The sequence below is a fragment of the Saccostrea cucullata genome, unplaced genomic scaffold, assembly GCF_032062105.1.
Source record: "Saccostrea cucullata isolate Sc308-1 unplaced genomic scaffold, CSIRO_AGI_Scuc_v1 ctg4585, whole genome shotgun sequence".
NCBI classification, from domain to species: domain Eukaryota; kingdom Metazoa; phylum Mollusca; class Bivalvia; order Ostreida; family Ostreidae; genus Saccostrea; species Saccostrea cuccullata.
Genome location: NW_026921725.1, coordinates 18,526 through 90,614, shown reverse-complemented (window position 1 = coordinate 90,614; position 72,089 = coordinate 18,526). Strand labels below are relative to the sequence as shown.

The following is a 72,089-nucleotide window of genomic DNA, read 5'->3' as shown; positions in this document are numbered from 1 at the left end:
CTGGGGGGGGGGGATAGGTGGGTCAAGGGAGTGCAGATTAGGGGGTTCTAAGGATAGCCGGGTCAATTCAGTACATATGTTGCATCATCTTTTAGATCTATTGCATCATCTTTATATATCTATTGCATCATCTTTATATATCTATTGCATCATCTTTTTGATATCTATTGCATCATCTTTTTGATACCTGTTGCATCATCTGTAAGGTGTGCCGTGTGCAAAAAAAAATATGCTTACCTATGCATTGTGACGTCATCCACTGTATAAATACAGGTTTTCTCCTACTTTCAGCTCATTCTACAGTCAGAGCCAGCTCCTATTGGGGTCATGGATTCTACAAGAGAAAAACAGTTACATGCTCAGCGATTATTCGAATGGAAAAAAAGGGAAAGAGAATTAGAAGGAATTCTTGATGAAAATAAAGAGCGAGAATTAGAGCTTAGGAAAAGAAATGCGGTAAGATTACAGAGAAGAGCTCTACAAGAAAAACAACGACAACAACAACTACAACAACAACGACAACGACAACTACGGGAGAGAGAATCAAATCAAAATCTTGATGAAAATAAAGAGCGAGAATTAAAGCTTCGGAAAAGAAATGCCATACTATTACAGAGAAGAGCTCAACTAGAAAAACAACGACAGCAACAGCAAAGGACAAGGGCGCATGAGGGGTCAAAGTTACCTATTCATTCACCACCCAAACCCAAGGCCATATCCCAGTATTATCGAGTCAAACTGAATGAAAGGGTGCACTCTAGAAAATTTAAAGCTCAACAGGATTTTTACACTGTGATTTTTAAGGAGTTTCCAGAGGAAGAAAACAGAACATTTGTTCGGCGATTATTCAGACATGTTACAAACTTTCAAATCGAAAATGCAGTGTAATCCTAACGATTACCTCCGCCTGAACATACGCCACAAATCTTTGGAATCAGAGATTTGGTACGAGTTTACGCAATGTAAACATTTTAACGAGGACGTCATTTTAGACAAGATTGAAGCCGTGCAACAATCCAGAAAGGAGTTCAAACTGGGCGACGGGGGCATGGAATTCGATATGTTTCGGGTCAAGTATCCCGAGGGAAGTGGTGGCCAGAAAACCAAACATCTACAAGTGAATAAGGAGACTTTTAAGAACAATAAACGAGCCATCGTTCGGATCGTCAATCCCCATGATGAATTTTGTTTAGCTAGAGCCATCGTCGTGACTCGATTACACAGTCAGAAACCGGAACATCCAGACCCCGAATGGGAAAAACAATGGCTTGCTATGCGGAAGGGAGATAGGCAATCCTTGGACCAGAAACGAGAAGCCATAGCCCTCATGGAAAAGGCCGAGTGTGATATCACTCGAGCTTGTGGAGCCCTAGAGTGGCCGAAATTACAACAGGTGTTAGCTCCCCAGTATCGTCTGAAAATATTTCAGTTCAAGTCTACTTCGACTAAACTCACCTTAGAGCGCATCTTCAAAGGCTGGGGAGACGGAACTTGTTTAAACATATTGTTAGACGACCATCATTACGATGCCATCATATCCATGCCGGGAGTAACGGGGAACCAATATTACTGTGATCATTGCGACGTGGGGTACAGGACTGTCACAGAACATCGCTCCAAGTGTCCTCATCGCTGTACCTTTTGTTTAGGACATCACCCTAATTGTCCCGATGAAGGGATCAAGATTAAATGCCAGGAATGCCATGGAATGTTTAAGAACAGGACCTGCTACGAAAATCATTTAAGACCCCATAGTAAGAAGACCACCACTACTGTCTGCAATTTAATGGAACAATGCGAGAAGTGTCAGTCTTGGATACCTAAGAAATTATTCCCTCATCACAAGTGCGGAGGACAGAAACAGTGTAAGATCTGTAAGAAAATCGTCGATACCGATCATCAGTGCTACGTACAACAGAAACCCAAGAAGAAGAAGAAGGGGAAAGGGACCTTAGAGTTTTACATCTATTTCGATTTCGAATGCACTCAGGAAACCGGCATTCACATCCCTAATCTGTGTGTGGCACACCGCGTCTGTCAACATTGCAGTCACTTACCCATAGACCAACCCTGTCCTCATTGTCAACACATGGGACCCCGTCAGCACCTATTTCAAGGACCAGACACCTTAAAGAAGTTCATGGACTGGTTATTACAACCCACTACAGGTACTAAGAATTCCACTTTAGTACACGACGAGGCCATCGTCATCGCCCATAACTTCAAAGGCTACGACGGACAGTTCATTTTGAATCACCTGGTGCATTCCTCTTGCCTGAAACCTAACGTCATCATGACCGGCAGTAAGATCTTATACATGGAAATATGCGGACTGAAATTCATCGACTCGTATAGTTTCTTACCGTTTGCATTAGCCAAGATGCCCTCCGCTTTCGGATTCGACGAATTGAAGAAAGGCTATTTCCCCCACTTTTTCAATACGGAACAGAACCAGAATTACGTAGGACCTTATCCACCGGCAGCTTTCTACAAACCGGACGAAATGTCTACCAGTGGACGAAAAGCTTTTTTTGAATGGTACGACCAACAGAGGGGAAAAGTGTTTGATTTCCAGAAAGAGTTTGTAGGGTATTGTGTCTCGGACGTCGACATTTTACGCCGATGCTGTGCACAGTTTAGAGCCACCCTCAAGAGTTTGGTCAATGTGGACCCTTTCCAGGAATCCATCACTTTTGCCAGTGCTGCTAATTTAGCCTACCGTCGACAATTCATGCCTGAAGACACCATAGCCATCATTCCCAACCTCGGGTATCAACCGGCACGACAATATTCGGCTAAAGCCTGTCGGTGGCTCACCTGGATGAGTCAACAGACTGGATGTCACATACAACATGCCAGAAACGGGGGCGAAGTCCAGATCGGAAATTATACCGTCGACGGATACCAGGAAGCGACTCGCACCGTCTACGAATTTTACGGGTGCTATTGGCACGGATGCCCCACCTGCTATCCCAGTTTACAGACCGAAACTCATCCTCATCGGACCCAATTTACTTACCAGCAATTACACGAAGAAACCCTCAGAAGGACTGGCGATTTAGAAGACATGGGGTATACCGTCCGTAGTATCTGGGAGCACGATTTCGATCAGCAAGTGCAAAAAGATGAGAATTTACAGCAATTTGTAGGAAACCTGGACATTCCGGATCCTTTGAAACCTCGAGAAGCCCTGTACGGAGGTCGGACCAATGCCACCCGATTATATTGTGAGGAAGGGGACATGAGATACGTGGACGTTTGTTCCCTATACCCTTACGTGTTGAAACACAAGCCTTTTCCCGTAGGGCATCCCGAGATCATCACAGACGAGTTCCAGGACGTGAGAAATTATTTCGGTCTCATTCACTGTCGGGTCTTACCTCCCCGAGACCTCTATCACCCCGTATTACCTTATCGGACGGGAGGCAAGTTATTATTTCCCTTATGTCGCACGTGTGCCGAACGACAGGACTCTACGTCTCAAGATCGATGTCCACACACCGACCGGGAACGTAGTCTCACGGGTACTTGGGTGACGACCGAATTACATAAAGCCCTAGACATGGGATATACCTTAGATCGAATCTACGAAGTATGGCATTTTAAAGAAAGCAGACAAGATTTATTCAGATCTTACATCGATACCTTCCTCAAGATCAAACAGGAAGCGTCCGGATTTCCCCCCGACTGTAAGACCTCAGAACAAGAACAAGATTACATTCGACAAGTGTTATACAAAGAAGGATTCATGATGGACATTCTCAGTATCGAGAAGAATCCAGTGAGAAGAACCATTGCTAAACTCTTTTTAAATTGTCTGTGGGGAAAATTTGCTCAACGGTTGTTATTACCCAAAACCAGATACTTGGACGAAGAAGAGGAATTACAACAACTCTTACAAGATTCGACTCTCGACATCAAGGGCATGCAACTCTTAGTCAATAAAGAGAACCCCAATGAAGACAAGATGCTAGTGAATTATCAAGACAAACAGGAATTCGTCGAAGAATGTCCCTTTGGAAACGTGGTCCTGGCTTGTTTTACTACCGCGCATGCCCGCTTACACCTCTACGAGACTTTACAACCTTTAGGAGATCGGGTCCTTTATTTCGATACGGACAGTATCATTTACCAACATATAGAAGGAGCTTTTAATCCTACCTTGGGCAATAGTTTAGGAGAATGGACAGACGAATTAGACGGGGATCACATCACAAAATTCATGTCGGCAGGCCCTAAAAATTATGGTTACCGGACGGACAAAGGAACCGAGACCCTTAAAGTCAAAGGAATCACTCTCAACCATCGTACCTCCCAGATCGTGTCACTAGAGACTTTAGAAAAAATGCTCAAAGGAGAAATAGAGGAAGTCACAGTCCCTTATCCCGACAAAATCCAGAGGACCCGTGATCATGAGCTCGTGACCAAACCATTAGAGAAAAAGTATAGAATTGTATATGATAAGAGACAATTGTTACCTTCTTATAACACTTTACCTTATGGTTATTGATATGTTGATATTTTTTTTTTGTTATTAAAAAAAAAATTGAATTGTTGTTTTCTGTGTTGTTGTTTTTCTTCTTCACTATAAAAAGGGGGGCAATACAAATCAAAAGTTCAGTCATGACTGAGAAATTGTTAGATCAACCCATGCGTTATCCCCAGTATGCTCGGCTCTCAAAGAGAGAAGCTACTTTTGAGCAGGGATGGCCAGAACCTCTCTTAGGAAAAATACCAGACCTAGCTCGAGCCGGGCTTTACTACAGGGGAGTGAAAGATAAAGCTACCTGTTTTCATTGTGGAATGACTTTTAGTAATTGGGATCCCGAGGACGATCCTTGTGTAGAACATGCTTATTGGAACCCCAATTGTCCTTACATCAATCTGTATAAAGGACGAGGGTGGGTGATGAATGTGTTTATTACGTGTTTAGATCAGCAGGGATATAAACCTTTACCTGAGATCAAACCTCTACTGAACCCACAACCAGACGTCCAGGCTCGAGGAAAATGTCACATTTGTTTAGACGAGGAATTACAAATCGTTTTTCTACCTTGCGGACACGTGTGCTGCTGTGCCTTGTGTGCTCCTTCCTTTCAGTTTTGCCCCATCTGTCGAGGCGAGATTCAACAGTCCAAACGCCTATTTCTGTGTTAACTATAAATAAAGGACAGAACCCAAATTTGGGGTTTTCAATTGTTAAGCAAGCTCCTCACACCTAATTTTTTTTTTACCACACTCAGTGATAAAGAATGAGATTTTTGAATCATTCCTAATTAAAAATTCTCTATTGGTTTTCTTCTGCAAGCTAAAAATAATTACACCTGAGAGTCTATATAAAAAGGAGACACCCAAACCCTAAGAGGATCATTTCTGATCTGAGTGAGGGACAGAGCACATCATGGAGTATCGTTGGAAAATAGTAGAACCTGAAGGGACTAGTTTAAAGGGAAGATGGATGAGAAACAAAGAGAAATGTATTCAAGATTTCTTTGATCAGAATCCAGGACAAACAGGTCTCAATGAAATTTACCTGTATAAGAGAATGAAATTACCGGACCGCAAATGGCCAAAGATACACACCATGGCCATATGCTCACCTAAACCACCTAAATATGGAGAATTCAAATGGAAAATCAATTACGTCTTGCCTCACCAAAGACAGGGACCCGAAAGCACTTTGTTTCAAGGGAAATGGATGGAAAAAGCTGGAGATTGTATTAAAGACTATTTGAAAGAAGTGATCGTAAAAGGATTCAATGCCTGTGGTAACCGTTGTGAAACAGACTATTTGTACATGAGGAGACCTTTTCCCATACAAAAAGAACTGAACAAAAGTTTTGAATGTTTGTTATTATAATGATGTTCTTGTTGTTATGAATAAACCATAGACATCAAACATTCTGATGTTGTTAGTTATTTTTCCCTTAAAGTAGGTCTATACTCGCACTACGTCATTTACGAATAGTAAAACCGGAACCGCGCTTCCTTTTTCCAAGATGAGATTTTTCAACTATATTGGTTTGACTTTTACTGAGCGTTTTAAATATCCAGTAACGATTTTGCTCGAAGTCGGTCGCGTCAACAAACACAGATTCTACAGTTTAAGGATAAATTAATTAAAAAGAGAAGGCTGGGAACAACTTTTGATTGACAGAAATAATTAGGTAATAAAACGATATTTCTGTGAATGATGCATGTTTTATATGCCGCGCCGAAAACACGGACCATATACATGCTACATCAGAACATGTATCAAACTATCGAGGCGACTATTGTCGGCGGCCAAGTTGAAGCTAATAGTGATAATTCGGAAGAAAAGTAATGACTACGATTTAACTTTGACAATTTATGGATTTTACTAATCAATCATTACAAAATTTACTTTGAATAATAATTATTGCATAAAACGCATACCCCCCTCCCCTAACCTGCTTACCCACGAATCCCAATGCAAAATTATCTTTTGAATAAGTATTTGACAAAAGTTGATTCACTTGCAGCACACTTCGTTACTTTCTGTAGCAAAATCATCCAGTTTATGAGAATCAGTGAATTACTTTCATTTTCATCGTCTCCAATTTAAAGACAAGTGTGTTTTATTTTTTTTATTTTTTATTTTTTTTTTTTGAGTAAAATAAGATAAATTTTAGGGACAATAGGTTTTGGGTTTGTATAATTATTGTTTTAAATTATGTACAACTTTGTTAATACAAGTATACACTCAAACATTAACAGTATTACAGAAATATGTGGCAATATATTACTTCTGAAAGAAAGAAAATAGGGGGTCCCTTTAGTGTAGAGCTCATACCACGAAAAGTAATGTGTCAACATATATATATATATTTTTTTTAAAGCTTATTATTTTTCTTAAGTATAATTTAGCAAAAATAATGTAAATTTACGAAGTTTGAGTCCATATTTTTTTTTTTAAATGACCGAGATTTTCCTATGAAGCATATTTTCTCACATTAAATTTTGATACAATAGCCTAACAGAGTGCATCTATTTATAATAATCCATGCAAAACAATGATTATATATTGTTTACTAACATGTTTCTACTCTATTTTGGGTATAAAAGTTCAGTATTTAGAATTAATTTATATACAACAAAATCTAGGATAGGTAAAATTTCAGTATTTTACATTTCGGGGTATATACTCCGATAGGCTATAGCGGAAAAGTGAACATGTTGACATATAATTTTTCTTGTGTCTATCCATTGCTGGGATGTATGTCTATCTTATAAAAGCAGATTTTTAAAGATTGAGCCCATTTAGTGCCGAGTATAGAACTACCTTAAGATACACTTCACTGAGATAGAAAAAAAACAAGACTTGTTTTTATTTACACTTTTATTGTTCAAAAGGCCATTTATTTCCATCATATCGACATAAAGGACATCTCCTGTAGGAAGTTTGAAAAAGGCTCGTCACACACTTTTCACAGCAGGGGTATTTCATACATTGTCCGCATTTCCATCTCCCTTGAGTGTTAAATTCCCAGCAGGAAAGACATTTCTCAATTTTTCTATTTCTTTTCATGAGCTTGGCCCAAGGGGGTGTGATTTTCTCTACAGGATATTTCCACAGGAAATATTTCAGGCACCAATCACAGGCACAATCTTCTAAAGAAGGGGGGTCTTCTATCACCCAGTGTGGTATAGGTTCTCCACATTCACTGCATCCCCAAAACCAACTAACAATTTTTCCCGCATGATTGTAGGCGGCGTATTTCCATACCTCTTTCGTCTCCTTATGGCAGTGATGGCATATTTTCTTTTCCTCCTCGTACCAATACATAATTCTCCACGCAAAAGACATGATTGCTAAATAATAAGCGCAGTGAAGTCAAAGCGGCGCTCTATATACCCTAGGTTTGTAAGGATGACGTCACAATCAAGGATTTGAATCGCTGCCAAGTATTACCTGTGTAGTCAGCATAAAAGCGTAGGTAAAAGGTATTTTTTGCACACGGCCCCCTTACAGATGCACACGGCCCCCTTACAGATGATGCAACAATTATAACCAGAAGTCTCTGTCGAGACTGAAGCTCTACTGGTTTGAACTTATAGCAAAGGAAGAGAAAAGTACTTAAGCAGCTGGGATTTGAAACTTTACAACAGCAATAAATAGAATAATGATCATTGATAAAGTCTCTTTATGTTCTTAGTGTAGTCTACTTGTGTGCCAAGTTATATTGAAATCAGACCAAAACTGTAGGAGGAGTAGCATTTTGAAACAATTCTACAGATATTTCTATTTTTAGTAACCAGGCAACACCGTGATCGAAATCAAAAACCGATAAACAATTTATGTATTTTAGTGTAGTCTACTTGTGTGCCAAGTTATATTGAAATCAGACCAAAACTGTAGGAGGAGTAGCATTTTGAAACAATTTTACAGATATTTCTATTTTTAGTAACCACGGCAACACCGTTCATCGAAATCAAAAACCGATAAACAGATTTATGTATTTTAGTGTAGTCTACTTGTGTGCCAAGTTATATTGAAATCAGACCAAAACTGTAGGAGGAGTATTTTGAATGAATTTCACAGAAATTTCTATTTTTAGTAACCACGGCAACACCGTTCATCGAAATCAAAAACTGATATATAGAATTATGTATCTTAGTGTATTCTAATTGTGTGCCAAGTTACATACTGAAATCAGACCAAAACTGAAGGAGGAGTAGCGTTTAGACATAATTTCACAGATATTTCTATTTTTAGTAACCACGGCTACACCGTTCATCGAAATCAAAAACCGATACACAGAATTATGTATCTTAGTGTATTCTACTTGTGTGCCAAGATATACTGAAATCAGACCAAAACTGTAGGAGGAGTAGCATTTTGAAAGAATTTCACAGAAATTTCTATTTTTAGTAACCACTGCAACGCCGTTCAACGAATCAAAAACCGATACACAGAATTATGTATCTTAGTGTAGTCTACTTGTGTGCCAAGTTATATTGAAATTAGACCAAAACTGTAGGAGGAGTAGCATTTTGAAAAATTGTTTACGGACAGACGGACAGACAGACAGACAGACGGACAGACGGAAACGCCGGAGCATAAGCTCTTCTGGTCTCTGACCAGTAGAGCTGAAAAAGATGATGCAACAATTATATAATCTCTTCTCCATAAAAAAGATGATGCAACAGTAAAGGTATATAAAGCGGAGCTGGGAGTACCCTGCGCTCAATGTATCATTTTGAAAAAGGACACTGAACAAGTCAGACGTGTTTTGTTTCAAAGATGCAGTATCGTTGGTATTGTGAGAGTCCCATTAGTCAGTGTATGTACATGCAAGGAGGGTGGATGAAAAGTGAAATAGGAGCCATCATGGATTTCTATGAAAATCATCCAGGCTATTACCTGGACAATGTGTGGTTGGAAAAAAGAGTGAAAATTCCCTATCCTCTAACAGGATCTAGAGTGAGGGTGAAAATCAACCAACATTATCAGCAATACAAGTGGGTCACCTGTACTCAACATTCTATGAAAGATGGGACACCTGTGAACACGGTACTGAATGAAAGTCTTTGGTACTCGGACATCGGAGACTGTGTGAAACATTTTTTCAAGATGGAGAAAAAAGAACTGACTTTTCCAGATTATCACGGCGTTAGGCAGTACGTGTATTGTCGCATTCCCTTTGCCCAGATTAAAGACTCGGTTGAAAAGAAAGGACATTTGTTGACTCGAGTGATTGAGGACCGATCAGAAGACGAAGAAGAAATAGAAGTGTAAATCATTGAATAAATTTTTGAATTTAAAAAAAGTGTTGTTATAAATAGAAGGGTCACAGGTCCTTTATTTTTGTTGCTAAAGTATCTCACTGAACAATTTAAACAGGTATAATTTTTTACTTCTTCAATTTTAAGGTATAAGGTCAAAATGATTCAATTTCACATGAACATGAAGTAACAGGAAAAAGCCATAAGCTTTTCTAAAAGGTGCTGTTTTTATTGAGATTGTGCTAGTGGTTACAGAAACTTAAGGAGAGGATAGCCTATTATTTTTTTTTTATTATTTATTCAATTGGACAAAAAACCACATGTGACACAAGTCATACATATAGTAATCAAATATAAGATTAAGAATGCAAACCTGCATGGCTTTCTTATATAGTATATATATTATCCCATTATTAATGATTTGACATAAAAAATGCATTCAGTTGTATGCAGTTCACCTATTAGAGAGCCTGGTAATCAAAAGGAAAAAATTTAAATGTTAAATTTAAAAAGAAACTTTAGAAAAAAAAAATGTAAAAAAAAAAAAAAAAAAAAAAAAAAAAAAATAAAACATAAAAAGTAAATGTATTTTATTTTTTAAATGTAAACTGATATAATTCAATAAAAACCACACATATAGACTTTCCCAAATTCCAATAAAGTAAATATCCATACCTTTTTAAACTAAACACATTCTATTCATCTTAAATATTCAGGCAGAATAAAAGGTGAATTCCCAGAAATCTTATATAATCTCTTCTCCAATGTTGAGTGAATGTGTTCAAGTACGACTAAATTTTCTATGTAAATTGGGCAACCATGGCGAATCTCAGCAAGTTTTTACCCCAGTGAAAAAGGCTTGTAATCCACCGTGTAGGTCGTTTAAAGTTGTTTCACATTGTTTATGATCGTGATTATGTTATCACTCACCGATATGTTTAATGTCAGCTATGCTAAATAACCCAGTTCTGCATAATTTGAGAGAATGTTTTGACATGTGGTTAAAGTATGGCGTGCTATTCATGTCATCATTTAAAGTCTATCCTAAATAATTCTGTCTTAAACAATACATTTTGCGAATGACATTTAATTGATTAGAGTGTTTAGAATTTAGATGTATCTAGAAGAAGAGTATAGGTAACCATATATAAGAGATATTATTTTGCATTACATTTAAACATGTTTATGTAACATTTTATCATAAAAACAAAATGGTTTTATTTTCTATACAGTCCTCAACATGGAAGAATTGGTTTGTTCTTAACCATCTATAATCCATTCTCTATGAAGTGAAGCCTGGCTGCTGGTCTTCCTTTGGAAATGCACAGTTAGTCAACCAACAAAGAAACACACAAACTTGAATCTAAAAAGTTTCAATGAGATATAATTTTAATTCTTTTTTTTTTTTTCCTTCATGTTTATATTTTTAAAATGGCTAAAAAAAATAAATCTGATAATGTAAATCAAAAGCATAAAGATAGCAAGTTTTTTATCTTTAAGTGCTGATATATTTCTGAATTTTCCATTAAATACTGACATTATATCACAGGGGATAGAAAACTACTTGAGTGTTTCTACTGCCCCCCGAGATCTGCTTATGAGTGCATGGGGATTGCGGTGGACCTTCTCTCCGGTTTAAACAGACTTTGGAGGCTGGCGCATGAATCTTCATTCACAAAAGGTACTTTCAATATCAATAAGGCCACCCATGTATTTTAAAAAGATGTCTTTTACATAGGTGTATAGAGAAACCAAAGTGTCAGAACACAAACAGGTCAGGACAATCACTTATGCAGTGTACTTCCATAGGAAGGTTACACACTCATATCTTTGGAGGAATGCTATACCAAAAGACAGTTAAGATAATAGGGTAGTTATATTTCTCTAAAATTTTAGGTATCAACAGTATGACTGTGGAAGTTCCATTATTCTTGGGAGTTATGCCCAGCAACACAAACCAATCATATCCAGCACGTACATTGGATCTGCTAACTTTACTTTAGGATACCTAGGATTTCAAAAGTTCACCATGTTCAGGTTTTTTTTTGTTTCGATATTGTATGTGTGAAGATAATGTAGATTTTGATTGGTGTCAATAACAGTCTTTAAAAGATAAAAATGTTAAATTAGAATACAGCGAAATAAATAACCATTGGTAATTACTTAAATACTGATACAGATTTGAACATTGACAAAAATATTATTTAGTAAAAAATTATGACATTAAGAGAAGACAAAAGTTAACTTGATGACTTTTTGTCAATAAAATATTTTCAAGTCATTTCTTGTACTTTATTATCATATCAGGAAAGAAGACGTTTTACTTGGTAAATGAAGGAGAGAAAAATTGCAAGGGAGGAGGTGTATAGTTTACATGGTGCATTTTTTAAGTACTATGACTAGGGTGAAGAAGGGGATTTCACTTGGATAACTGCACTGAGGCTTGGTTAACTGAGGAACAGAAACAGCACATCTCTGTGGTATGGATTATTTATGAAGAGTTATCACAGGTAGCATTTAATTTTTTTTTTTGGAGAGAAAAAAAACTGATTCTAGATGTACTGAGATATCCAGGACTTTGAGATTAATGTTCAAGATACCAAAGTAAAATGAAGATGTATTAACTTGTTTTGCAAAGAATCTGTTTTTAGTAGAATTTGGTTTCTTTAATACATAGATTTTGCTACACTGACAGGGTATTCTGTATGACAAACTTTTCATATCAGTTCTTTACATTATCATATTTTAACAGTGATGATTATTTTTTCTGCAAGCAATGAAAAAAATAATTAACACTACAATTCAAATATATTATTGTTCAATTTTAGGTTTGCATAAACAGATGATTAACAGATGATTAATAGCTGACCATACCAAGTTTGAACCTGACCACCCCATTTTGGAGTATAGAAGCTAAATTGAAAAAAAATAAATATAGGAATTTTAGCAGAGGGAAATTTATTTTATCAGAGGTAAATTTATAGAAGCGGATAATAAATTGGTATTTTCATGTTGTGAGTCATCTTTTCAGCATTGGAAATTTTTATTTAAATATTGTTTGAAAGAAAACATTTTTTTTTCCAGATAGCACATTCTGTTCATAAGTCAAGGAAACATATACACAGCATTCTACATATTGTCCAGGACAAGAAGAAGCCAGTGGTGTTTTATAATTGAAAACCTCAGTGACATCTCTTCAGAATGTTTTCTAGACCTTTGAAATTTTAAACTAAAAAATCATAACATGTATATCACAGAGAGAAGACTATCCGTTTTTTATTTTTTTTTTTATTTTTTTTTTTTTTAACATCACTTTAAAGTATGTGAGTGTCCATATTATTTGTATTCTAATAAATTAAAAGTTCTGAAAAAATAAAAAGACATACCAGAAATATTCATGTATATTACCATTGAATAGATGAAAAAAAACCCTGATCTTTTAAATTTTTAAGCTGTACAAAGTTATCATTGCAGGAAATTTTAAAAAAAAATGTTGATGCATCTATACTCACATTAAAAACATTTTAATTTTTTGATATTGTTTTTGCTTGAGGGATGAGACATTAATTAGTGAAGGGAAATTATTTATTTTAACTCTACCAAATAATATAAATTTTTTAATGTTGCATGTTTTGATTTTCATGTTAAACTTTGTCTTTTTTTATGAGAAAAACAACAACAACAACAACAACAAAACATGAAGTGGAAAAAAAACCCTTGCAGGAAAACAATGGGATATGATGAGAGTTCATACTCATGCAGATTTTATTCTATAGTATTACCAAGAATTGAAAAAAAGGGAAAAAAGTAAGAAGCTAAATGACATTAAAAAGAAAAAAAGCAGAGAAAAAGTTCCATGAATTTTTTTTTAACCTGAATAAATCCATTTGATTTTTTTGTCTGTTAACAAAACAGCCTTTTTGAAAAGAGTTGGGTATTCAGTATAGAATGGGAGGAAATGTAAATGTAATCAAATGTAAAGATTTAAATTACATTTTTAAGGTATAGTGATCAATGGTATTGCTCATCTTTCTGTATTGTTAAAAATGAAAGATGATTTTTAAACTTTTAGACAAATCAAAGTTACATGTTATCTAAAATCACATTTAAACTTTGCCAGAAAAAGAAAACTACCAGGATTTAAAAAAAAATGAAAGGAGTTTGTACTTACAAGTAATAGTCATATACCTCATTGCTTTCAATGAGTTATGGAGTTTGAGAAATATGTTTCTGAAGAAAAAAAAATTACTTTGAGAAGTGAAAATTTTTCTTTTACAACAGAAAGAAAGACCTATTTAATATCAGAAACTGTGTCATGACCATGTTTTTGGGACTTAAATTAAAATACTAGGATGGGATTTTATGCACAATATACATACATATCACAAATATTTCAAAAATCACTCTTAAATTCCTCTTAATATTTGGTTTTTTTTCCCCATAAAGTATAAATTCAAGGTGTGAAATTAAAAACACTCAGTACTGTTGTTGTCTCAACCATGGGTAACACCTTTAGGAAGCAAAAGAGTAAAGGAATGAGTAAAATTCAGTTTGGAGAGAGAGTTCTTTTAGAGAAAGATGTAGACAGAGGTATACCAATTCAATTACATGATGATGGGACTATTGAGATCATTTCTCAACAAGAATATATCCAATTAAGTCCAAAAAAGAGTGATCCTAATGATGCGAGAGATTACATAGAAAGACCCTTGATTACAGAAGAAGTCAATGAGGAATATAACCCTTTATTACCCATAGAGGGTGAGGATAACCTGGATTACCCTGAAAGACCCTTGACTAGAGAAGAAGCCAAGTTTATAGATGATAAGAAAAAAGAGATGTCAGAAAAAAGATTGATAAAGACACTGGATTTTAAACCCACAGAGGAGAAGAGTCCACAAATAATGAAAGAAATTCAAACTCAACTCTTGGAAGATATTAAGACTCATTATCATAACAAACATAAAGAAAATACAGGTAATCTTTATATTGCTCAGTTAAAAATAGACAGATTTAGAATAGCCAAAAATTGGATATTTGATTTAACTGGGTGCCGACAGGAAGATGTAGATCAAATCATTGGAAGTGATTATCAATACTTGATCTTACAAAAAGAAAGGCATCCAGAAACTGGAAAACTTCATCATGTGAGAGGATTCATTCAAATGAAATACAGCTGTCATGAGAGATATATGTACAAAAAGATTCATGGGTTAACTTGTTTTGATATGTCTCACAGTACCCCAGAATTGGAAAGAACCTTTTATAGACAAGGTGACTATGAAGAATATGGGGTTCTTAAACCTGAAGTGAGAAACAGAGAATAAGTTCCAAGAGATTGTAGATTTACCTGAATATTTTAAAAAAAAATATTGAATATACCCCACACTTATGACAAAAAATAGGTGTACATTCTTCATCCACATTAAGTGTATGTGTATGTATGTGTTATTGTTTGATGAAAAAAAAAAAATAAAAATGTGTGTTTTAATGTGAATTTATTTAAAAAAGGGTTTATTATTATTATTATTATTATTATGAAAAGTTAAAAAATTTAAAAGTTTAAAAAATTTATAAGTTTAAAAAATTTAAAGTTAATTTTTTAAAATTAAGTTTTTAAAAAAAGTGACCTGGTGTTATAACATGAGAGAAACACAATGTTTCTTGTTTTTACCCACTGTATAAGAAGGTACTCTTTCTTTTTTTTGAACACACAACCGTTTCATTTTTGACTGAATAAAAAGATCATCATCTTTTTTTTTCTTAAGATACAATCGTTTCTTTGACTGTATTTTAGAAAAAAAGAAAATCTTTTTTCTAAGACACACACAATACGTTTCTCATTTGACTGTTTAAGTAGGCATCGTTTCTAAACATTTGATTGGCCCTTAAAAGGGCCGGGGTAGATTTTTTTTAGACAGGGTTTACTCCCTGTGTGTCCTCCTGGATAGGCCTCCAAACTCCCGTCTCTCAGAGAGGGGTAGACGAAGTCTGCCGATCAACGGCCCCATGAAGTCATTGGAATCTGGGGGTGGTGGTCTTCTTGGGCGAGGTCTTCTTAACCTTTTCACCCCGCGGGGGGCCAAGTTGCTGGGAAGCCTGTGTCGACACAGCGGACAACAAGACGGGGGTGAACTCTGCTCGACCAGCACACGGGAACAGCTGTAACATGCGGCCCTGTTCCTGCAGTCCTCGCAAATGTAATTAGAGAGCTGGTCCTGTTCTAAACACACCGGGCATTGGTCAATGCGGGCCTCGGCAACCTGAATCCCCCATGGTGGTATGGGTCCTGGGTTGGAATTTCCCTGAGCCATTGTAAAATGTAGGTTATGCTACTAACAAATGACGCCGACTGCTGGAGAGCCTCTGTATTTATCCACAGAGCACGGACGTTAAAGAGAGCACCTCGATGGCGAGAGCCGAAATCTCATGGCGAACTTAAAATGTGTGTGTTTTGTACTTTGGGATCTATACCTTTTCATGGATTATTTAGTAGGTATTCATAGTAGGATTCCAGCATGATACAGGTCTAAACAAGGTAAGTTTCCTGCTTCTTTTCATACTAGAATGGATACATGACATGCATCCGTCGTGGAGATATGAGTAAAAAACCTCGAAGCGATGAGGTGAAATTCAGTGACCCGAGTGTATAAAATAAGCCTTTTCAGTCTTTTTAGAGGGTGAGACCGGGAAAACTCATGTGGGTTAGGGAAAAGGGACCTAGGGAAGACTGCCGATATAGATTTTATTTCAAAAGAATCATGATCAGGGTAAAAAACAACCTCAAATAGGTTTACCTATAGACACAATGAGGGGTCAGAGGTCACAGATTTTCAGAAAATCATACTATGAGATACATAAGGATTCTTGGAATCTAGCTTTTATCTGATTGATATTTTAAAAAAAAAAATAACATGTCATGAGATTCAAAACAATTAGTATCGACTTTTTAGATCCTTTACAAGTCTTGATGGTTTGTTTTTTTTTACCAAAATCGAACACTGTAGTGACACTGGGGTGTGAACAACGTAGGACATACACATCCCCTGATTTTTTAAGTCACCCAATGTTTTATGAAAGAAAATTTTACATGAAAAGATTCGTACTGCTTTGAAAATCATTCGTATTTACTTTATAGATCATGATCCACTCAAAAGCTCATGGATTGAGTCAAAGTATTGCAGAGAAATTCCCACAAGCTAATCTCTATGCCACCCGCAGACCTCTAAGGACTAGAAATTTAGCCGTAGAAGAAGATAGAGGAATTCCAGGCACTATTAAGGTGTTTCCCTCACAAACCCCTTGGTCATTTGTTTACTAGCTCAATGGGATTATGGAAAAGCAAGTCACCGACCTAAAAGAATTTGCACTTATCAGGATACAGCACAAAATAGTATAGAGAGCAATGGTTTCAAACTTGTTTACAAGAAATGGGGGAAAGTTTACCTTACCAGACTTATGCTTTTCCTTACAAGATTGCATGTGGACCAGCCAAAGGAAATTGGACTCATTATAGACATTATATTGAACAATTTGCACACACTTATGACAAACAGATGTACATTCTTCATCCACATTAAGTGTATGTATGTATGTGTTGTTATTGTTATTTGATAAAAAATAAATGTTAAAAAATGTGTGTATGTATGTGTGTGTGTGTTATTGTTTGATGAAAAAAAAATGAATTTAAAAATGTGTGTATGTGTGTGTGTGTGTGTGTGTGTGTGTGTTATTGTTTGATGAAAAAAAAAAATTTAAAATGTGTGTATGTATGTGTCTGTGTAATTGTTGTTCTGAAGAAAAAAAATTAAATGTTAAAAATGTGTGTTTTGATGTGAATTTATTTTTTTAAAAAAGGGACTTTCCTTTTAATTATCATTGTTATTATTAAAAAGTTAAAAGAAAAAAAATTTATAAGTTTTAAAAAGTTAAAAAAATGTAAAAGTGACCTGGTGTTATAACTTGAGAGAAACACGATGTTTCTTGTTTTTACCCACTGTATAAGGTAATCTTTTCTTTTTTACCCACTGTATAAGGTACTCTTTTCTTTTTGAACACATAATGTTTCGTTTCTTTGACTGTATAAAAAAGATCATCTTTTTTTTTCTAAGATACAATCGTTTCTTTGATTGTATTTTGGAAAAAAAAGAAAATCTTTTTTTTTTCTAAGATACACGTTTCTTTTTTTTGACTGTACAGAAGGCATCTTTTCGAAACAATTGGGCAGCCCTTAAAAGGGCGGAGCTGGACATGGAGGATCAGTCTTCGATAGTACTTGGAATTGGACACAGGTAAAAATGGAGCAGACAAAAAAATATGACAGAGGAAAATACAAAGGAGACTGTACCAGAAACACAGGATCTTTTAGATCTAGATGAAAGAAGTTTGATGTGCCTTATCCTAAATAAAAAGAAAGAAGTGATGGAACAGATTAGCCATGAAGGAAGGGAGAAAGACCAGTTAGAGAAAGAAGTGCTGCCAGAGATTAGTGATCTAGGAAGGAAAGCAGACCAGGAGAAAAAGAAAGAAGAGTCTACCCACCACTCACAAGAGGTAACTACGCCAGACTGTTGGTTATACCGTATCCTAAATAAAAAGTAAGAAGTGCTGAGAGAGATTAGAGATCTAGGAAGGGAAGCAGACCAGGAGAAAAAATAAAGAAGAATCCAACCAGCACCCAACAAGAGGAAAAAATCTGTATGTATTTTGATTCTGAATAAAAAATCTGTGTTCTTGTTTCTATAGTGTGTTATTGTTTTTTTCCGTTTTCGGAAAATCACTGTGAATGAGTGACGTCATAATGACATTCTTGACTCGATGCCAAAGTCGTAGTAGCAGCGTTATGAATCGTAGTAGCAGCGTATAGTAAAATGTAAACACAGTGTAAACACACCCCGTATTTAGGGGACTATATGTACTGAATTGACCCGGCTATCCCACACAGACCCCCCTAATCTGCACTCCCTTGACCCACCTATCCACCCAGACCCCCAATCTGCACTCCGTTGAACCGCCTATCCCCCCCAGGGGCTGCACTCGCTTGACCCGGCTATCCCCCCAGCCCCAAAAGTGCACTCAGTTGACCCACCCAACCAGGCCGCTTATACTACTCCCATAGCTTTATTCATTACATCTGATGCATAAGCGACCCTTTTCTGAAGAATGATGCTTAGACTATAAGCTATACCAGAGACCTAAACAATGTCGCTGGCAATAGCTCTCACGGGCAGTTTTAAACCTGTGGGAGGAAAATAATTTACAGATAGAAACTTTTGAATACGAATACATTATTATCTCACCAGCATGTCATTGTGCAACAAAGTTGTCAGCATTTTATTTGTCGTTTGAACGGGTGAAACGTTTTGAATGGCACTCTTATCGATAAATTTTTAAACTAAACCATGCTATGATGCTGCTATGAACTTTGCAGATCTACCTTTATTTACCCGCAGTGTTCATCTTAGGTATCCGATCCATAAAAGGACATAATTTTCTAACCTTCAATATCCATCCTATATTAAATACTCTGAAACTAATTCAAAGCAGTTTAGAGTAGAAAAGGATTTACCAGGAGAAATTTTCAAAATTGTAATTACCCGAGCAGTAATTAAATAATTAAGAATGCATTGAAGTCTATGGGAAAATGCAATGTTTTTTAGGTCACCTGAGTAAACTCAGGTGACTTATTGCTATCCGTTTTCGTCCGTCGTCGTGCGTCGTTCGTCGTGTGTTAACATTTGAACATTTTCAGCTTCTTCTCTGCATCCACTCAACCAATTTCCACCAAATTTTACACAAAGCATCTATGGGTGATAAAAAAAAACCAAAAATGGTGAATTTCATGGTCCCTGCCCCCCTGGGGCCTGAGGGATGGGGCCAAAACCACTAAAATTAGTGCAATCTTTAAAAATCTTCTTTACTCCTGAACATCAAGCAGTCAACCTGTTAGCATATATGTAATGACCATTGAGTCCTCTACCAAAATTGTGAAATTCATGGCCCCAGGGTTAGGGGTTCTTGTGCTAGGGCGGGGCTCTATTGATTATATAATGAAAATGCATTATTTCTTTAAAAATCTTCTTCTCTGCTCCTGGGTGTTAAATAAACTAACTATGGACATTGTTATGATGAGGAAGAATGCCTTTTGGAAAATTGTGAATTTTATGACCCCAGGGTCAGGGGTTCTAGTGCTAGGGGCGGGGCTCTATTGATTATATGGTGAAAATGCATTATTTTTTTAAAAATCTTCTTCTCTGCTCCTGGGTATTAAATAAAGTAACTAAGGACATAGCTATGATAGGGAAGAATGCCTTTTGGAAAATTGTGAATTTTATGGTCCCAGGGTCAGGGGTTCTAGTACTAGGGGCGGGGCTCTATTGATTAAATAGTGAAAATGCATTATTTCTTTAAAAATCTTCCAAAATTGTGAATTTTTATGGCCCCAGTCCTCTACCAAAATTGTGAAATTCATGGCCCCAGGGTTAGGGGTTCTAGTGCTAGGGCGGGGCTCTATTGATTATATAGTGAAAATGCATTATTTCTTTAAAAATCTTCTCTGCTCCTGGGTATTAAATAAACTAACTAACGACATAGTTATGATGAGGAAGAATGCCTTTTGGAAAATTGTGAATTTTATGGCCCCAGGGTCAGGGGTTCTAGTGCTAGGGGCGGGGCTCTATTGATTATATAGTGAAAATGCATTATTTCTTTAAAAATCTTCCAAAATTATGAATTTTTATGGCCCCAGGGACAGGGGTTCTGGTGGTGTAAGGGTGAGGCTCTATTGATTATATAGAGAAAATGCAGAAATTGTTTGAAAATCTTCTTCTCTGCTGCTGGGTATTCAACGAATTAACTAAGTATATAGTTATTATGAGCAAGAATGCTTCTTTTAAAATTGTGATTTTTATGACCCCAGGGTCAAGGGTTCTGGTGTTAGGGCTGGGCTCTTGATTATATAGGGAAAATGCAAAAATTGTTTGAAAATCTTCTTCTCTGCTCATGGGTATTCAACGAATTAATTAAGTATATAGTTAAGATGAGCAAGAATGCCTCTTCCAAAATTGTGAATTTTTATGGCCCCAGGTTCGGGGGTTCTGGTCTTAGGGTGCGGCTCTATTGATTTATAAGTGAAAACACATTATTTCTTTAATAATCTTCTTCTCTGTTCCCGGGTATTAAATAAACTCACTAAGTACAAAGTCATGATGAGGATGCCTTTGTGAATTTTATGGCCCCAGGGTCAGGGGTTATGTTGTCAGGGCGGGGCTCTATTGGTTATGTAAAGAAAATGCAGAAATTGTTTGAAAATCTTCTTGTCTGTTCCTGGGTATTAAGCAGATGAACTACCTACATAGCTATGATGACCAAGGGCCTTTCTTTCTGAATTGTGAATTTCAACGCCCCTGGGTCAGGGGTACCATAGAGGAGGGGGTGGCTCTACTTATATACTGCAAATGACTTCTCCTTTGTATTAATCAAACATTTTTGATAAGCAAGGGTGCCTTTTCCAAAATTGTGAAATGTGTGGACCAAGGGTCAGGGGTTCATGTGTGGTAGTGGTACTATACTGATTATTGCTGAATATTAGTGATTAATCGAAATGGATTTTTTTGTTCCCCTACTCTGTGTATGGGTAGTAAGTAACTAAACTAAACAGGTAAGTGTATAGTTACGACTAGCAATGGTACCTCTTTCAAAATTGTGAATGCCATGATATCTAGTTTAAAACATGAATCAAATTCAATCGTTGTAAAGTTGTTGCATGATGCTCAGGTGACCTATAAGGCCCATGGGCCTCTTGTAATAAAAATTTAATTACCGTGAATATAAAAAAATGCTTTGGTGGAAAGATGTATATTATCATTAAGAATAGAAAAACGATTAAAAAATAATTTTTCACCAGATACATTATTTTAAAGATAAAATTTTATTGATTAATAGAAAAGGGAGATAACTCTTCAAGGACGGGTCAAGGTAAAAAATTAGGACACATTCCGCTCTTACATATTGAGACCAAAAGATGAAGATTATTATAACCCCGCTTAAAAAGCGGGAGGGTATATAGTAATCGTTAATTCCGTCCGTCTGTACGTCTGTCCGTCCGTCTGTTACGCTTTGGGGTACCCATCTCTTATGCGCAACTCCTCTCATACCACTGAATGAAATTTGATGAAACTCACGGAATCTTTATTATATATTGCCATTGTGCACCTCCTATTTTACTTTTTGATCCGACACATATTTTGGGTTTCCCGGGCACAGCAAAACATGGACTTTGCCATTATAACTATATGGAGGCGGGGGGTATCATTTAGTGAGCTCATCGCTCACAGTACCTCTAGTTATTTCTACATATACTGAATATTCAGCCAATATATAATTTCTATTATGCATTCAAATTCATTAAATCGGGGGCTATTATGGATCGGATCCCGAGTCAAATTGACATCGGAAAGAAAAAAAATCCGTTTTATTATTTTTTTCTGAAAATTCAAAATCTTGCGCGGCGGGTTTGTAAACCTGAAAATAAAATAAATGCTGGCCTTAAATATGTGATTAGATCATTGGCATATTAAACAGGAGCAAAGGGAAAAGATGTTCAAAGAATTCATGCATTTCATTATATAATCATTAGAGACCCACCCTAACACCAGAACCCCTGACCCAGGGGCCCTGAAATTCACAAATTGGGAAGAGGCAGTCTTATTCAACATAACTACATACTTGGTTAGTTTATTTAATGCCCAGGAGTAGAGAAGATTTTTAAAGAATTAATAAATTTTTTAGGTCACCTGAGTAAACTCAGGTGACATATTGCTATCCGTTTTCGTCCGTCGTCGTGCGTCATCCGTCGTGCGTTAACATTTGAACATTTTTAGCTTCTTCTCTGCAACCACTGTAGGAGAAGGGAAACAAAAATTGTGAATTTCATGATCCCTGCCCCCCTGGGGCCTGGGGGGTCGGGCCAAAACCACTAAAATTAATGCAGTCTTTAAAAATCTTTTTTACTCCTGGACATCAAGCAGTCAAATTGTTTGCATGATTGTAATCAGCATTGAGTCTTCTACCAAAATTGTGAAACTCATGGCCCTGGGGTCAGGGGTTCTAGTGCTAGGGCGGGGCTAAATAAGTATATAGCGAAAATGCATAAATTCTTTGAAAATCTTCTTCTCTGCTCCTGGGTATTAAATAAACCAACTAAGTACATAGTTATGATGAGCAAGAATGCCTCTTCCAAAATTGTGAATTTTATGGGCCCAGGGTCAGGGGTTCTGGCGTTAGGGCAGGGCTCTATTGACTATATTGTGAAAATACATGAATTCTTTGGAAATCTTCTTCTCTGCTCCTGGGTATGAAATAAACTAACTAGATACATAATTATGATGAGCTAGAACGCCTCTTCCAAAATTGAGAATTTCATGGCCCCAGGGTCAGGGGTTCTGGTGTTAGGGCGGAGAGAAGAAGATTTTCAAAGAATTTATGCAATTTTACTATATAATCAATAGAGTCCCACCCTAGCACCAGAACTCCTGACTCAGGGGCCATGAATTTCACAATTTTTTGTAGAAGCAGCCTTATCCATCATACGTACTTGTTAAGTTTATTTAATGCCCAGTAGCAGAGAAGAAGATTTTCAAAGAAATTATGCATTTTCATGATATAATGTATTTTGCCCCGCCCTAGCACTAGAACCCCTGACCCTGGGGCCATGAATTTCACAATTTTGGTAGAGGACTGTATGCTTATTACAATCATGCAAACAGTTTGATTGCTTGGTGTCCAGGAGTAAAGAAGATTTTTAAAGATTTAAAAATTTTTAGTGGTTTTTGTCCCACCCCTCAGGCCCTAGGGAGGCAGGGACCATGAAATTCAGAATTTGTGGTTCCCTTCACTCATAGATGCTTTGTGCCAAATTTGGTTGAAATTGGTTGCAGGGAAGAAGTTGAAAATGTTCAAATATTAACGCACGACGCTCGACGACGGACGAAAACGGATAGCAATAGGTCACCTGATGTTACTCAGGTGACCTAAGAATCAATTTTTTTTACACATTTCCAATGGGTACATTTGGCAACAAGTCGTCAATAAGTACTGTCAAGGAGACACTTCCTACATTTAATAAAGAAATGTTAAAGATAAGTAACAACATTTATTGAGAGTGAATGAAACAAATATTCTGGTCTATAAAAGCTATTTCACATGCTATTTTTTTAGCTCCACTGGTCAGAGACTAGAAGAGCTTATGCGATAGTAATGTGTTCGTCGTCCGTCTGTGTCTGTAAATAATTTTTCAAAATGCTACCCCTCTTACAGTTTTAGTCCGATTTCAATATAACTTGGGACACAAGTAGACTACACTTAACAGTAAAATTCTATATATCGGTTTTTGATTTCTATGAACGGTGTTGCCCTGGTTACAAAAAATAGAAATTTCTGCGAAATACTTTCAAAATGCTATTCCAAATACAGTCTAGCTTGAGGATAATATGATATGGCATGAAGGTAGACTACACTATAGTACTGAGATACATAATAGACTTTAATTTTTTTATTTTGATGTATGATGTTGCCATGGTACCAGTAACTAAAATTGAATATTCTCTAAATAATAGCTACACCTACAGTTGAAGTCTTATGATTGCAATCTTGCCACAAAAGAGACTTAATCAAGGATCATTATTCTATTTATTGCTGTTGTAAAGTTTCAAGTCCCAACTGCTACATATCTTTTCCTTTGTTATAAGTACTGTAGTATCTGTGCGACTGTCCCGTGGTACGACTTACTGTCTGTATTACGTCAGATGGCGGGATAGTCGCACTCCCTCTCTTCTACACCTGGATGCCGAGCAGACCGGACGTGTCTGGGACAGCAGCGGAGCGGGAAGTCTACCCGGGCCAGAACCCACTGTGTTTGTATATATGTTGTTGAATAAATACTTGTAAAGAACACCCCCTAGACGGTTACTTTAGTACAAACCAGTAGAGCTACAGTCTCGACAGAGACTTCTGGTGGTTTTTCTGCATTAAATTTTATTATACTATTGCATTAAATACTCTTATTAGATAGAGATTTACAATTTAATATAGATAGTTAATACAGACTGCATAGTCCGAAAAATCTGACGTTTTCCAGGCTTTTTTTTACGGTTTTGATATTTTACATGCCTGGATAACGTCAGAACCGGCGCCATTGCGAAAACTGGAAATTTCACCGGCTTCTACCGAGGTTGATTTTCGATACTTGCGAACCGAACTAACTGCTAAAATCAGAATTTATCAATAGCACAATGCCTCTTGTTCTCATCAATATCGATGAAAAGAAAATATTACTCCACATTTCGTTACAGGACTTGCAAGATTTAAAATACACGAAATGAAGACGAATCTTGACAGTCTGATAAAATTGTTTTCAACAGATTGTAAGTTCTATAAATGAGCCATAAAACAATATTGGTAAGTACTAAAAGTATTGTACTATTGATAACTTGTGACTTTGAAATTTAATTCGAATCGCAAGTATCTAAAATCAACTCGAGAATACCGCCTCCGTTTGGAGGCGGCGATTTCCCAGTTTTCGTAATGGCGCCGGTTCTGACGTTTTCCTGGCACGTAAAATATCAAAATCGTAAAAAAGCCAGGAAAACGCCAGACATTTCGGACTACAGACTGCATAGATCAGTTAACAAACCAGATGAGTTATGTACATGAATTACTAGGGCTAATTGTAACGGGGACCGTTACAGATGTTCCCCAAACGCTCCCCATGTCCCTTTTCGTGCCATAGCTTTTCCTGTAACACCTTTTATAAACATACTAAGTATTTAAGGATTTCATTTAAAGATATAAAAGTTACAATGATATCAACTATATATCGTTGAACGTTTTGCATTGGCGCACACGTACATGTACATGCATATGCAAGATGATCATGGCATGTTGGTTAAGCGATTAACACATCTTTCTATCCCGCGAATAATAGAAAAAATACAGATATTAAGTTACCACATTTCAAGTATACATCATTTTTGAAATACCTATTCACATTTAAATTCTCTACTGATTTTAACCTCGGGCTAAAAGTTGGGTTTATTCCTACGACAAGGCAGTGTTAAAGTTGACTAAGGATATCACGGCGATGGCTAACCAATCAAAATGAACTTAGTCAATTTTAGTTCCATACATAGAAAAGGGGTTTTCCTTTAATCTGTTCAGATTTTTTAAAATATATTTCCTCCCTGGTCATTTTGACAACTCTGGTACCTGTGCCTAGTAAATTTTATATACTATGTAAATAAATATATACATGTAAAGGATTTTGACCGGAACTATTCATTTTTTCCAATGCATAGGAGGCTACTTTCTGGGGTTTACAATAGATATTTATAAAGACATTCGTATCAGCTAATGTGACCAATATTCTTTAAGACCTTCTTATTAATATATTTTTCATGAATGCAAATACCTGATATTTTTTTTTTTTTACGAAGGAGCGTACATGTATATTGATTTTGAATTTCTGGGGATTGCGTAATTCTAAAAAAAAAATCAATTAAATTTCAAAGGTTAGTTAAAAACAAAGGATGCTTGGTATTAAAATATTGTTTCAAATCAGTAGAATTGAATGCTATTAACGACATCCGAAAAAAAATACATGTAAACTTAGAAGGCTTATATACCAACTTTGTTCATCTGTATGTAAGTTGTAATTAATTAAATCAATAATTTCTATATACTTTGGAAACTCACATCAAATATTTTAATACTCTTTCCTCGAGCTCTTTTCTGCAGTGTCCTTGAAATGTTATGTGGGTCCGAGGTGTAATTTGAGCTTTACAGTGATTCTCTACTTTGTGTGAGGGGGGGGGGGGGTTCTTTCTACCCTTGGGTTAAGGTCAAAGGTTAAGGTCGATTCAAGTTCATGGGTCAAGGTCATTTTGGTAAATAGCTAATATCAACAGTGACCTTGACCTAAGTATCAAGATCAAGGGTAAAAAGATCTGCTTCAGTATGTTACATGTCTTTACATTTGTAAGTTCTTAATTCTGCATGAACATCAAGACTTATTAAAAGTATACTGTCGTTTAACGCATTGTGTGTGCGCGCATGTGCATGATGTCCTTGCATTTACTTTTGATGGTAGAATAATGTAGGCATTCATTATATCTATTCATATTCGAAATTTCACCCTGTATTATTGAGAACTAAGAAAGTTTTAGGCATTTAAACTTTTAGCCAATCAGATTGCAGCTAACGTGCATGTGCGTGCGTTCATGATTATTCTTATATATCATGCTGTAGATCTTCATAATGTATGACTATGTTCAAAATTTCAAAGGATTTTGTCAGAAAACAAAAAAGATATAAAGACTTTTGTTTCAATCAATCGGAACGGAGCGCACGTGCATGCGCGTGAGATCTTGCTATTTTGACCATGTCATCATGTCTATACTACTATTATATCCTTATATTATGAGTTTCAAAGCATTTCATCAAAAATTTAAAAGGTTACGGCTATATCTATCATATTGGTCATTTCACGCGTTACACGTGTGCGCACATGCACGCACGTGCGCGCAAAATGACCTTCGTTCCGCACATCTACATAACATACCTAGTGACCCTAAAAAGGTTTCACCTAGATCGGATGAGTAGTTTACGAGAACACTCGCGGACAAAAAAAGTACCGGAGAAGAAAATTCAGAAAAAAAGTAAAAACAATATGTTCCCAAACTTCGTTTGGGGAACATAAATATGTGTTTACTGCCAATACTTCACCATCTGGGATAAAGGATGATGTGCTATACAGCCCCCAGTAAATTGGCAAAAAATAAAATGTATAAATTTTATTTTCATTTTTGAATGCACTGTGTACCTTAAAGGAATACTACTTGTACTAGAACTGAAAGATATAGCTCTTTAATTTGGGTAGGTGTATCTTGTTTACATCTAATTCCCATTGCATTTTCCCCCGCCCCACTCTTTGAAGCCCTTGAAGTATGTTAGCGCAAAGAGGTAACTTTTTCTCCTTTGGCTGGTCACTTTGTTTTATTGAAATCTACCTATATGTGAAAGGAGAAAATTGTACCTAATTGCGCTAATATGATATATTTAAAATATCGTAAAATCTAGTTTGCCTTTCCCATAATGAACAGAGCTTTTCTGGCGTGAGAATAAATTCATACAAATCGTCGCACCGGCGTGACTTTCCAACCGACCAATCAGCTGAGTTGCATTTGGAGCGATTATTACAAAAAATACTATGGAGATTTAATGCTTGAAAAAGGGCATCCTTTTACCTGCTTTCCGAAAGGCAGTTTTTTTATGCATTTCAATCACAGATTGAATGCGAATCTTCAATTTTCATACTCACAATTACAAACATTTGAATATATAATTTTATAGTTCTCAGGCAATTTTTAAACAATTAACCATAAGTATTCCCGAGTATCAGTAAATAAATAAGAGGCCCATGGGCCACATCGCTCACCTGAGCACATCTGCTAGGAAAAAGCATAAATCAAATCTAAATTGAAAAGTTGACTGAAAGGGGGGGGGGGGGGGGGGGCTTGAATTTTAATACTACTTGAGAATGCCCCCATATCAATACAGCATACAATTTTGATGTTCTTGAGAAAGATTTTTAAAGTTTATTTTAACATTTTGTTTGTATATGTTACTTCTTAATAACTTGAATTTAATACCGCATTGTTTCCCTCCCTCCCCCAGAGGGTCATGATTTGAACAAATTTAAATCTTCAATACATGAGGATGCTTACATGTCAATACGACTAAACATAGTTTTTCTGTTCTTGGGATTTTTCCTTTTATTTTTCGATGTAAAGAATTAATCCACCATTGAGACACCACCCTACCCTTGGGAATTTATTTGTACAAACTTAAATCCCTCTACCCCAGGATACTTTGTAGCAAGTTTAGTTGAATTTGGCTTAGTGGTTAAGAAGAAGATGAAAATGTGAAAAGTTTACGACAACAACAACGACGACAGACAACGGACACATTTTGATCAGAAAAGCTCACTTGAGCCTTCGGCTCAGGTGAGCTAAATATAAACTTCATGGGTATTGCTTGGTCCAAATTAAAGAGGCCTCATGCGTATTTTCATGTTGACCATTTAAGTATGCAATTTAGTAAAAGTATTGTGCAAATTGACCAAAACCACGTCTGTGATAAAATATAAGCATTGAGTAAATCAGCATGTTTGGCCATTCAGTCATCAAAATGGATATATGTTCTCTATAAGCGACTATTGTGCGAAAAAAAAAATAGCTGAATAAGGTAGATTCCTCTAGCATGCATGTCCCCCTGTTGTACTTAAACCCGCCTATTTCATTTTCATTCAATAAAGATCATACGGTCACAAAACCAGGCCGAATTCTAATATCGTATGGTCTAAAAATTCATAGATACTGCAGTATCTCTTCAAAATTATAAATGGTGCGAACTCTTAGACCCATACAGAAGAGGTCATTTTCCTTCACTTATGTTTAAAATAACGGAAATGATTGTAGATTTAATATAATTCATCGTAGAAAAAAAAGGCCCAAGACCATAGTTTGGTCAACTGATCCTTTTTAAACAAATATATACATCTTCTCCTGTTTTGAGAAATATATATGATTCAGTGGCTCTAAATTCTGTATCGCACACCTGTCGCGTCTTAATAAAGCTTTAACCGTATAGACAACATGATTATATATTCAACCAGAAGTCTCTGTCAACTAATAAAAATAAAATTGTAACAAAAGATCATTCAATCAACAGTTGTTCTCTTTCTTCAAAAACTTAAGATCTTTTTACAACAGGCTAGATAGGTAGTTGAGTGTTTACAAAAACTAAAACCCCATAATAATCCCATCTCTGATTGGTTACAATTCAACAATCAACTTTTTTTCTGAAAACTTTAAAAAATGACATAAAAATGTTTAAACATCCAACCCCCTTTATACAACCGTTACTTCATGTAAAATTATAATTAATGAAAGTAGTAACTTAAGTCTGAAAGAACATTCAAAAATATAAACATGAACATGTAATAACTTTCTTCTTAATGCATTTCTGTGTTTTACTACAAGAAAATCTTAAGCAAATGTATGCGACCTACATCTTGAGGACAGTTAATCTTTTATTTATCTTACACCGATAAATTGGACATTTCCTCAAGATCTGAAAACATTTCTTACACAATCACAATTTCTGTCTTTTTTCTTCAAAGCACACCACACAATCAGCTGAAAAACATGGCACTTATCTTGGCTCAAATAATTAACAAAAAGTTGAAGTGTATTGAATTAAAGTAGGTACTACATATACTTACATCCTGCTAGTAAAAAAACACAGGTAAAGCTAATTAAGAGCAAATATACTGCAGAAAAAACATCGAGGTATTTTTTTCTTCATAACGTCAATTACACTTTTTAACAGATCCATTTCTTCGTTATGCATTGTTTGCATTTATTTGGCAACATTTTCATTTCTCTCCTCTTTATTTCATATAATTCCCCAGCATGGAAACTACATGTAATTGAAGATGATGATTGCTTTGATTTTTGAATTTTCTTGCAATAATTTTGACTACTGTGTGAAGATTTCCCATTTGTATTTTCTTCCAGTTTAAAGCAGATTTTTTCAATTTTGCGCTTTTTACTAATAGAGGGTACACCTTCTTCTTTCTCGGGGGGGGGGGGGGGGGGGCTTAGAGCCACTGCTGGAGGTATGTGTTGGTGTTACATTGGGATCCTTTGCAAGAATCGTATCAAGCTCGTTTTCAAACGGATGTTTTTTTTTCTGGACTCTTGTTTTCCTGTTGTGGTCCTTTACTGCCTTAAACCCGCGGGACAACTTGATGAAACATATCCTTCTTTTCGGAATTCCATTTTGTCTGAGTTAACGGCTGGTAATTTTTACCCAATTTCTTGATAAGTAAGAGTGTTGAAAACCTTGTCCAAAAATACCATCCGTTGTGTTGGTCTGACTTTCACCCGGGGTCTCTCTCTCAGTACAGGAAGGCCGTGGTTGATTATTATCAGCAAAATCGCCCTCTGTTTGGTTCTCTCCTAATAAAAAATGAAATGTGATACTTGTACTAAATTTCTACTGTTTGATAAACTTTGTGGCAAAATATTATTTTTAGAAATTTCTATTACCCCGTTTAGCTTTATAAGTATTATATTTTTTTTTTACAATTCACAGAATAAATGGACTTGTATTTAAAAACTAGAAGTCTCTGTCGAGACTGAAGCTCTACTGCTTTGTACTTACAGCAAAGGAAGGGAAAAGTACTTAAGCAGTTGGGAATTGAAACTTCAGTAATACAACAGCAATAAATAGAATAATGATCATTGATTAACCCTTTATCTACCAGAGATTTTGCATTTTTTCTGCAAAACTGACTTAAAATTTTTAAAGAGAAATTGGATATTTTCTAGTCACTTTCACTTAAAGCAACCCATATATTTTATGAAAGATAAGTTCTTCAAGTTTTCAATTATGCAAAAAAGTCTGACGTAATGGTTTGCCATGGCAACAAAACGAGCCACCAAACTGAAAAAGTTGGGTTTTTTACCTTTCCTATTCTATAAACACACAAAAAATATTCAATAACTAGATGCTGTCATGAGACAGTAATACACACACGTACATATTGGGCTTTCCAAGGAAAAGTCAAAATAATACTATTATTTACACAGTACATGTACTCTCACATTGATTATAACATTCTCAAACCCTGTGACTATGTGACCTATGACTCAGTGCCTCTTATATGTATTTTATATGCTTCATAGGCGTCGGAAAATACCAAATATAAATGGAAATAGTCCAATATAAAATGTTAACATTGAAAGAACTCACAGGTACATGTATATGTACATACATTTTCTGTGTTATGATTACATGATGAAATATACAAGATCTTGATACATTTACATTGTTACTTAATATTTTGAAAGGAATTACTAAGTAGACAAAATGCACCAAAGAGATACATGTACAGCTGTACATGTATTTATATTTTCATTTCTAATTATATTCTCTGTGATAACTCATTGAAAGTTAGCGGAGTTGATATCTTGAAAATTCTACCGGAATATAAATGAGGCAGGTTGATAGGTCAGGAGCTATGGAGGCCTACATGTGAAATAAGCATGCAAATCTCGTGCGCATCTTTCTCTGTGTCTGACACTAAGGAGGCCAAACATGCATGTAAATCTCGTGCATCTGCCTTTGTGTTTGACGTCAGTGGGCGAGGACTAATAATAAATATCTACTATGTACCAACCCAGTAGATAAAATACTAAACATGGTGTAACTGATTTTGAATGTGATATGTCTGGAAAAATGCACTTCTACACAAATGGACATTGCAGATATTGCAAGCATATACAGGCCCTCGTCTTAAACCTTGAGAACTACACCATCTGCTTCGCCTCTTAATTTCATTTACCTTTACACTCACGTAGCATACTACACTTACTGCTGTAATTGGGGGGTGATGAGGCTGAACTTGACGTATCCTCTTACGACTAGAGAAGTCTCCAATCAAGCACTGTGCTATGTCTTATGAAAAGTCAGTAAGTGAATAATGGACTAGAGGTTTCACTGTGCCCAGGGTGTTCAACCACAGAAGAAAGCTGTTGAAAATGGAAATTTGTAATATGAAATTCATAAAGTATTTCCAGAATTTCTTTTAAGGTCTGCCAACAGGATTCTTTGATCTGTACTGTTGTGAGCGGTCCACTCCAAAGTAGTGTTCCTGCACAGGCACCTGACGTTACTTATTTTTCTTTTAATAAAAAAAATATACACATACCGAATAATAAACAAGGTACCCATCGAAACCCGCCATCTTGGATTTTCGAAGTAGGTCATCACTTGTATTTTCGTCTGAAACTCCGTCAAATAAATTCCCTGCAACCATATCCTTTCTGTAGCCAGTCTTTCGAGGTCTAAACTTACGGACACTGCAGCCAGGAAGGCGCATTACACTTGCAAATATTGAAAATCCCTCGTCAAACTCGACCTACTGCTTTAACATTCCGAGAAATCGCCAAAAGGGGGCCGGAAGTTTACATACGACTTGAAATTCTTAGGGAAAGCCCTTTTTTGATTGGTCAATATATTTGTGCGATTTATTTTTAAAAATAACCGGCGAAAGTTAGTACTTATTCCAAAAACAATATTTCAGACAATAATACAACGTAATTTACATGTAAGAACATTCTTTTTATTTCTCTCAAAATAATTTCGATATATCTTGATTAATAAAGCGATTATATTTTGTAAATGTCGAAGATCGGCCTGATCATGCTAGCTGATCAATGAACATTTTCGAGACAAATTGAGTTGGTTGTAAGGCCCTACTTACATGCACTAAATATAAATAATAACACTGTCATTATTGATGCCCTGATTGAGCGCTATCCGTGCAGAAGATTGACTTTATAAGTACGTACACACGTGTGTGAGAGGGGGGGGGGGTTCCACACTAAAATTATCCCAGGGAATGTTGAGATCTGCAATTTTATGTATTGCAATAAAGTAGTGACATGGCGACATTTTTATTTTTTTCTTGGTGACAGATTATACATATACATGTCGCACAGGCTTATATTTGATTTCATTACATATCCTTTTTTCAGTGTGATCCTTCTCCTTTTTCAATTAAGCATATGCCATGTATATATGTATACATATATTTAACTGGATGGTTTGCAGTCTATTGTTTTTTGAAAACGATTCAATTAACTCTAGATGATTTGTTATTGATTTTTTTTAAGCACCCCCCCTCTCTTATATTCAAAATTGTTTCGAACGCAACGACCTTTATAGATTAATATAGTATATTTTACAGGTATATTTATAAGAAGTGTTTTATTTTTCCCATTTTGCATTTTTTTCATTTCTATAATCGATATATTCATTAAAATTTCAAAGTAATTATGACACCCCTCTTTAGATCCACCACAAAACTGACAAATACGGAATTCCCATTAGCATATTGATGTAAACTTCCGGCCCCCTTTTGGCGATTTCTCGGAATGTTGAAGCAGTAGGTCGAGTTTGACGAGGGATTTTCAATATTTGCAAGTGTAATGCGCCTTCCTGGCTGCAGTGTCCGTAAGTTTAGACCTCGAAAGACTGGCTACAGAAAGAATATGGTTGCAGGGAATTTATTTGACGGAGTTTCAGACGAAAATACAAGTGATGACCTACTTCGAAAATCCAAGATGGCGGGTTTCGATGGGTACCTTGTTTATTATTCGGTATGTGTACATTTTTTTTATTAAAAGAAAAATAAGTAAGGTCAGGTGCCTGTGTGTTCCTGGTAGTGCTGAACAGACTGGGGGCGCTGAAGTAGAACGGCACCACCACCTCTAACTTGTCTGACTGCAGGCTCATCTCCCCGTGGATTTGATGTAGTGGACAATCCATGCACCAACAATAGTAAAGTTTTATCATACAATGTTACTTCTGGAGGAAACTTCGGAACACTGAAGGAAAATTGCAACAAACTAGATACTAATCTTACTGGTTTATTATCGTTCCACACTGTAAGGACCATGTTTCCATGTTGCAGTTGTTGTGCATCTCCATGTTGTAAGTTAGGATTTTTTCTATGGGAAACCCCTTTCTGTTGGTCTTGATTGTTCCACAAGCATATATCCCATAGGTTTCTAGAGATTGGACCAAGGGGATTGAAGTGAAAAATCTGTAAATTGTAACATCATTTCAAAAACTTGATATTGCAAGAATAGTTGGGAACTTAAAGACTATACGTACAAAGCATATATTTTAACACACATAAATGAATAAAAAATTAAAACAGGTACATTTACACACCTGTCAAAGAAGACATGATGACCTTTCCACTTGATATCCTTGCATAGAGGTTCACTAGTCTCTCTCCTATGCTTTGACCTTCCATTTCATCATATCGACAAAGGTAGAGTCTATAACCATGTGTGTACCCACTGGGCTCACAACGCATTCGTATCTGTAAAGGAAATTTGACTTGTATCAAGAAAAAGTCAATCACAAAATGAACTAGATGTACTTTTAGCACTAAGCTCACAAAATGATTTTTGAAAACGTGTCATTTTCTCCCTAAGATGATGAGTCTACATGTACAAGGAGAAAGTGAACTGGTGTTAAACTGTTAATGGCTTGTGTTGAGGATTCTGAAAAAAAGCCACAGAAATGGAGCCCACACCCCACACCCCATTAATTCCTTGTCTATTTTTGACAGATATTAGTTTTTACATTATAAGTAATGATTATACCTTCAGTCCTCTTTTTATTGACTTGCATGGAGTATACTGGCGGGCGTAATGGTTCCCCTTGTATCTCACCATTCCTTAATCAATACTTTGACATTTTCCGGGCTTGTAATACTTCTTGAATGCTTTTCGTGTTGCAGTTACCAGAGGACGAATCTTATGCAATCTACAAAATGAAACCAAATATGGATAATCAAGGGTTCTTTTTTCACAACTAATATTGACACCCCCCCCCCCCCCCCCAAAAAAAAAACAAACAATGTTTTGAATTACTTAGGTGACAATGCACTGCTAATAAAACATATGTTAAAAAAATACTCAATGTTGACATGCATATACTGCTCTACTTACTAGACTACTATATTTAAAATAAATTTTTATATCCATAATAGACAATGAAACAATTTAGATAACTGTCATACAGTGGAGATCCTGGCGGTCCTTGTGTAGTGTTGTTATTGAGGTGTAAGTGCTGGGACAATTTTATAAATGTGTTCCTGGTCATGCATTCTTTGAAACCCTGGTGTCCTAAAAATATAGCAAAATACAAGTAACAGCAAAAACAAGCATAGATATATAATTCCCCCCCCCCCCTCTCTCTCTACTTTGCTCTGTTCTTGTGGGCATAAACAATTTATGTCCATATAATTATGTTCCCCAAACGAAGTTGGGGAACATATTGTTTTTACTCTGTTTCTTATTATTATGTTCCCCAAACGGAGTTTGGGAACATATTGTTTTTACTCTGTTTCTTATTATTATTATTATTTTTCTTATTTGTTCTCCGGTACTTTTTTGTCCGCGAGTGTTCTCAGAAACTGTTCACCCAACTGAGCTAAAACCTTTTTAGGGTTAATAGGTGTGTAGTGTAGGTGTGCGGAACGAAGGTCATTTTGCGCGCATACGCCTGCACGTGCGTGCGCGTGAAATGAGTGAATTGACTGATATACTTAATATAGCTATAACTTTTAAATTTTTTAATGAAATGCTTTGAAACTCAATACATAAGGATATATTAATAGTGTTATTGTTATGACATGGTCAAATTAGCACGAACTCACGCGCATGCTCGTGCGCCTTGCTCTGATTGGCTGAAACAATAATCTCAATATCTCATTTGTTTTTCGACGAAATGCTTTGAAATTTTTAACATTGTCATGAATTAGGATATCCTACAATATAATATGGAAAAAATTTCATGAAATCACGCGCATGCACGTGCGCTGCAATCTGATTGGCTGAAACTTTAAATGGCTATATCTCCTTTGTTTTTTGACGAAATGCTTTGAAATTTAAAACATAGTCATGCATTAGGATATCCTGCAATATGATATACAAAAACTTTCAAGAAATCACGCGCATGCACGTGTGCTGCAATCTGATTGGCTGAAACTTGAAATGGCTATATCTCCTTTGTTTTTTGACGAAATGCTTTGAAATTTAAAACATAGTCATGCATTAGGATATCCTGCAAAATGATATACAAAAACTTTCAAGAAATCACGCGCATGCACGTGTGCTGCAATCTGATTGGCTGAAACTTGAAATGGCTATATATCTCCTTTGTTTTTTGATGAAATGCTTTGAAATTTAAAACATAGCCATGCATTAGGATATCCTACAATATGATTTAGAAAAAAAAAATCATGAAATCACGCGGATGCACGTGTGCTGCAATCTGATTGGCTGAAACTTGAAATGGCTATAACTCCCTTGGTTTTCAACCAAACAGGATGGGATTTACAACATACATAGATATAAGGGACTCCTACAAGAAGGTATGGTCATCATGCACGTGCACGTACGTGCATGCATTTGGAATGAGTGAAATTGAATTGGTGATTTTTAATACTTTTGGACTAAATGCTTTAATATAGAGTATATTTAAATAAATAGAAAGTGTAGATAAGACGATATGATCATTACGCACGTGCATTCACATGCGCACGCCTGCAATGTTAAATTTAAAATATAATTGGTATCCTTCTGGGAAAACGTTGTTAAAGTCAAAAATGCACAAATGTTGTATTATTTAATACGACTTACATGGAATATGGCACCAAAAGGGAGTTGGGGAGCGTTTGGGGAACATCTGTAACGGTTCCCGTTACAATTAGCACTAGTTATTATTCTTATTATTTTTCTTCTTCCTGGGAAAATTTTGTCCACGAGTGATCTTGTAAACTACACATCCGACTTAAGTGAAACCTTTTTAGGGTTAGTAGGCATGTTATGTAGAGTTGCCAAACAAAGGTCATTTTGCGCGCACGTGCTTGCAAGAGCGCGCACGTGCAATTGGTGAAATTAACAATATAATGGATATTGCCGTAACTTTTCTATTTGTTGATGAATTTTTTTGAAACTCATAATGTAAGGATACATTAGTAGTATAGACAAGATAGCATGGTCAAAGTAGCAAGATCTCACGCGCATGCACGTGCGCTTCGCTCTGATTGGCTGAAACTAAAGTCTCAATAACTTTCTTGTTTCTTGTCATAATTCTTTGAAATTTTGAACATAGTCCTACATTATGAAGTTCTACCGCATGATATATAAGAATTTTCATTAAAGCATGCGCATGTGCGCGTGCTGCAAGCTGATTGGCTGAAACTTTAAATGGCTATTTCTCCTTTGTTTTTAGACGAAATTCTTTGAAATTTGAAATATAGTCATGCATTAGGATATCCTACAAAATGATATAGAAAAAAATCATGAAATCACGCGCATGCACGTGCGCTGCAATCTGATTGGCTGAAATTTTAAATGGCTATTTCTCCTTTGTTTTTTGACGAAATTTTTTGAAATTTAAAATATAGTCATGCATTAGGATATCCTACGAAATGATACAGAAAAAAAATCATGAAATCACGCGCATGCACGTTTGCTGCAAGCTGATTGGCTGAAACTTTAAATGGCTATTTCTCCTTTGTTTTCTGACGAAATTCTTTGAAATTTAAAATATAGTCATGCATTAGTATATCCTACAAAATGATATAGAAAAAAAAATCATGAAATCACGCGCATGCACGTGCGCTGCAATCTGATTGGCTGAAACTTTAAATGGCTATTTCTCTTTTGTTTTTTGACGAAATTTTTTTGAAATTTAAAATAAAGTCATGCATTCGGATATCCTACGAAATGATATCAAAAAATCATGAAATTACGCGCATGCACGTGTGCTGCAATCTGATTGGCTGAAACTTTAAATGGCTATAACTCCCTTGTTTTTCAACCAAACAGGATGGCATTTAGAACATAGATAGATGCAAGGGACTCCTACAAGAAGGTATGATCATCATGCACGTGCACGCACGTGCGTGCATTTGAAAGGAGTTTATTTAAAAATACTCTTGAATGAGTGATTTTTATTACTTTTGGACTGAATGCTTTAATATATAGTATATTAAAATACATAAATAGTGTAGACAAGATGATATTGTCATAAGGCACATGCATTCACATGCGTTTGGGTGCAATGCTAAAAATTGAATATAATTGGTATCCTTCTGGAAAAACGTTGTTAAAGTCAAAAATGCACAGAGTTTGTCTTATTTAATGAAGCTTCCAGGGAATATGGCACCGAAAGGGAGTTGGGGAGCGTTTGGGGAACATCTGTAACGGTTCCCGTTACAATTAGCACTAGTTATTATTATTATTATTATTATTATTTTTCTTCTTCCTGGGAAAATTTTGTCCACGAGTGATCTTGTAAACTACACATCAGACTAAGGTAAAATGTTTTTAGGGTCAGTAGACATGTTATGTAGATTTGCCGAACAAAGGTCATTTTGCGCGCACGTGCTTGCAAGAGCGCGCACGTGCAACACGTGAAATGACCGATTTAATTGATTTTGGCGTAACTTTTTACATTTTTGATGAAATGTTTTGAAACTCATAATATAAAGATATATTAGTGGCATAGACAATATGACATGGTCAAAATAGCAAGATCTCACGCGCATGCACGTGCGCTGCACTCTGATTGGCTGAAACTAAAGTGTCTATATCTTTCTTGTTTTTCGACGAAATCCTATGAAATTTTGAACATAGACATGCATTAAGATATCCTACAACATGACATATTGCAATTATCAAGAAAACACGTGCATGCACGTGCGCTGCAATCTGATTGGCTTAAACTTTAACTAGCTATAACTCCCTTGGTTTTCAACCAAACAGGATAAGATTTGGAACATAGATAGATATAATGAACTTCTACAAGAAGGTATGGTCACCATGCACATGCATACATGTGCATGTACGTGTGCTGTAATCTGATTGGCTGAAACTTTAAACAGCTATAACTCCCTTGGTTTTTAACCAATCGGGGTGGGATTTAGAACATAGATAGATGTAATGGACTTCTACAAGAAGATATGGTCACCATGCTCGTGTATGCACGTGCGTGCACGTGAAATGAGTTAAATCAAAAATACCCTTGAATGAGCGTATTTCTTAATACTTTTGGATTAAATACTTTAACATTTAGTATATAAAAAATATATAAAATGTGTAGACAAGATTATATGGTCATTACGCACATGCATTCACATGCGCACGCGTGCAATGCTAAAATTTGAATGAACTAATTGAACTTGGCGTTGTTAAAGTTTCAAATGCATAGATTTTGTCCTATTTAATGAAGCTTACAGGGAATATGGCACCAAAAGGGAGTTGGGGAGCGTTTGGGGAACATCTGTAACGGTCCCCGTTACAATTAGCACTAGTTTGCATTATGCTTTACATTTTATTTCCCCTTATATTGTTACATGTACAAAGAAACTGATTTTTTCAAATAAACATATAACAATTATTTATTTTGTAGAATTACTACTAAATAAATAAATGTAAACCTCACCCAGTATCATTCCCTCTTTACTTATTTATTTACCTACACTTACCTATATATTTGTTATCAGACCAGTACATATGAATATCTGGTAACTGATTAATCCCCATCAAAATCCATAATCCAAAATACGCCTTCACCTCTCTTTCGTTTGTCGGGGTCCAGTCAGCATCAGGCTGCCCAGTTCTCTCAGCTGTCTGTTGTGCATACCTGTTAGCTTCCTCGGCTATCTTTCCAAAAATTGCTGTTGGTAACATCAGCAGAAAGTATCGGTATACATGGTCCAAGGGATCAAAATCATGGGAGGGACCATACTCTTCTTGAAACTCAGCAATCTCTATATCGTGAAGTTCGTGGGACCAGAAATCATCGCCAACGTCGCTCAACTGACTGTATAATGTACACAATGATGACCGAGTTTTTGGGAATCTGAGTCACTGTCTGTATCAGATGAAAAATCTTCATTATTGGATTCGTCTACACCAATATCTGATCCATCAGACAACAAAACTTCAGACTCTGCATCGCTTTCCCCGCAATCGTCCATTATGAATTTACGCGCTGTTTACCTAACAGTCATGGCAACAAAGAAAGGGAGCTAAATCAAAAAGATAGCTTTGGAAAACTGTAGTATACACTATACGGGCCATAGTAAAAAAAAAAAAGATGTGTTTGTGAAACACTATGCGCCCATCGGCAACAAAGTCACAAAAAATACTTTTAGCATATAGGTCACAGTCAAGGTCACAAGGTCATTGATATTAATGTTATTTGAAAGAACTTTAGTAGTGGAGTATGCATACCAAATATGAAGTCTATATCTCCTATGGTTAAAAATTTATGGCAAAAGTTCGTAAATAGCTATTTTTAGCATTAAGGTCACAGTCAAGATCACAAGGTCAATGACTTTAGTGTCATTTGTATGAGCTTTATTAGTGAAGTATGCATACCAAATATGAAGTCTCTATCTCTTATGCTTCAAAAGTTATGGCAAAGGTTTGAAAAAGCTATTTTAGCATGTAGGTCACAGTCAAGGTCACAAGGTCATTGACCTTTGTGACTTCTGAAAGAACTTCATTAGTGGAGTATGCATATCAAACATGAAGTTTCTATATCTCAAGGTTCAAGAGTTATGGCGAAGGTTAAAGTTTTCAGCAAACAGACAAACAGACAGGACAAAAACAATATACGCTTCGGATCTATCGATTCGGGCGCATAAAAATCAGCATTACACTGAAAAGTGTTTTTTTAACTACACTTGATTTTTTTTTTTTCAAAAGTAGCACTACACTGGATTTTAAAAATTATTTCTTGATGGCATTGCCAAATGAAATTTTTTATGCTTATGTGCACCGGAAAAAAAAACCCATGGATATTCTATAAATCAATGATCCACTCTTTCTGAAAAAAAGCTACTGTTAAATTTATGATTAATTTTTACCGACGCATTCAACACGTGTTGATCACGAACACAGTTCGACGAAACAGGTGATAAATACCGAATGTAAAAGCAAGTGCGCGTTAGGCCTACAGGCTACATATCGGCGCTTTTGATCAAACTGTTACATTTTCATATTTCCCCAAGTTTGAAAACCAGAAGTCTCTGTCGAGACTGAAGCTCTACTTGTTTGTACTTGTAACAGATGAAGACAAAAGTAGCAGTTGGGACTTAAAACTTTACAACAGCAATAAATGGATAATGATGCTGGATTGAGCTCTTTTTGTGGCAAGATACTGCAATAAGACTACAGCTGTAGGAGTAGCTATTAATAAACTGTTAGAGTATTTTCAATTTTAGTAACCATGGCAACATCATTCCTCGAAATCACAAATCGATACACAAAATTGTGTATCTTAGTGTAGTCTACTCGTGTGCCAAGTTATATTGAAATCAGACCAAAACTGTAGGAGGTGTAGCATTTTGAAAGCATTTCAGAAAAATTTCTATATTTAGAAACAAACTTAAGGCAACACCGTTCATCGAAATCAAAAATCGATGTAAAGAATTATGTATCTTAGTATAGTCTACTTGTGTACCAAGTTAAAATGAAATCAGACCAAAACTGTAGGAGGAGTAGCTCACAGAAATTTCTATTTTTAGACCGTTCATCTTAGTGTAGTCTACTTATGTGCCAAGTTATATTGAAATCAGACCAAAACTGTAGGAGGAGTAGTATTTTGAAAGTATTTCACAGAAATTTCTATTTTTAGTAACCACGGCAACACCGTTCATCGAAATCAAAAATCGATATACAGAATTATGTATCTAAGTGTAGTCTACTTGTGTGCTAACTTATAATGAAATCAGATTAAAACTGTAGGAGGTGTAGCATTTTGAAAGTATTTCACAGAAATTTCTATTTTTAGTAACAAAGGCAACACCGTTCATCGAAATCTAAAATCGATATATAGAATTGTGTATCTTAGTGTAGCCTACTTGTGTGCTAAGTTATATTAAAATCAGACCAAAACTGTAGGAGAAGTAGCATTTTAAAAGTATTTCTCAGAAATTTCTATTTATAGTAACAACGGCAACACCGTTCGTTCATTGAAATCAAAAACCGATACAAAGAATTATGTACCTTTGTTAAGTCTACTTGTGTGCCAAGTTATATTGAAATCAGACCTAAACAGTATAAGGAGTAGCATTTTGAAAGAATTTCACAGAAATTTCTATTTTTAGCAACCATGGCAACAGGGTTCATCGATATCAAAAACCAGTACACAGAATTATGTACCAAAGTATTATCTACTTGTGTTTTTAGTTATATTGAAATCAGACCAAAACTGTAGGAGAAGCAGCATTTTGAAAGAATTTCACAGAAATTTTATTTTTATTAACCATGGCAACATCGATCATCTAAATTAAAAACCTATATACAGAATTGTGTATCTTAGTGTAGTCTACTTGTGTGCCAAGTTATATTGAAATCAGACCAAAACTGTAGGAGAAGTAGCATTTTGAAAGAATTTCACAGAAATTTCTATTTTTAGTAACCACGGCAACACCGTTCATCGAAATCAAAAATCGATACACAGAATTGTGTATCTTAGTGTAGTCTACTCGTGTACCAAGTAATATTGAAATCAGACCAAAACTGTAGGAGGTGTAGCATTTTGAAAGCATTTCAGAAAAATTTCTATATTTAGAAACAAAGGCAACACCGTTCATCGAAATCAAAAACCGATACACAGAATTATGTACCTTAGTTAGGTCTACTTGTGTGCCATGTTATATTCACCCCTACTAATGTTGCTGTTATTTAAATTTACATCACGTGGTTTCTCTTGAACTAGTCAAAGGTCATTAGGTTCGCAGTAAAGGAGAGTGTTCACACCTATAGTATAGTTTTCTATATAAAACTCATATCTTGACAAACCAGTTACGAGCAATTCCTTTATACAGTTAAAGATACACATCAAATGTTAACAAGATTTTCGTCATCATGTTTCAGGAACATTGAATACTTTTAAAAGGTGGTTCCATTATCCAATAATCCATACGGGTATGGAAGGGGGGGGGCTTGGAGTTATTTGGATTTCAGAGCTAGTGTTATAAGTATATATTAAATTAAAATTAAATGATACAAAAATATTTTTTATGAATGCTGAATTACATGCAATCTAAATGACTCAGAACCTGGATCCCTAAACATGTCAAGTTGGTTAGACATGCAGGAAATTACCCCCCCCCCCCCCGAAACAAACACAAGTTCTTCTCTTTTTTCCAACTTATTTTTATTTGGAAAGGAGGGATGAGACCTATCCATCCTGCTTCTCAATATTTTTTCTCCCATTTTCATACTTCTTTATTTTAAACCCTATCTCTAGGGTTTAATAAATTTTCCAGAGCACTTTGGATATTTTTATTGAAGGTATGAATGGTTCCAGGAATTCTTTGTCCACATGAGTGGTGGGGGGTGGGGTTGTTAAATACCAACATCCTTAGTCAGAATCATAAAAACATAAAAATGGGGGGGGGGGAGAGACATGTATGAAAACACACACACACAAATCTAATTTCCTAGTCATACCTAGAATGATTTAGCAAACTTCAAAACATAACCCTTTTCAATCTAGCTGACTATTACATGTAGGTGTCACTTGATCATGATCTTACACATACTTAGTATATCCCTGTCCCCAATGTCAAGTTTGGCTAAAAATGTTCACATTTCTTCATATTGTGCCTTTTTCATAGACCCAAAAGCATTTAAATAAATATCTAGAATATATACATGTACATGTAAGCTCTTTTTACACCCAGGACCGGGTTGTATCAACAGTTTATATTGATACAACCAGATCCAGTTCCTTTTCACTGAGATCATACTTGAAAAAAGATCCAACAAGATGTTTTCTAAGTATATGTTTTACGATAATAAATATATTTCTGTATTTTAATCGCACTCTGTAATATTTTGAACCCCTAGCTGTATTAGCCAAACACTTCTGGCCACAGCTCCAATGAACAGGGTTCAATACATAAACATGTCATGATATAAAAATACTTTTTAATATTAGCACAGCTTATTTCAACATCATTAATACTTGTTAGAAAAGCAGATACTGGACACAATGAGGACATTTCTAAAACATAAAATAAATTTATCTCTTTGCTTTTTGTAAAACAGTCATGCATATATATCATTCAGATTTTTTTTTTTTTTTTACATTGTGAACAAGGGAAAAAACTCTTTGGGAAGATTGATTATTTTTACAGATATACATGTACATGTATATATTTTTTAAAATAGCCATTTCATTTGTGATATATAGATGTACATGTATTAAATACATTTACTCTGCTTGAGTTAAAATCAGCAGAGTTCAAAACAAGACCTTTCCCATGTTCCAAAATTAAATTTATTACATAGAATGCACAACAAATCTAAGGATAAGGGAAATAGTTCAATAAAAAGCAATATAAGCCGCAATTCAAACTTCATAAAACCTTGAAATTTGAAATTTTCATGTTAAAACATTTTTTGTGTAAAATTCCAGTTCATTGTTACCATGGTTACAGTATTTCAATGACAGTAAAAGAAAGGATTATAAACTTCTTTTATTTATACATGTATTTACATTAGAAAGTCTTTTTAGGAAATTCTGATTGAAAAAAAAATTACATCTTTTATCCTTAAAAAAAAAGTGATTCCTACACAATATCATTACATTTGATATAAACATTGCAAGCTTTATACAGTTTTAAAATAAGCCATTATTACTTATATACAACAAAATACTTAGTATTCATTGTCAACCACTTCTAAAATTGGATCAGTAGTATCATTTCAATAACATTTCAACCAGAGAATAAAATCATTCAAACTTGATCACCATTATTTTGGGCTCATTACATTTGCTTCTGTGAGTATCTGTTTCATTCAGCAACTGTTCTTTATTTTCTGCTTAAAAATTACAAGGTCTCAACTCCAATCTTAAGGCAGTGCTGATATGCTGTCATCTTTTATAAATGGATATCTGGATTTGAAAAAAAAATCAAACATCAATTCAAAGATTATACATGTACATACTGCAGATTCCTTTTTTTGAGTACTTGTTATTGCAAGATAGCTCTTAAAAACATTAAATCGCAAGAATATATATTTGTGAATGGTTGGTTGATAAGAAGAATGTGCATGGGTTTCAGTACCATAAAAATAAAAGTGAAACATTTTATTTCGCAAGTGATGCTACATGCAAAATTTCAATAATAAATTCCTTGCGTTTAATAAGGAATTTACAGCATATCACATCAGTCTGTTGTTGTATACATAAAATTTAATAACTTTTAAAATAATCACATATTAAATTGTGTAAAATGTACTCAGATTTATAATCGACTATAAGCCTATATGGACCATGATGCTTCTCTGAGACATGTCAATTGAAAGTAAAATACAACCATATTTTCTTTAAACATTTTAAAAATGACATTCTACACATGAAAAGTGTGACTAACCCCTAGGTGATGGTTATTCAAAAAAGAAGTCACAATATTAAGTCAGATTATATTTCTGTGTAAAAAAAAATATGCAGCCAGTGTCAAATCAGTATATAGGGTTGGATACATGAATATTTTGTGCATTTCTTGTCAGGAATTCCAGATTTTAATTCAAAAACACTCATGTATCCACTCCTTTAAATGTGCAGATCTGAATTTGCAAAAATGACTGCAAGTGCAAAGTTTTGCATGAATATGAGATTGTCATTGTGTCATTTAGTCTAACCATTCTCATGAAAATATTTTGCCTTCAATTGGTTTGGGAAAAATATGAATGTACCTAACAAGTATCAGTTTTCAAAAGTACAATGTACAGGTATTTGTAAGTTCTGGATATTAGGAGTTGTTCAAATTTGTTAATAGTAATATCAAATGCATCATTCTTGAAGAAAATCGCTGATCTCCATCAAAACCTAAATCTTCTTTGAAAAGCCATCCTCCCATTTGAGATACAAATTCCAATATATAATTTAAAAATACTGAACATCTTCCCCAATGTGACATGTACATTTTTATATGTTCATTTTTGAATTAAATAAATAAGAAAAAAGTGAAGCATTCTGCCGATTTATCTATCATTTCATACAATCAGCCTCATAAAAAGATTTTAAAATTTCTTTGTGGACAAAGGGCATACTTTAAATACATGAATGAATGCATGTGTTGAACTTTTCTTAATATACACTGTAATATGCAATATCATACCAAATTTTGGCATGCATGTTCAAAATCAACAATATTACCATGATAACCTTGTGCGACATGTTCCATTTCAATGGTTTAAATTCCTTTTCCTCATCCTTCCAGAGTTTTAAGAAGTTTCAAAACCCACGTCCACAAAGGTTTTAAACCTTCTTTGTCAAAAACACCTATAAATAGAGTGAAATATTAAGGCATTTGAAATAGTGTGTATTATAATGTTAATTTCCATTCTTTGATTTAAAGGAAGTTAAGAAGGTCATGTGTAAGACATTTATCAATGAATATTGTCTTCAGGACTGAATTTTGTATTTTTCTGAATTAAAAAGCCATGAAGTAACAGAACGCACTTGCAGCTAAAAAATTCATTTGTGTTTTGAGAATTTTGAGATGTACATTAGATAAACCAATTTATTACATTTTACATTTTAAACAGTGAAATACTGTAATTTATTCATTTAATAAAATGATATTCTTTCACAGTGTGAAAGGTTATCAAAATGATATACCTTCACAGTGTGAAAAATACCAGAAGTGCGAGAAAACTCGAGATTTTCCTTCCCATTACAAGGAATGTTGTAAAAAATATTCCTTGGCCTCTTATAAGATTAAGAACAACTTAATAAACCATACTGACAGAGGTAAGACTGCGAACATTCCCCAAATATGTTAATTGCTGAAATTTATGTTTACAATGTTTTTCACTTTAAGCTGACTTATAGACCGCTCAACTATGATGTCATGTAGCATATGACTACATTACAAAAAAGACGTAGGCAAAGGGAAAATCAAAGAAAATGTAATAAACAGAAAATTCAATGTTTCGTATTTAAATAATATGGAATTTATTTAACTAATGAGACAAAATATCCTGTCCCATACATGAAATAATTTCCATATTCAACTACAAATCATTGAATATCCTCAATATACATGTGTACACTTAACTGTACTAAACAAGAGGCCCATGGGCCACATTGCTCACCTGAGTAGGTTTGACCATGCTGTTCTTTACCACATTCCCCCACTGTAATACATATTGTGACCCAACCCTACCACATTGGTCATAATTTGGAAAATCAAAATCTACACTACCCATGGATGCTTCCACATAAGACTAAATATTAATATTATAAGTAATGAGTTCAGACTATGTACTTTTTATTGCTTAAGGAGGCTGGGGGTCAACAAATTAACCATCATTTCCTAGATATGATATCTCAATCTCTCAACTATCATTTGGCAAAGAAAAATTTTATAAATTTAAGTTTTAAACTATGATCATTTTTCTATATCGTGGAACTCTTCTTCTAAAGATGATCAAAATAGTATGAGAATGGCCACAACCACCCAGACCCTTTAAATGATTAATCTGAAATTGAAACATACAATAAAATAAGAGTTTTTGATTTTATTCACAATTGCTTGCATATTTGAATTTGAATCATTCAATATATTCACTTTCTGAATCAGAATCTTCATTCAAATCAGAAAAATTAGAGTCATAATCAGAGTCATCTACTTCAACTTCAGGATTGTCTTTTGGCTGATCTACAACTTCATCTTCACAGATACATGATGCCTCAATAATTTCTGACACAACAGCACTAATGGTACCTGAACAGTGAACATAAGTTTCAGCTTTTCTGGCCCAGTAGTTCCTGTGAAGAAGATTTTTAAAGTATTTTCCTATATCTTTCAATTTAAAACTTGTGTTCCCTATTGTGGCCTCGCCCTACCCCTGGACGTCATGATTTGAACAATTTAGAATCTACACTACCCTAGGATGCTTCCATATAAGTTTCAGCTTTTCTGGCCCAGTGGTTCTTAATTGAGAAGAAGATTTTTAAAGTTTTTTCCTTCATATTTCTATGTAAAATTTTGATTCCCTATTGTGGCCCAGTCCTACCCCCGGGGGTTATGATTTGAACAATTTACAATATACTCTACCCTAGGATGCTTCCACATAAATTTCAGTTTTTCTGGGCCAGACAACAGGTGATAAGACATGACAAGGAGCTTACAGCGGGTGTGACCGGTCCGCAGGGGATGCTCCTCCTCCATGGCACCTGATCCCACCTCTGATGTTTCGGAGGTCTGTGTTGGCTCTGCTCCTATTTTGTATCGTTTTATGGACTTTGATATTAAATACTGTTCGTTATCTCCATATCCTATGTTTAAGATGAAGATAAATTAGCCTTTTACATCGTGTCTGTAAGAGATATTTTATTTCAATAATGATCAATCATTTTAGTCATTAAAATCTAAAATATCATAAAAATTATGAGAATTTATTAAAGCAATTATATTTTTTGCATAAGGGACACTGACAACCACCATCATGAGTGTAAAATAATTATGTTTTTAAGCATTTGACAGACTTTTTGAAATATTACAATCACTCCAGGCATGATAATGAATCAATCAAATTACTTACTAGTACCATTCATGTGCTCAGTACTCAGTGCTTTACAGTTTGAGTGTCTGTATGTCATCTAAGATTGTGATCAAGGGAATTTAAATAATCTTAAAGTAATATTTGGTGGCAGTATTTTTTCCATAAAAATATGTTAGGGGGGGCTTTGACTAAAATCAGGGGACGCTTTGACTAAAATTAGGGGACACTTTGACCGGGATGTTTTTATTAGGGGGCGTTTGGACTGGCTCCCGCTGCACTCCCTACCCCCTTTTGATTTGCAAAATAAGAGAGAGAAAGAATAAGACCCAAATTTCTATAGTGTATTGTGTTCTTATTATAGAAAAATGTTCATTGAAAGGCTAATGTTGTAATATATAAAGAAATTTGGTTGTGATAACAAAATGAAACCCTACTTCTTTACATAATAGGATTTAAAGGTTCAGAGATTTTTTTTTCACTCTTTCAAAAAATTTCAGGTAATCTATAGGTACAATTATTTTTTTCACAGGTTGATCAACCTACCATTTTTAAAAACCATACTCCAGTTTGCGTAATTTGACTACATGTACATGTTTATGTAAAACGTAAGTTATATAAACTATTCCTCTTCACCCCCCCCCACCTTGAAAAATTTCTAGATCCGCGCCTGAATAATAATCACCAGCTGATCACTTGAGGGTTGTTTACAATGTCATTTACCATTTCTAATCTTTTGAATGTCACATTCATTCTATATTCATTTAATTAAGCACTTCTTCACACGTTTATTACATATATATTACATGTAAGTAACTGAGAAATTGTGTATTTGCTATTGTTAGAAGTAAAACAGACTATATCATTTTCTGCACATTGAATCATCTTCACTTCTTTTAACACTGGGGTAAAATATTTCACAACACCAAGAACAACATAAATAATTTATTATAATAATTTAAAAGCATTGACAACCCCTATATATTTTTATAGCACCAAAAGATGTTTATTTTTCCAACCACGTGGAGGCATGTAAACAAAGGACGATAACTCTAAATTTACATGATTTAATGTTTCTCGTTTCATGTGTTTGAGGTGATAAAATTCGATAAATAAAGACTAATTGAATCAAAATTTATGTGCAAAAAATGTTCAAGTGAATGAAGGCAAATAAAATGAGCTTTACTTACATTAAATGCATAAATCCCAAAACACACATCTACTTCCTGTCAAAATCTTACAGGAACTGGTGCAGATCTCGCACGGTCTCGAGGCTGGTCTCGTTAGAGGTCAAATCGACCACTCGGATGTTACGCTACACTTAACAGCAATAAAGAATATCATCCGAACACATTAGTAGGGGTGATATTGAAATCCGACTAAAATTGGAGGAGGTGTAGCATTTTGAAAGAATTTCACGGAAATTTCTATTTTTAGTAACCACGGCAACTTCGTTCATCGAAATTAAAAAACCGATACATAGAATTATGTACCTTAGTTAAGTCTATTTGTGTGCCAAGTTATATTGAAATCAGACCAAAACTTTAGGAGGAGTCGCACTTTGAACAAGAGGCCCATGGGCCTCATAGGTCACCTGAGAATCATGCAACAACTTTCAAATAATAGAATTTGGTTCATGTTTTAAGGTGGATCCGAAAACGGATAGCAATAGGTCACCTGAGTTTACTCAGGTGACCTAAAAATTGTTTACAGACAGACAGACAGACGGAAGTGTTAATTCGTGCTATCTGGACGAATAATTAATAGCTGTGACGATCAACAACATGCGTTTCTTCAATACACATACAACATAATAATTCATACACCGAACCCGACCCGAATTCCGAACCCGTTCCAAATATAGTATACAGCATTTCATCAACATCCCCTTTTCTTTAGAAAATTTGACAAAATTTCATCAAAACATCAAATTTCATAAACAAAATAGACTTTCATCATTTTACACATATAAAATGAATAATGCACTTATCTAGCACAAACTGTCAGTCACTGAAATGGTAAGTATCTGAACTATAGACACAAAATGATCAATTGCAATTTACATGTACAAAATGACTAGAAAATCAAACGACTAAATGACTTAATTTCATAATACAAAGTCCATTAACCAGGATTGTTCACTAGCTTAGGATCTGTTACAAAGTTTCTCTGTATGCCGTCTGAATTATCAACTGGGACTGAACGCATCGGTGAGCGGTCACGACTGTAGAAATTGACTGCGGTAGGTCGCACATGAATTCTGTTTCTACGATAAGTGGTTCCATTCTGGTCCTTGACAATGTATGTCCTTGGTCCGAGAATACCATTGATTTCCCCGAGTCTCCAGTTGCGTCCATCTAGATGCTGGAAGAATACTGCTTGACCAACGTCCAATTCACTCTGCTCGCGAGACTTCCTGTCAAACGATTTCTTTACTGTCTGTCTGCGTTGATTCCTCTTCCTGATGAATGCATCAGTTTCTGGTTTCTCGAGTTTCTGTGGAAAATGTGGAATCATGCCACGCACTTTCCTGTTAAACATAATTTCTGCAGGACTAATACCAGTATCCTGTTTTGGTGTATTTCTTTGCTCGAGAATTGCTTCATAAGGATCAGTCTTCTCAACTTCACATTTCCTTAACAATGTCTTCATGATTTTAACAGCTGACTCGGCCTTGCCATTGGCTTGTTGATGCATCGGCGATGTCATGTGAGTGATACCCCACTTCTTCGCAAAATCTTGGAATTCTTGGCTTACGAACTGTGGTCCTCCATCAGACATGATTACATTTGGAACTCCAAATCGAGCAAATTGTTTCTTGAGTAAGGCTATTATTCTGGAGCTTGTCAAAGATGTGAGTAAATCGATTTCGATGAAACTAGAGAAATAGTCAACTGCAATCAAATAATGCTTTCCATTCAGCTCAAACAGGTCAAGTCCTATTTTCTGCCATGGAGTAGATCCTTCTGCATGCTGCATCAATGGAGCATTTTGGTTCATGGGTTTTCTTTCTTGACATATTGAACAACAATCAGCCAACTGCTTGATATCTGAATTCATTCCAGGCCAAAATATTGTTCCTCTTGCCCTTCTCAGCATGCTATCATATCCAAAATGAGCCTTGTGAAGTCTGGCCTTCATTTCACTCCTCAAAGATTTAGGGATAATTACGGCTTCACCTTTGAGCAGAAGTCCATCACTGTATGATATAGTGTCTCTAAAGTCAAAGTAATGGCGAATTCTCTGTGGCGTTTCTTGTTTCTGCTCCGGCCACCCGTTCATCACAGTTTCCTTGAGAATTTGCATTTCCTCGTCAATCTCTGTTGCTTCTTTTATTTCACTAAGGCGAGCATCAGGAATGTCACATGGTTCATCACTCTTCAATGCCATGATTCTAAGTCTCTCACTAAAATTACACTCCTCACTCTTCAGATATGCGCGACTCAATGTATCTGCAATTGTTAGGTTAGTTCCCTTGACATATACGAAGTCAAAATCGTACCGGTTCCATCTCATCATGATGTCCTGTAGTCGCTTCGGTGCCATTGCTAGAGGTTTCTTCAGGATGGCCTCCAATGGTTTATGGTCATTCTGTATCGTCACATTACGGCCATATGTATATTGGTCAAAACGTTCCAGACCGTATAACACAGACAACGCTTCTTTCTCGATCTGCGCCCAGTTTCTCTCGGACACTGTCAGTGATCTAGATGCATACTCCACCGGTCTACCTTCCTGCAGGAGAACTGCACCAATGCCGTCTTTACTACTGTCCACTTGTACTACTACTTCCTTTCCAGGGTCAAAGTACGCTAGTACAGGAGTTTCTGTCAGCATCTTCTTGATCCTCTGAAATGCTGCTTCACAGTCTTTAGACCAATGCCATGCCTTATCTTTGCGAGTGAGTTCTCTGAGCGGCTCCATTATGGTAGAAAGGTCTGGAAGAAACTTTGCCATGTACTGGACCATGCCACACAGTCTCTTGATTCCTGAAACATCAGTAGGAGGTTGCATGTCATTGATGGCTTTTACTTTCTTGTCATCAATTTTCACTCCATCTCTGGAAATAACATGTCCATGAAATGAGATTTCTTTGAGTCCAATCTCTTGTTTTTCTTTATTCAAGATGATGTGTCTCTCCTCACATCTCTCCAACACTTTTCTCAATTTTAAATCATGGTCTTGCTCGGCTTCTCTGTCATTTTCTCCACAGCCTGCTATGATGATATCATCCACCACACTGAAAACACCTGTCATGTTTCCGAACACCTCGTCCAGTTTCCTCTGGAATATTTCACTTGAAACCTTTAGTCCGAAAGGCAGTCTTGCCCATCTGTACCTTCCAAAGGGAGTTATCATTGTCGTTAATCTGCTGGATTCTTCGTCCAACTTCACATGCCAAAAAGCCTCCTTGACATCAAGTTTTGTGAAGGTTCTGGCCTTACTGAGCTGCGGTAGAATGTCATCGAGAACAGGTAAGCGATAATGTTCTCTCATCAACGCTGTGTTGAGTGCTTGTGGGTCAATACACAATCGTAGCTTGCCGTTGGCTTTCCGAGCAATAGCCATCTGGCTGACCCATGGAGTAGGCTCTGTAATCGGAATAAGTACTCCTCTATCTTCAAGCTTCTGAAGTTCATCACGTACCAAACTCTGGAGTGCGATAGGGATCTTCCTGCAGGGAAGAGCTTTGGGTTTCACATTTGGGTCGACATGTAGATGCGCTGTTCCCAAATCAGCTAAGTCACTGCTTGACACACTGGCTATGAATCTCTCGTCATTTATGGTAATCAACTTCAATTTCTGCACCGCTTCAAGTCCAAGTAAACATGTAAAATGATTTGGAACGACAATGAATCTGAGTTGGTGCTTCCATTTGTACGTGGATTGATGACTGTCAGATCTGCCTCACCAAGCGGTTTCATGTTTGTCTTGTTCCACATGTTCAAGCGGATTTTGGTAGGCTTGCATTGCTGCTTGCGGACATAACGCTGAGAAATCGTATTCACATCTGCGGCACTATCGAGTTGAAATCTAATGTCACACTCATTGATGCGCATTATTGCAGTCACTTCTTTGCCACCAGAACTTACAGCTTTCAACCATTGATCCTCATTGAATTCTTCTTCCTGACTGACTGAATGTATCTTCTTGCACTTTGCTTTGAAATGATTCCTTCCACCACACTGTTCACAACACTTTCCCCATGCTGGACACTTTTGTTTTCCTGGTTCGTGTTTGTACCCACAGAATTCACAGTCTTTCTTCTTATACAGAGTTTGTTTAGTCTTTGGAATTTCCTTCTTTTTCTCTGTCTTCTGTTTACTGTGTGTGTACTTGTCAGATTTCTGTAGCTTGTTCACTTTCAGAGTGGTTTCTCGTAGTTCCTTCACTTGTCTATTTGATTGTTCATACGCCCTACATACTTGTATAGTTCTGTCGAGTGTGAGTTTGTCCTCCCTGAGTAGAAGTTCCTGTAACTTTCCAGTGACCGTGAACACTATTTTGTCTCTCATCATTCTTTCAGGTTCTTTAAAGTTGCAAGATGCTGCACGGGTCTTCAGATCTGTGAGAAAACTATCAAATGGATCTTGGTATGGGAGCTTCCAAAATCTGTGTGATTCAAGTACCTCATTTGATCTGGGGTTACAATAAGATTGTAATTTCTCAAACAGTTTTTCAGGGTCATTCTCATCATTAACATTGTCCCACTTGAATTGGTCATAAATTTCTACCACGTGGGGGCCTCCACAACTGAGCTACCTGCACTTCTTTGGCCTTCTCTAAGCCACCGGAAGCTGCGAGATACACCTCGACCTGTCTTCTCCATTTCTTTTAATTTTCTGACACATTTCCTGTTGTTAATTCTAACTCAGGCGGTAATCGAAAAGGACAGTTATATACCTGCACTGGGGTTGGTTCTGCTTCGCCCATGTTATATATGCAAATGGCGGATGCACGTGGTTACACAAAAAGTCAAACTTTACTCGTACAAATATCAGTTTGTAATGTTCAAAGTCACCTTAAGAATGCCGATATGGAGCATTGAGACGTTTTCAGAGTCCACACATCGCTGCCGCCATGTTAATTCGTGCTATCTGGACGAATAATTAATAGCTGTGACGATCAACAACATGCGTTTCTTCAATACACATACAACATAATAATTCATACACCGAACCCGACCCGAATTCCGAACCCGTTCCAAATATAGTATACAGCATTTCATCAACAGGAAGGACAGCTAGACGGCCGGACGCCGGACGCATTACTATCGCAGAAGCTCTTCTGGTCTCGTACCAGTAGAGCTAAGAAACTAAATATAATAAGCAGCTGACTTAGAAATAAGAAGAAAGTGCCCATCTAAAATAAAACATTTTCTAAAAAACTTTTTTTGAAAAGGTAAATTAAAGGTAAAAAATGAAGCAGCTAAATTTCATTGTAGAATTCAAGTTGTACATAAGTGCAGTTCTGAAAGCTAATCTTAGGCCCGTAGGAAGCGATTTCAGTTTTTCTTGGGGGGGGGGCATTATAAATTACCAATAGTTCCTAACAAGCAAAAAAAGAGGTCTATCAGACACTTTTACTGAGGGGGCACAAGCAAAGCATGCAGTACATGTAGCTTTGTTTTATAACAATTATGGAAAAAGCATATCTTATATAGCCTACCCATGTTCAGTATCTTCATTTAGCAATCTGTCTTAAAAAGTTCACGACAAATTCACAGGTTTCCCCTACGTAAAATTCACAAACGTTTTCTTCGGCCACCGGTATTCCATTCACGTCACGATGAGGTCAGATGTAAAACGTCATTAAAGTCTGCGAAAGCACAAATTAAACATCATTTCGACAGGGATGTCTAACAAATTCTTCCATGTCATCAAACATTAATTCACAGTCTTGGCACTGGGAACATATGTATTTCTTTCCAACCCGTGTCATAAAATGCATCACTATTCGCCATCTTGGAAATGCTTCTGTCCTGCGTGCACCACCTCGAGTTCTGATGCAGACAAAACTCTGTCCCGAACGTAGTTCGGTACGACTTGATTCGATGGAATTGTGACAGAAACATTCAGAACTTTGAATCAAGTGCACCATTTAATTAAGCACACAACTCCTATTGCAAGAACTATTTTGTGACAATGAAGATAATAGTTATAGACGAGACGTATATTTTTATTTTCAAAAGTTCTGATTACAAGTTTAAGCGCCAGTCCTACAATCTATAAAACAACGATTATCAATGTTCGTCCATGAAGAGTGTTGCTGTATTTTCAGTGTATTTAGAAGTGTACACAATCTTGATGTCACTTATCATGCAGCTTAACAAGGCCGAGTCTATTTCGAGTTTTCGCTCTTTACGCATGTTTTCGCGCAACTTTGCATTTCCATGTACTCGTTCGTGTGAGGTGTTACCAGTGTTTCGTCTTTATTTTTCTTAATCCCGAATTAACATTATAGTGATAAATATTACATGCAAGTCATAAATTTGAATTTTATCGCTTAATGTATATTGCGACATAAAACAGCTCGACCAGTTTGCGGTATTGACGTTCCTAGCAGAAGACTGTGAACGACCAAGACGATAAAATTTCGAGTATGAATCGTACTCGAGATGACATGGGGGCGTTTCACAAAGAAGTCGATGACGGAACATCGTAGGAAACGAATAAGTAATTTACAGAAATCCATTTTTTTGTAAAATGATTCTTTTACACCAGCTGCTGGCAGCGTTTTATACCTTGACCATTCTTATCAGAGCACTGTACAGCCTCCCGACGTTGGGAAACTATCTCAAGATGCATTTGATGATGTAAATGAACTTTTTTTTAAAGCAAATTGAAACCGTTGAACTTGTCACGTTTTGTTATAGATTTACAAAAATATGAAATGTACAGTTTGCGCAAAAAATGTTTTGTTGGGGGATGCAGTGGGGGGAGTTGGTGGCCATTTATAGTCAAATGCTGGTCATGTTCAGAGTTTATGTGTGTCGATGAACAAGACAGTGGGAAAGGAGACAACAACACAGTGCCAAAGATTTTGATGTAAACACCAAGCTAGCAACAGGTAATGTGACAAAAATAAAACCTTGTGTACAATACATGTATCTAAATTGATCAATCCAATTATCTCATGCTTTTGGTTATTTTCTATCTGCATTGTTCACACAATATAGGTTAAAAATTAAGATGAAAAAAATGAATTTCAATTCAATTGCAAGTTTGTGAATTTCACTTTCAACAAATATGATGGTACCCTGTATTATTTTCTTTCTTCTAAATAATAAAAAGCAATAAGGAAATTTATGTAAATAAAGTAAATTTTAAATTAATACAAATACCACAAGAAAGTTGTTTTTTTTAACAGAAATGTACCATACTGGAGGCTTATCTCAGCTTAACAACTTTTTATCCGTGTTAAATCTACCACTGCCTGCATCCAAGACAATACAAATGAGATGTGAGGAAGTTGGCTCTACATTGGAGAGGTTGGCTTGTGAGTCAACGGACAAAGCACTCCAAAAAGAAGTTGAAGTGTCAACTGATGAAGGAATGTAAGAGATACTTTTCTATCATGCGTAGCAGATCACTAATAACTGGTTAACAAACTGAACATGTTGCATCGGAATCTAAATCGAGTTGGTCAATGGTTATATGATGTAATCAAAAAGCCCAAAAGGTTGCCTGAACAACATGACTTTATGGATGTGAGAAACCTGTTTTAACACAAAATTTCAGGCACAGAAGGGCTATAAAAACAGGTTTGGGAGATCTTTTGTTGTGGAATTAGTAAAAAAATAAATATGCCAGGAACACAGTAAAATCTGCAGTTTGAACATTATATTAGAATTGTTTCTCTTTTCTTTATTGGTCTTTTTTCAATTTCAGATTACATATTCTAACAGTATCATAAATATTGTAGCTTCACCACTTTTGATGTGTGCTGATCAATCCACTGGATTTTCACTAATAGCCAGTTCTGATCAAACTTTCAACATTGAGGCTCCTGTCCAAGGTAATTGCTAAACAAATGATTTTTAGCTCAACTTAACTTCAGGCCCAAGTGAGCTTTTCTGATCAAAAATTGACTGTTGTCTGTCAATGAAAACTTTTCACAGTTTCATTTTCTCATCCAAACTTGACACAGAGAATCAGGTTTGTTCAAATTCTGATCCCCAGGGATAGGGTGGGGCCACAATATACAATCCAAGTTTCACACAGGCGTGTGCATGTATAGGAAAATCTTCTTCTCAATAAAAAAAAATGACAGTACAAACTTGGAGGAAAAAAAAACACAATTTGTGAAAAAAAATATGTAAGCATCCATAGTTAGTGTAAATTGAATTTTGTTCAAATTATAGTACCCCCCCCCCCCCCATTTTGAGAGCTAGGTTTGGACCTCTTGTGCAGTCAAGTTTTTTTTAATAGTAAATTGAAATTTTTTTCTAAGTCATTGTCTTTCTAGCATTGCCCTAACCAAGAGACAGAGGGTCAGCCTATGTTGAGTTTAAAACATCAAGATCAAATATGCATAGAGCAGCGCAATTTAGTTCGATAAATGTACCGTAAATCTGAAAACTTTTACTGTAGGTAATTTTTGGCAAAATGTTTGCATTGCATTCGCAAAAATATCTTTTGTAAAAATAAATGAACATCTACAAAAATCTAGTTTTTAACCCAGTGAACAGGTATCCGTACGCAGTATTCATTTTAGGAATCCTGTACATACTACAAGGTAATTTCCTATGACAAAACTAACATGGATAGTGTATTCACTAGACCTTCATGTAATATCGTCTGATGGTTTGACAGTGAGAATGTCCCACAACAAATCCCTAGCAAGACAGCTTATTTGCGAAGTACTTAATCTGGGAGCCCGCTTCACAAAGACTACTTAGGACTAAGTTATATCTTACGAAAGAACTTATTGCTGAGTTCATTTCTTATCCGTTTTACCAATCTGATCAAATCTATGAAATTCTTAAGCTTTATCTTAAGTTTAGGAGAGGTAAATTGATGGCTGAAGAACAACTAAATATGGCGGCTGCTTATTTTATTAGAAATCATTGGACTCTCTTTCGACGAGAAGGAATTGCTCGAGACAGAAATAATACAGTTGATTGTATGGATGATCAGAAGATTATCTCAAAATAAGATTCCTTCGCCTTTTGATTCATGATACCTGCGGGGGATCAGAAACGATATCAAAGGCCTACAAGAAATCACACTCAATCCCACCATCCCTTCAAGCCATGGCCGCATTACTATTTTTAGCCACGGGAAGTTTCCAAACGGTTACTGCCGACTTTCACGGTTTAAGAAAGCATACCAAGCTTTGATAGGGATGTGTCTGAATCCTTAGTAAAAGCAGTCTAACACTTAACAATGCTAGATGATGAGAGTGCAATTACAAATGCTTTGTTTCATTTCTCAAGAATGAGTAGATTTCCAAATATTATTGGTGCGATAGACGGAACACATGTTTTGAGTTAAGTCTCTGTAATGTTTATCACTCCATTCATAAGGGTTCGTTCACACACAACATTAAGTTACTGACTATGATTTATTCAGTCTACAAACATCATGGCTACTGGCCAAATGATACAAAACGGAAAGCATGCGTTAGATCTTAATGATGAACCCAATAAGATACAAACTCCGGATTTCCGGTATAATGGACATAACACTTTTCCCCTGTTAACAGAAATCTGAGATTGCAATATTATCAATTATTCAAAAATAATCAATTACAGTCTTTCAAACTCTAAAACAAATCAGATAAATGTACAATATGACATATTTAACACTGTTCAATCAGTCTCTGAGGCCTTCGATGTTCTCGTCGTGGATATCGCGGTTGAGTGTGATTGACATCCTCAGCAACAACGGAAGATGTTGATTATTTCTGGTTCATTTGCCATTGACATAGAATCCTGAGAAATCGGAACACAAGTTGGCTTGACGGTAGACGGTTTATCTGACAGTTCAACTCGACTCTCAAATGGTACACTAACAGGCACAATACTGGTAAACGAATTCTGTTTCATTGGTTCGGAGTTGTTCAACGCGCACTGAACATCCAATTCACGAATCTGGTCGATATGTCGTTTCCACTGCATACCTCTGACATTCACACGATATGTGACAGGTCCAAGTTTACGCGTAATTATCCCGTCGATCCACGATACTTTTCCACCACGGTAATCACGTATCATCACTCTTTCACCATTGTGAAACATTCGAGTGTTCTTACATGTAGCTGGCACAGATTTTCTCTGAATTCGATCTGTTAGCTGTGGTTTCACAACATCTATTCTTGTTCGTAATTTTCGGTTTAGAAATAACTCCCATGGTGTTTTATTTGTCGTCGTATGGGGTGTGGTACGATATGATAACAAAAATGCTGCAAGTTTCTGATTTAGCGTTCCCGTCTCACTTGCCATGTTTTTCATTGCTTGTTTGAAAGTACGCACTGCCCTCTGTGCCTCCCCATTCGATGCAGGGTGATACGGAGCCGATTTGATGTGCCGCACTCCATTCTCCTTCAGAAAAGTTTCGAATTCCTCGGACACAAACTGCGGTCCATTGTCTGAAACAATCTCTACCGGTAGTCCATATGAGGAGAATAGATATCGCAATGCATTAATAGTACTCTCAGATGTAGTAGAATTCATCCAATTCCTACCAAACAATGCTGGTCCATTTCCTTTCACGACAACAACAGGTAAAGTTTTCATCTGTGTCTGATACTTCACATTCACTTTCACTTCACCCAACACTCCTAACATTTCACCTGAATATGTCTTCAGAATAGCCTCACTAGGACACAATGTCACTTTGTTCTGTAAGTGAGTGTGGTACAACTGTTCTGATATCACTGAAATAGAGGCACCAGTGTCCAAGTCCATTTCAATAGGTACATCTTCCAGTGTTACAGAAATCTTCATTGCTTCGACTCCTCTCTTTTCTCCTGACAGTGAGAAAATAGGCCAATGTTCATTTTCATTGTCGTCATCTGAACAGTCCTGGTTTTCCGTCACAAAATTTAACTTGGACTTCTTCTTTTGTTTCTTATGCTGCACTGATTTCTTTTTCGAGCACATTTTATGTATATGTCCCATTTCCTGACATGTGTGACATTTACTGTTCTTGTAAAAGCACTTATCGGGTATGTCACTAGTCTTCCCGCACCTGTAGCAAGGTTTACTCTTTACGACACAGACCTTGTGTCCAGTTTCAAGTCCGTGAGCATCCTGAGCATCAGCCTTTAGTTTGCGGGCTTCATTCTCAGCGAGTTCCATAGAAATTGCTATGTCCATGGCTCTCTATAACTCTAATTTGTCCTCAGCCAATAATTTCCGCTGGGTTGCCACTGATGAAAGACCACACACTAAACGATCACTTAAAGCTTGATTCAAAAACTCACCAAAATCACAATGTTCACTAAGCTTTCTAAGTTCAGCAATATACTGACTAACAGTTTCCTGTTTTCCCTGATTTCTCTGGTAAAATCGAAATCGTTCTGCAATCGCTAGTGGTTTTGGTTTCAAGTGTTGCGCTATCAAAGTTTTCAATTCCGCATAGGTTTTATCATATGGCTTTTCCGAGGACGTTAAATTACGAATAAGTCCGTACATCTTCTGACCACATACTGTCAATAATATGGACTTCTTTTTGTCATTATCGTCAATTCCATTGGCAGTTAAAAAATGTTCTAACCTTTCAATGTGTTCATCCCAATTCATGTCGAACTCGTAGTTCTCTATTTTTCCGTAGACAGCCATAGTACCAGTATTTGCGGTTGTGGTGTTGTAAATCTCGTCGCCAGTTGTAATGTTTATCACTCCATTCATAAGGGTTCGTTCACACACACGACATTAAGTTACTGACTATGACTTATTCAGTTAGCTATTCCACCTAAAAATAAAATAGAAAACATTGGTAATACAATGATATGCAATAGGTCCTAAAGTGCAAAACTTAGTTATAAATAGAAAGATTTTCATTGGTTATCCTTCCCATTGTTATTTAAATTAATTCTAATTACCTCAACCTAAAGTGGAAGTAAGCTCCAAAGGGCAGTAACTCAATCTCATTATTGAAGGAAAAAAGTCTTATAATGAAAGATAACTCTTACTTCATACCTTCTATAGTCTTTTTCTAAAAATGTGTTAAATTATCTTCAGCTCTGATGTCTATACAGGGCAATTTATTTGCCTTAAAAAGTAAACAGCACACTCCTTGATGTCACAGAAGGATAAGGTGGTAAAGAAGCCTCAGGAAATTCACTAAAATGTTGAGTAACAGTGATCCAGTTTGGCGGTATCTAAATAAAATTAATAAAAGATAAATTAATTCATCTTCTTTTATATTCAAAAAGGAGAACAAATTATGCTGAGAGGCAATAATACTGTAAATAAAAGTTTTTAAATGACATCTGTATGCAATAAAAATTACCTTTTATAAAGAGATTTCCTTCCTGTATGTCGATATTAATTTCTCTCTCTGTTAACTCAAACTCACAGCCATTCTTCCTTTCTTTATCATCCCAGTACACAACCTATAATATCATTTGTTTGGAGAATTATAATCCTGTTCTTATCAGCTCCTTAGTTCATTAACAACTATACAATATAATATGTAAATTTTAGATGTTCTTATTAGCCATAAATAAGTGATGAAATATATAAAATTTAGGAGTATGGCTGATATAGTTATAAATATTATAACTTGAATATGTCTTACATAAATTTCAAATGAACATTTAGGCAATACACCTTACACCAAAAACATTAATATAAACAATGCATGAATATTTAAAAACATGCACAAGACATAAACATACTAGTACCATTAATAATTAGACAGTGATTAATGCATCATATGAAGAAGAAAAAGGATGACTGATGTATACATGTATTCAAATTGTTGAATAAACTGGTGAACTAGCAAATTTAAAGAAAATGAAATCTTGTCACTTCTTGAAAAAATTTCAATAATATTCATTTTTACAATTCTAATACATTTAAATTATTTTACATTCAACCTTTGAAATTTTTTGAGTTATTTCCATCATTCCTAGTATTTTTGATAATAATGCAAAGACTTTACTTTAAAAAATGAAGTAATAAGCTTCTTTTGTTAGACAGATAATTTAGTATGTGTTTCTTAAATTCTGAATTGACTTCTAAGATTTCCTTTCTTGAAGTCATCTATATATGTACATGTATTTCTATCTGTTTTTGTCTGATATATTGTGCATTGTCTGTTAACATTTTATTATCATCAGCTTTTTCTCTCGAATCGCTGAACCAATGACAACCAATTTTGGCATATAGCATCTATGAGTAAAGGGAAACAAACATTGTGAATTTCATGCCTCTGCCCCTCTGCGGCCTATAGGGTGGGACCAAAACCATCAGAATTAATGCAATCTTTAAAAAAAACCTTCTTCTTTATGCTTGCATGGACAATCAGCAGTCAAACTTTTGGCACAACTGTAATAATTACTGAGCCCTTTACCTAAAGTAATTTTGGAGGAAGGGTGGAGCTTTAGGTAGTCATTATACAATAAAAATGCATTATTTCTTGGAAAATCTTTTTCTTTGCCCATAGATCCTTTACATTGTTGTATTGTACTGTTTTATTGTTCTCAGGTGATCATTAAGGCCATTTGGCCTCTTGTAAATTCATTTAGAGGATATGGTTTAAAAATTTGTTAAGTGCCATGCAATTCTGTGAAACAGTGTTAAATTATCATTATTGAAGATAAAATACTTATATCTGATATTCAATTACTTTGTAAACTCCTTTTTCGAAACTCTTTATTTGGCCCTCCCAATCTCTGTTTTCCCCACTCTCGACCGTCCATGTATGTACAATTTCTTTTCCTACTAAATCACTTGCTTTGAAATTGGACTGTTGTGCATTTTTCCGTAAATTTATTAAATGTAAAAGATTTTCTTGTAACTTGTTCAAGTCAAACTGTTTTCCTTTTGATGAGAATTGCAGTAATTCTCTATGCTCCTTGTCAATTTTGAAAACTTTTTTGTAAATATTAATTTGTTTTTTTAAAGCCTCCATTTTTGCTTTCTTTGTTCTCATCTTTTCTAACTCCTCCCTTATCTTTTCCTCGCACTCCCATAGTCCTACCCTTCTCATATCCTCAATTGCATTATCCAATTGTTTTGACTGTTTCTCTTTCTTTCTTTGCACTTCCTTTTCTTTCTCCTCTAGAATTTTGGTTTGTTTTATAAAAAGTTCTTCTTGCTTATCCTTGTCTTTTTGCATAAACATCCTGTTCTCTGTACGAGCATTATTAATTATTTCTTCTTGCTTACTCAAATCTTTCTCTTTTAACCAATCGTCTGTTTTATTATTTGTATATAAAATGCAACTTTCGATAGTGTTTAAAGATGATGTTGACGATGCTTTTAATTTGAAATCTAATTGGCCCATCAGTCTTTCAATGCAAATGTTATTTGTGTCACAGGACTCGCATTCTGGTAAATCAGTTGTAGTAATATTAAAATACTTGCCGCCACTTAAAAATTCACTAAAAAGTTTACTACCTTTGCTTTTTAAAACAGTACAAATACGCTTTATAAAAACACATGTTAGATCGTCATTTAATGAAGTCTTCAGTAAAAATTCAAAAACCTCGTCATAAAAATATGGACCATAAAAAAGTGAAACTTCATTATTCAACGCCAACTTTGGATTTTCAATAAACAAATCCAAAACATATAAAAATCTCTGAAATACAGAGCCCATATCTAAAATGTTTCCAACTTCATTTGTTTTTAAAAAATAAGGTTCTGTTATAATTTTGCATAAAATGCCAAGTGATCTTAAAAGAGTTAAAAATGTTTTGTTCTGCAAACATGACATAATAAAATTCTGAATAAGAGTGTAAGAAGTTTTCAAAGAATAAAAATATTGTAAAATAAGTTTGTGCATAAAAAAAAGTACCTGCAGCATTGTAAAACATTACATTAAAACGATTCCCTCTAAAATTGACAATGGGAATCTCTGCAACACCATGATTTTTCAAATACACTTGAACAGTATGGGGATCACCTACCCCATCTTTGAAAAATATTTTAGAAAAAGATCTCAAAAGATTCAAAGTAAAAGGCTCTTTTGATGAATTGTTAAAACCAGGAAATTTAAAACACAATTCTTGTTCAATTTTAAAAATTTCGTCAATGCATACATCGGAAAAATTCAAGAGGGGGTGTGTAGAACATTTAAAAGAATGGACATTGTGATGTATATCTTTACTCAAAATGTCATTAACTTTCTGTTCTGTGGCACATCTGTCCGTCATAAAACATGAAACATTGTTTAAAATAATATCACAGTCATTCTCTTTCTGAGCAATATCTGATAAAATATCTTTCGTAACTTCTACATATGTCTCCCCCTTCCCATCACACACCTCTCTTAACCCTGCAGATAAAATTTTCTCACCAGTATTAAATTGTATACCATAAAAATGTTTGCCTTTCTTTGTAGTGGCATCTCTGTGCATAGTAATATTTGTATTGTTTGTAAGTTCCTCATTCAAATGACTTCTACTGACAACACCCATTTCACTTGTAAAAATTCCTGCAGTACTTTTTGATGGAAGATTTTCAACATGAATATTAAAAATATCTAAAACAGCTTGAATAATTGGTGCAATATGTACCAGAGCTATATTCCTACTTCTAAAAATATAATACAAGTTTCTTAATTTAAAATTGTAAGGTTTCCCTTTACTGTTTTCTCTAAAATCTATATTTTTTTTTATATGTACAAATTCTTCATCATCAACATCACAATTCTTTTCTTTCTCTGACACTAAAAAATCAATCTCTTTTTTTAAGTCAGCAATAACTGTTTTTATACTATTGCATTGCACACTTTTGTCAATTTTTTTTACATTTTCTTTTGTCATTTTTTTAATAACATTTTCTAATTTTTTTATTTTTTCATCTTTTTTTTTCAATTTTCTGTTTGTGTTTCTAATATTAAAACCTCTAATTTTGTCTTTGAGAGCTGCATTCTCCCTCCTCAGGTGCTCAATTACAATATTCTGTTCAGATATAATTTTTGATTTCTCATTCACTGCTTCACTTTCCTGAATTCCTCTCTGTTCTTCTTTTCCAAAGTTCTGACTGTCTGTCTCCTCTCCACTCCCATTACTTTTTATTGAATCTTGTTTAGAATGCGGCAGTTCGAATATATTGCTTAAGTAAGAATTTAATCTGTCTTTGTTTGTAAATTTCTTTAATCTATCAATTTCTCTTCTCATGCGTGTTACTTTGTACAATAGACTTACTCGGTTCACCTTTGTAAATTCAACTTTTAATTTTTCGCATATTTCATGATGTAAACATTTCATATAGTCTGGTCGGTTTTTATGTTTTAAGTAGATTTCATGGACATCTAAGTATGTGAGAACCATGATAATGTGCACAAAAGTGATTGTTAACTGAATTTTTACCATAAATGCTGTGCAAAATGAAACACAAACAAAAAAAATGAAGATTGACACACACACAAAACAAAGACAATAAACTAAATATAAAAGATGAAGAAAAATGAACTAAAAATAAAAGACGAAGACAGTGAACGAAAGAAAATAAAAAAATGAAATAAAAATATGATACGTATATAAATCAGTTAATGCTTTCTTGACAAAACATGTATTTACCTTCTATGGAAATATCAGTCACTGTGTCACTCAGTAATTTCTCACTGTGTCACTGTAATTTGTAAACTTCTAAAATTAAAAAATATTTATAATAACTTTAATTCAGAAGTTCATTGTCTAATTGTCTTCTTTACATCCATATGTATGTAAAAAATACATGTTCTTGTGATTAGTCTAAAGAGAAATAGACTATATCAAGGGCAGGTAATTCGATTTAAAGAAACATTCTGTGTTGACCAATCTTCCTATTCTTTAAAAAATACGTGGGAAAATATGCAATGCTACAGAAAACATTTTACAGTTCAATAAACATTAATAGCATTAAAAAAATCATTTAAAATGTTTACATCTGTGATATTTCTTCATGATGCCAAGGAATCAAAGAAAATACCAACGGAGCGACCTTCTCGTGCATACATACTTTACCTGTTCTTCATTGATTTAAAATAAATGAACAGGTTTTAACATCTTTTTGACAAAGCACAAACTATATCCAAACAGAAAAATACCTTACACATCACTGTCATCAACATCAATGTCCATCAATAGTACTTACCACGATTTAACTATAGGATCCGATATCCTTCCACAAAATCGCCTGCAGTAATGGCTACCGTGTGCTTTCCGGTTGTTACTATTTTAAGATCAAAATGGCGTAAACTGGAATAGCTAATTCAGTCTACAAACATCATGGCTACTGGCCAATACAAAACGGAAAGCATGCGTTAGATCTAAATGATGAACCCAATAAGATACAAACTCCGGATATCCGGTATAATGGACATAACAGTCTCCCTTTTTAAGAAAATGTCTTCGTGAATAGGAAACGTTATTATTCAATTAACACCATGGCTCTGTGAGATGCCTATTTGTAATTTCTCAATGTAGTAGCAAAATGGCTAGCGTCATCAAATGACTCGTTTGTTTGGAACCATTCTAAACTTTGTCAAGCTATAGGAAACAAGATAAAATATCAAAAGGGTGGATTTAACGTGACTGGGATCCACTGAAACCCTATTTACTCACACATGTTCTAATGCCAACTATGATGCTCATATGAAAACAAGAAACGTCATTGAAAGATTTTTATTGTATGTAAAATTCGGTTACGTAAAATATGCAACATTATAGTTGCAACTGCAGTTCTGCATAATACAGCGTTGCAACTGCATTGACAATCCTCAGACTCGGTTGGAAGGGCCGAATCTACAATTTATATCATGAAACAGTGACGAACAGAAGTTAGAAGTCGATTGACGCAAGGTTTTCGGCAACAATATTTTCTATTACATCAACTCATATGGAGTAATTCTTGTGACAATAAATGCGTATGATAATTTCATCATTAAGAATAAATAGATAAAAAATATTGATTGTTGAGGAGTTTTAGTGGCATTGGAAATCATGCCGAGCTGGCAGAGTTTTATGCTTGGTTGATCCTGTTCTAGCTGTAATCTTGTCCTTTCTATATCAAGCCTTTGTTCCTCGACTTGAACTTCTAGTCTATTCATTTCCATACCATTTCTCTTCTTTTCTACCCTAGTATTTCCTTTTCAACAACAATTAAATCCAGCGTAGGTGTTTTTACGTCTACCTTACGTTTCTTTGCTATTGATAAATGAACAGGAATTACTTATACAAATAATTCTTCACAAGTGAGTATATGTGGAATGAAGTGACGGAATAAACGTTAAATTATAATTTTATATTTGAAACAGAGAGCGTTATTTATATTAATATTGCCAAATCATCTACTAGTATTAGATGAGACAACATACATAATTATATACTTTATTTAAAATACCTCTTCTCTCCTTATAGAATAAACACGAAAACATGTTTACCGCCCACTTTAGAAGTATGTCTGTTAGAAGTTGGGAAATATACATGTACATGTAGCAATAGTATCCACTGATCTTTCAAGTGACTGCTCAGCCTCTGAAACTTCTTTGATAATCAGTACCCACTGTCCTGACTTACCACTAGACACCTCTAGAAATTAATCACATATACATGTAATAATTACAAGCTAATTCAGAGAATTCGTGTCCCCAGCTTAGGGAAAAAGTCGGATCCCCCTGACTGAATTTGTAGAATTATTAAATGTATACATGTATACCGAAGCAAATAAAATACATGTATGTCAATATGCATATAAAGATTTGATTGCTTATCCTGTATTATGTGTATAGAAGATTCTTTTTATATGGAATATTTATCACACTGAATGATGATTTTATAACCTCATAAATTTTTCATTTCACATGCTGAATACTATCATTTATTAAAAAAAAAAAATTATTTGAAAAAAAAAAAAAAAAAAAAGAATGGTACGAACGAGATTCGATCCCGGGACCTCTCACATTTGAAGCGAGAGACATAACCACTAGACCACGGAGTCGCTTTACATGGGGAGAAGTATATGCAGAACTGAAGTCACATACATGTATATATTCATGTTTTCATGTTTGGTATTCTCAAAATTTTACACAATCCATGGTGTTTGATTTATTTAGCCTTTATTAAACAGTTCTAATAGATGTAATAAGAACATAAAGTCCGCCGAGAACCTGTTTTATACGCAATAACTCTCCTCATGCCCCTGCGCTAAAAATAGCGACATGTAATACTATAAATACTAATAAAACAAACGGGGCGGGACACTTTGAGAGGGGCGAGAGACGTCCTAGGGAGTTTTGGTATAAAATTACATTGCATAAGCTCAAAATCTTCTTCAAATATCCCCCGGAAATGATAGTGTTACACACAGACAGAATGTATAAATTTACGACCTTGAACTTTGACCTTTTGACCTCAAAATCAATAGGGGTCTTCTTTAGGCCACAGGGAGTTGTTATGTAAAATTTCATTGCAATAGCTCAAATGGTTCTAGAGATATCGTGTGGAAACGAAAGTGTTTTAACAGACAGAATTTGCTTATTTATGACCTTGACCTTTGACTTTTTGACCTCAAAATCAATAGGGGTCTTCTTTAGTCCATAGGGAGTTGCTATACTAAATTTCATTGCAAAAGCTCAAAGGGTTCTCGAGATATCGTGTGGAAACGAAAGCGTTACAGACAGACAGAAAGACGGACGGACGGACGGACGGACGGACAAACCCAAATTAATATCCCCCACTTTTCAAGCGGGGGACAATAACTCTCCTCATACCCCTGCGCTAAAAATAGCGACATGTAATACTATAAATACTAATAAAACAAACGGGGCGGGGCACTTTGAGAGGGGCGAGAGACGTCCTAGGGAGTTTTGGTATAAAATTACATTGCATAAGCTAAAAATCTTCTTGAAATATCGCCCGGAAATGATAGTGTTACACACAGACAGAATGTATAAATTTACGACCTTGAACTTTGACCTTTTGACCTCAAAATCAATAGGGGTCTTCATTAGGCCACAGGGAGTTGTTATGTAAAATTTCATTGCAATAGCTCAAATGGTTATAGAGATATCGTGTGGAAACGAAAGTGTTTTAACAGACAGAATTTGCTTATTTATGACCTTGACCTTTGACCTTTTGACGTCAAAATCAATAGGGGTCTTCTTTAGTCCATAGGGAGTTGCTATGCTAAATTTCATTGCAAAAGCTTAAAGGGTTCTCGAGATATCGTGTGGAAACGAAAGCGTTACAGACAGACAGAAAGACGGACGGACGGACGGACAGACGGACGGACGGACGGACAAACCCAAATTAATATCCCCCACTTTTCAAGCGGGGGACAAAAATTCAAAGGAGAGGTTGGCATTTCTCAAATAAATCTATGCACAAGTCCTTCATACAAATTCATAATTAAAATACCTCCATATTTAAGCTAATTAAATTAATAAGATATTACCTAATCCACCATTACCTTCAAAAGTGTCAAGTCGCCCGCGTGGCGCAGTTGTTAAAGCATCTGCTCTAGAGTCGCGAGGCAAAGAGTTGATTCTTACATCGCGGGTTCGAATCCCAGTGTGGGACGTTGAGACCGGTCCTTCGGATGAGACCGTACAAACATAGATCCCGCTCAATGGCCCCGAGTGCCGAGTATCGGACAAAATTTGTAGCTCTCCACCGGCAAATGGTGGCGTCTCAATATGAATGAAAAATTTTCGAGACGGGCGTTAAACAATATACAATCAATCAAAAGTGTCAATGTCCCCGTTTACTCTAGATATTGCTGTTTCTCCAAAAATGAATTGTATTTTGTCATCTACAGGGGTTACGCTACTATCCGCAGGCAATTGACCGCCACTAGTCTTCACTTGCTCCCGCATTAATTTGGAACTTTTTTCCCTTGTTTCACTACACAGGACACTTCATTTTTTAGCTCTAGTGGTCGTAGACCAGAAGAGCTTATGCATTAGTAAAGTGTCCGTCGTCCGTCCGTCTGTCTGCCTGTCTGTGAACAATTTTTCAAAATGCTATTTCTCCTACAGTTTTGGACTGATTTCAGTATAACTTGGCACACAAGTAGACTACACTAAGATACATTATTACGTGCATCGGTTTTTGATTTCGATGAATTGTGTTGCCATGGTTACTAAAAATATGAATTTCTGTGAAATTCCTTCAAAATGCTACTCCTGGTCTGATGGCAATGGCTTCTTTTCTCTTCCTTTGATATAAGTACAAACCAGTAGAGCTAGTCTCGACAGAGACTTTTGGTTTTCTTATTTCATCAGTCATTAGGAAAGGGAATTTTTTTAACCGCAATAACTTTTTCACATATCAATTCCTATTCCTACTTTTTTACCTGGTTGGTCACAGAAACATTTTTTCGAGAAAATATCACGCCCTTCCGTTTTTCCACTTTTAAGGTCAATATACATAATATTCTTCGTAGCAAAATTTAAACGTTCCTCTTTGGCTGAGAAATTCAAATTTTGTGGGCAGTAAAGCATGTATACCTAAAAACTTGTGGAAAGAAATTCCTATTAAGCAATAAAAAGATAATTCTCTTGTTGAAATAAAATTCCAAATATATATAGGAATAAGTATCAATATGCATGCATTTATACTAATTCTTTAAACTACTGTATAGACATAATTGTAAACGTTGAAAGTATTAGAAATAAGGCAAATAAATTACATATCACACATTTTTCTGCAAAGTGCAGGTTAGAGTGTCTACTCTAGAGGCATGATGTAAGGAGTCGTTTCTTACATCGAATCCCACTATAGGACGTGAAGACCGGTCCTTTGGTAGTTTTCCAAATCTCTCTTAGCAGTCTATGCCCTGCCTCTACGAGTTTTTGCCTTCAAAATATGTCACGCTTTTATTGATCACCACCATTTGTACAGTATTTGCGGAGCTTTCTAATTTTTCATTCGTTTCTGAAACAAAATCCTGATTTGCGATAACATCTGCATAGCGTTGCTTATTTAATA

The 72,089-nt window shown here is 35.5% G+C and overlaps 3 protein-coding genes, 1 long non-coding RNA gene and 1 pseudogene across 5 annotated transcripts; 1 reads left to right on the top strand and 4 right to left on the bottom strand.

Moving 5' to 3' along the window:
• Window positions 1–11,302: 11,302 nt before the first annotated feature.
• Window positions 11,303–12,661, top strand: LOC134260639 (uncharacterized). Of its 2 annotated transcripts, none has more exons than XR_009990590.1 (4): window positions 11,303–11,428; window positions 11,644–11,784; window positions 12,055–12,227; window positions 12,576–12,661. It is a non-coding gene; the product is annotated as an uncharacterized LOC134260639 (long non-coding RNA). The 2 variants fall into 2 exon arrangements; XR_009990591.1 differs by having other exon boundaries at window positions 12,055–12,257; window positions 12,576–12,648.
• Window positions 12,662–32,114: 19,453 nt separating this feature from the next.
• On the bottom strand, window positions 32,115–34,693 carry LOC134260644 (piggyBac transposable element-derived protein 2-like; annotated as a pseudogene).
• Window positions 34,694–34,872: 179 nt separating this feature from the next.
• LOC134260643 (piggyBac transposable element-derived protein 4-like) lies at window positions 34,873–40,512 on the bottom strand. The gene is made up of 3 exons (XM_062743196.1): window positions 39,947–40,512; window positions 35,460–35,573; window positions 34,873–34,946 (listed from the first exon to the last, which is right to left on the bottom strand). Exons 1-3 carry the CDS (start codon window positions 40,149–40,151, stop codon window positions 34,873–34,875), a joined length of 393 nt encoding a protein of 130 aa, XP_062599180.1. The 5' UTR covers window positions 40,152–40,512.
• Window positions 40,513–51,119: 10,607 nt separating this feature from the next.
• Window positions 51,120–54,929, bottom strand: LOC134260641 (uncharacterized protein K02A2.6-like). Its single transcript, XM_062743195.1, has 3 exons — window positions 54,900–54,929; window positions 53,908–54,706; window positions 51,120–53,806 (listed from the first exon to the last, which is right to left on the bottom strand). The coding sequence occupies exons 1-3, from the start codon at window positions 54,927–54,929 to the stop codon at window positions 51,120–51,122; spliced, it is 3,516 nt and encodes a 1,171-aa protein (XP_062599179.1).
• A 7,217-nt stretch (window positions 54,930–62,146) lies between these two features.
• On the bottom strand, window positions 62,147–65,614 carry LOC134260638 (uncharacterized). Its single transcript, XM_062743193.1, has 3 exons — window positions 63,797–65,614; window positions 62,456–62,558; window positions 62,147–62,324 (listed from the first exon to the last, which is right to left on the bottom strand). The coding sequence occupies exons 1-3, from the start codon at window positions 64,976–64,978 to the stop codon at window positions 62,287–62,289; spliced, it is 1,323 nt and encodes a 440-aa protein (XP_062599177.1). The 5' UTR covers window positions 64,979–65,614; the 3' UTR covers window positions 62,147–62,286.
• Between the last annotated feature and the right edge of the window lie 6,475 nt (window positions 65,615–72,089).

What these genes read in the sequence shown, in the direction of transcription:
- LOC134260643 (XM_062743196.1), bottom strand. Translation starts at nt 40,151, where the DNA reads ATGTTACCAACAGCAATTTTTGGAAAGATAGCCGAGGAAGCTAACAGG. An exon ending in GTCTGATAACAAATATATAG is followed by an intron (nt 35,574 to 39,946) that starts GTAAGTGTAGGT and finishes CTATATTTTTAG; the next exon opens with GACACCAGGGTTTCAAAGAA. An exon ending in AGGATCTCCACTGTATGACA is followed by an intron (nt 34,947 to 35,459) that starts GTTATCTAAATT and finishes GCTTTTTTTCAG; the next exon opens with AATCCTCAACACAAGCCATT.
- LOC134260641 (XM_062743195.1), bottom strand. Translation starts at nt 54,929, where the DNA reads ATGGGCGAAGCAGAACCAACCCCAGTGCAG. An exon ending in CAGAACCAACCCCAGTGCAG is followed by an intron (nt 54,707 to 54,899) that starts GTATATAACTGT and finishes GACCAATTCAAG; the next exon opens with TGGGACAATGTTAATGATGA. An exon ending in GACAAACATGAAACCGCTTG is followed by an intron (nt 53,807 to 53,907) that starts GTGAGGCAGATC and finishes TTGGACTTGAAG; the next exon opens with CGGTGCAGAAATTGAAGTTG.
- LOC134260638 (XM_062743193.1), bottom strand. Translation starts at nt 64,978, where the DNA reads ATGCTGCAGGTACTTTTTTTTATGCACAAACTTATTTTACAATATTTT. An exon ending in TCGAAAAAGGAGTTTACAAA is followed by an intron (nt 62,559 to 63,796) that starts GTAATTGAATAT and finishes ATGATATTATAG; the next exon opens with GTTGTGTACTGGGATGATAA. An exon ending in AGGAAATCTCTTTATAAAAG is followed by an intron (nt 62,325 to 62,455) that starts GTAATTTTTATT and finishes AATTTTATTTAG; the next exon opens with ATACCGCCAAACTGGATCAC.